The sequence below is a fragment of the Silene latifolia genome, chromosome 6 (assembly GCF_048544455.1).
Source record: "Silene latifolia isolate original U9 population chromosome 6, ASM4854445v1, whole genome shotgun sequence".
Lineage (NCBI taxonomy): Eukaryota > Viridiplantae > Streptophyta > Magnoliopsida > Caryophyllales > Caryophyllaceae > Silene > Silene latifolia.
The window spans coordinates 62713720-62785808 of NC_133531.1; the positions used below are offsets into that span (position 1 = coordinate 62713720).

General features: G+C 37.6%; 3 protein-coding genes across 3 annotated transcripts; all 3 read right to left on the minus strand.

Annotated features, from left to right (window-relative positions):
• Positions 1-30979: 30979 nt before the first annotated feature.
• Positions 30980-31369, minus strand: LOC141588149 (uncharacterized). The gene has a single exon (XM_074409602.1). It carries the CDS (start codon positions 31367-31369, stop codon positions 30980-30982), a length of 390 nt encoding a protein of 129 aa, XP_074265703.1.
• A 3732-nt stretch (positions 31370-35101) lies between these two features.
• LOC141588150 (uncharacterized) lies at positions 35102-35953 on the minus strand. The gene has a single exon (XM_074409603.1). It carries the CDS (start codon positions 35951-35953, stop codon positions 35102-35104), a length of 852 nt encoding a protein of 283 aa, XP_074265704.1.
• Positions 35954-71273: 35320 nt separating this feature from the next.
• Positions 71274-71879, minus strand: LOC141588151 (secreted RxLR effector protein 161-like). The gene has a single exon (XM_074409604.1). The coding sequence runs from the start codon at positions 71877-71879 to the stop codon at positions 71274-71276; it is 606 nt and encodes a 201-aa protein (XP_074265705.1).
• Positions 71880-72089: the final 210 nt, after the last annotated feature.

Genomic DNA, 72089 nt, shown 5'->3' on the forward strand with positions numbered 1-72089 from the left:
AAAAGCGTAATTTATAATAATCTCTAGTCTCCTTAACCAAATCGCGGAATTAAACCCATCAGACCGGATACTCGGTCGAGTATAGAGTATACTCGGCCGAGTACCCTCTACTCGGTCGAGTATTCCACATACTCGGCCGAGTGTTCCTGGGCAGTAGCCAAACCAGGATACACGACACCCCTTACTCGACCGAGTAGGCCATACTCGGCTGAGTACCAGCTTAGGAAAACCGTAGTATTATAATCTACCCCCCTTAAAGAGAACTTCGTCCCCGAAGTTCCAACCCAACCTCTATAACATGGACACCTAACACTAACTCCACCAACCACGCTTCCTTCCATAACATGGCTCACGATATCGTCTCAACCACAGCATAGTCTCCCAATACTAACTCCATAATACTATCGGGTACCCATAACATAAGTGTTGGCAACTCTGTCTTACTTCCATAATACTCACTAGCACACTCAATACCAAGACAATCCACCAGCCAAGATCAACCATCAAAACGGAATGTTACATTCAACCACCCTTAAAACGAACTTCGCCCTCGAAGTTTACTCACACACATAAACATCCTCACATAATCCGTTAACACTATCGAAGTTTACTCACACTCCTAAACATCATACTACTACGAGCACTGCCATTACCTGTAATAAAATCGAGAACAATCCATCTTTATTCTACACCAACACTCAAACTCCCAATTGCAACCGTATGACCATCAACTCTCTTGTCCCACCCTACTCCTCTTAAGATAAATGTTACGTCCTTGAAACTCACTAATACTAGGTCCTTTGCTATACCTCCCATAAACCTCATTACCACCGCATGACAACGATAACCCACTATAACGTCAACACCTATAACCATTTCTATATCCAGGGCTCTCTTTGTCTAATTGTTCTCGTGCCTCCATTTATTCTATACTCACATAACATATATCATAAAATCCTTAGTATAACCACCACTCCATCTCTTCTACATTACCGCAAGACAACATACTTCTATATACTTATACACTCTTCTCCACGATCTTAGCTCACAATCCACAAAATATTACACATACTCACATTAGCTTCTCAAGTTCATCTCTTTTATTACCACAAAACTCACCCTTAACTTGACATGATACTAAGTCCTAAAACTCCGTACTCACTGTCCCAAGAAAAGGTGCTAAACCACATGTAGTTTCCAGTTCATACCACACATGTTCCACAATTCTCTTGCCAGAACTATGTCCACCAACGCCTTATCTAAAAGAAGATTAAAAGTACTCTAACAGCCTCTCACAACTGTGTCTCATTAACAGAATATTACTATACCATGACAACAACAGAACCATACCCAACTCTCTTTCATATCATACTCTATACTCACTCCCAAGCCGACATCGGTAAGCAACATCGGAAACAAAACAACGGTCTATATGCCCCGACCGACACTGATAGGAAATAGCAGTAAACAAACAACAATCTATGACAACATGAAAAATACTCGTATCACAACACGAATTACCGTGCACAGTGCACAACAACCACATCGGTAGTCATCGCCACTTTTACAATCTCATAACACTGACTCAGCACAACTTCCTTGACCACAGGTCTTTCTTAAAACTGCTCTACAAGATCACGACGCAGCATATTACACGGAATCACAGACACTAACCTTATGAATATTATCCACACCATGACTCGTGAGGTCAGAACCTCACACAAACATTTACACATATCAAGGAGCCATAATCAAATGTAACTAGCCAATCCTGATTACGTAAGTTACCACTTGATAATGAATATCTCTCATCCGGACTTAACTCAGATGCCCTTCATAACATATCCTCTCATAAACATAATTATCACCACCCGGTGAACGTAACATGTCATCAGTACCCAACTACGAGCGAACACCTCATATATCCACATCTTATACTCCCGCACACCCATAAATACCAATCAGTCTCCACAAAATCAACCCCATTAGCACAACTAGCTTCCTTAATGCAACACCATCCTCAACCACTAGTGACAACAATACGACACCACCATCCTTCATGTGACCGCTCTCTCACTATCACTTCTTTATATAACAGTTCATTTCCTCTTCTGGTTGTCATCCCATATAACGAATATCAGATCCATCAACAAAATGTACCTCCTTATTATTTCCAATTTTATCCTTTATTATATCGTCACCTAACTATCCACCAAAATCTCATATCGTGCAAACACTCTGCCAGCTTCTTACCCCCTTAATACCTAGAAACTCACGGCTAACATGTCGTCCTGAACTCCTATATAACTATTAGCTCACCGCCTCTCATGATATTATCGTGCCTTTCCATGATTCCATGTTTTCATGTCCCATAACTTTGATCAACGTTCTCCCAACTTACTTCAATCCAATAATACCAACTAATAATTCATCTCCTTTCTTCTTCTACCTAACTCTTTGTTATCCGATTACCTTCTTGTTGCTTCACAACTCAAATTCCATTAATTCATATAAATATCTTCTCATTCTTCCTTATCACCGATCCTTTCTTATCATACTACTCACTCACACTTGTCACCATCAAGTCCACACACTAACGGTTACTCTTCAATTAGTCGTATCTCCCTTTCGTATCTCTAGAAACCAAAAGTTCACCTCATACCGTTAATTGCCCAAAGAATTACACACTAGGCTCACCTCTTGATATTCAAGATTCCCAAACTCGACCACTATCTACCCATCACGGCATAACTCGATCTCACTATACACCATTCGTTTCCATCCCTCTATATTGACCTTCCATCACATATATCCTTAACCAACATAATCCTAACCGTCTCCCTCCATAAACCCTTACACATCCCAATTTGCCACTATTCGCCACCCTCATCTCAATCTTTCATTCTCACGTGTGTTTACACTTACATCACTCTTGCCCATATACACATACTTTTATATTACTCAACACAAGACTATATCACTCACCAAATCTCACAAAATATGCTCTTTGCCTCGATTAGCTCATCAATCTTCCCTTTCTTTTCCCACTATCCCTCACAACCACATATAACACATGTCCTCCCTATCCAACACATGTCCCTCATAAGCCGGCATTCTCCATATCATCGCATCTGGTAACTTACGTATCAAGACCGTCACATATGTAAAAGAATGCTTTAAGACCCAAACATATGCGTGCACATACCCTACGACTCAAAACAAATGTAAGAACATAGCCAACGACTCAAAATGACCGCCCAAAGAAGTACTCGGTTGAGTACATGGTATACTAGGTCGAGTACAGGATACTCGGTCGAGTAATGAGACTACTCGGCCGAGTTCACGACTCCAGATGCTGAACAGAATTATCACAGAAAGATTACTCGGCCGAATATGGAATACTCGGTCGAGTTTGAAAGATACTCGGCCGAGTAGGGCCTACTCTGTCGAGTATCGGCACAGTTCTCAGCACCGTCCAGTTTTCGTAAAACAGTCATATCTCACTCGTTACTTTGTCATTTTGGACGTGTGACCTATCTTTAGAATCGTAAGAGGACAAGCTATCACCTCCAATTGTAATTACAGCAATATCATTTCTAGAACTCGACTTATGACAGTTTTAAGACAACCCTTCCAAAATTGGTTTTCGTACAAATCAATTTTCTTAACAAAACAACTTAAACATGAATAAAACAAACAATAACGACCCAATACTTCAAGAAACCAGTACATAGATGAACCTTTATCATACCCACATGAAACTTAAATACGATATTCATGTATATAGACGCATGACCGTATACACATGCTACTACCAACAAACCAAACATTAACATCATCACGTTCATATACACATGTACCACTACCATACTTCATGCTCAAGATCGTATTAAACAGGTAACAACTTCATGCTCAAGATCTATCATATACGAATTCACAATCCACCTTTCATATACTACCATGTTCCATCACTTTCACCATTTCATCCAACCATTTCAGAAAATTAAAGTTACAACTACTACACATACATGACTCGACATACAACAGTTTCCAAGACTCTCCCATGTGACTGGTTAGAGATCATAAGGGCCTTAGTGCGACTTCGGGACGTCTCCCTAGTCTTTGTGGTAGCTCCAAACAACTCTCCCCGGGTTCATTTTATTTAGACTCCCTAAGTTCATTGGGTTCGTTAGTTTTAGGTGCCAGAATCGTCGGCTCTGATACCACTTTATAACACCCCCTCATACCAAGGTACGTTACCAAGGACTACCCTAGCATGAAAGGCTGTTACCATCTCGGTTGCCTGAGGTTAGTATTGTTAGAGCTTGTCCCTAAAAGTCACACTTAAAGGATGTGTTTGAGAGATGTCATTATGGAAATGTAATCACATTGATGCCTGACTAAAAGGTTAGTCCATGTATTTGACTAAACAGTTAGTTAATGTGTTGATGAGACGATTATTTAATCTAATTAAATAATATTAGCTGAGACGAATTAACTGTCAATTCGCAAATTGAATATAATATGTTATATTTAATTAATGTATATAATGTTAGCTTGAACGAATTAAGATGTTAATTCGTAAATAAACGTAATCGGTTATATTTAATTAGCTAATTATAAATATGCGATATTTATAGTTAAAGTATATATTATACGATATTGTCATAACAAATTATTACAGACCGACATTAATAAATCGACTGCAAACTGTTGTGTGTAGGCTTATTAATACGGAATAAAATAAATGACAATTTATAAATAATACACTTTATATACATTTTGTATACTACCAAAATAAGTAGATTAAATCTCCATATTTTTGGTAGGTGGAAAAACCGAAAATAAGAAGATAATTCCTCTTATTTTTCGGTGGTATGGGCCGAAAATTTGGAAAGAAAAAATCTACCCTATTTCTCCTAATACACGGTTTTATAGGGGGAAAGGCAGATCATTTTTCTAACCGAATTTTAAACTAGCACACTCTCATCAAAACAAAAACACAAAACCCTAAATTAATTAAGTGAATTTGGGGATCGATTCTAGCAAGAACAAAGGCATATCTCATATCATCTTGGGTGCAACGATTAGGCGAATATCATTGCGATATTGTTCTTAGGCCGATTTTTGAAGAATCGAAAAAAAGGAATTAGGGTTTCGACCGAGAATTTTTTTTTTTGCCGTGACCAATTTTTTTTCAGCCGAGTTAGTTTCTGTTTTTTTTTTGTTGATTTGATTTCCATTTTGATTTGTCCATATTGTTGTTTTAATCAGTTAAAAAGATAATATGATAAATTTGTAGATGTTTTGATTTAATTAGGATTAAATTGAAATGTAAATGGGAATTGTTTTTGTTTTATGATGATAAATTGTTTTTGCTATATGGTTTTTGGCAAACAAATTAATTTAACATTCAAATCAATTGTGATGATCACTTAATCATGATTTAGATGTTCTTTTTAATAAGTTAAATTGAATCATCAAGTTTGAATATATGGTTAAATTAAAAAGATGATTTTGCCAATCTTGTTCTAATAGCAACCGTAAACGAATTTGTTCATCTAAATGTTTTTGTTGTTTTAGGGCATTTCTGCCGAGAGGGCATTTAAAAAAAAAAAATTGTTTTTTTTAAGAATGCCGAGAAAATAATAAAAAAAAGGCTGTTTTGTTTCGGTTTTTGCAGAATTACCGAAAGAGAAAAAAAAATTATTTCTGTTTTTTTTAGCCGAGCTGAAAAATTAAAAAAAACAAAAATTTGTTTTTTTTCTCCTGTTTTGCCGAGACCAGAAAAAAAAAAGAAAATAAAAGAAAGAGGTTTTTTTCGGTTTTGTTTGGTTTGTTTTGGCCTAGATTGATTATACATTAAATTTACAATGTATGATAAATTATTGATAAGCGGTTCACAAAATCATAGATACCTAATTATTTTAAAGAGGTTTAAAATAATGTGTGATTAATTCATATTATAGGTCAATGTGAATTAAGATTGAAATTAATGTGAGTAATTGAGGAATTGTCACTTAATTTGATCATTCAATAGGTGGTTTGGGAAATTAATCTACATAATTAAGGAATTATGTCTTGCATGTTTAATTTTTTTTAGTTGATGCATTTCTTTTGTTGAATGAATCGTTGAATGGATTTATTTACGTATTTTTGCAATCGGTTGTAATTTGTAATACCTAGTGTGGCCTTAGTTAAATTATGTTTTCGTAATGATGGAAACATAATTTTTAATGTAATTTGAGATCTCGAATCTCCTTTTATTTTATTTAAGTATTATGTTTTGAAATTAGAATGTAAATAGGTTTATTTTGTAATTTTAATTGTAATTTTAAAGAAGACTAAAGATGGAGATTGGAGCTCAATCCCGCTACATGGACCAAGATGGAACATCAAGACAAGCTTCTCGGGTCCAAGGATGGATTCCAAAGTTGTATTTATGTTCATTTTGATAGATAGGCCACACTAGGACTTTATTTTGTTTTACGTTTTACCATTCTTATTGCTTTTCATTCACATGCTAGTTAGTGCATCATTTTCCGCCTAAAACCAAACCACCTACTAAAATGCATGAAAATTGACTCATATAGATTGTATGTTAGTTTTCATAGACATACAGATGTCACACAGTTTAAGCCATCACCTTAGTTTATTCATTCACGCATGCTAGATATTAGTTCACTTAAAATGAATTAAAATAAAGTTGATGGGATCTTCCTCTAAAACGGAAATTGAGACTAGTCTTTATAAGGGCAAACAACTATGAATCCCTTCTTCGTCGGTAGGCATAATATGACCCCTTCTACGTTGGGTAAGTAGTTTGTGTTGACTTAGTTTATCTCAACATTATAATCCGAAGAGTTTCTCGTGATTATGATGGACTAAAGATCGAATTTACAGAAATTTATCGACCAAGAATTCTAATAGTAGAATTAGCTAAAAGGTTGGCTTATCAATTTACAGATAATTGAGTCTTGGGATCATTTATATAAATCTTGAGGGAGGTCAATTGTATAAATGCTTGAGTCTTCGCTTATAACAGTTTTGCATTAAGACTTAAATCATAACGATGCATATGCTTATTATTTTTATTCTTCTTTTCGCAGTGTAGAATACATTTATTTTGATAATACTGTTACAACAAATGGCTGGAAATAACGAAATCCCAATGCCAAGTGCCACACTTGGACGCGAGTCCTGGCTTAAAGTTTTTATGGACAACATGAATCAGTTCACACGACTGAAGAATGATGGGTCCAACTTTACGGACTGGGAGGCAGCACTACGGAATGCAGCCATTGCAGACGGTAAGCTCAAGTACTTAACTGAGCCAATACCGGTAAACCCAGGCCCCAATGCAGGAGCTAACAAGTCACTTGCTTATAGTGATTTCGTCATGGAAGCGGGTGCGATAAAGAATGTACTCATCTTTGCAATGGAAACCAATTTGCAGAGACGCTTCATTGCCCAAGGTGCAAACAAGATTTTCACCACGCTCACTAACGAGTTCTCAAAAGCACCGAGGATCGTTACTTATGAGCATACATGTCGCTTCTTTGATGCGAAACTCCAGAAGGGCCAACCGGTTAGCCCACACATTCTTAACATAATTGAGAATGTCGAGAAATTGGAGGCACTTGATTGCAAAATCAGTGAGAGCATAGTCATTGACCGAATGCTTCATTCACTTCATGATGGTTTTGCCCTTTTCAGGGCAAATTACTACATGAATGACTTGAAGAAAAGTCCTCATGAGCTACACTCACTTCTCGTACAGACCGAGAAGGATATGAAATTGAGTGGGAGCATGAAGTAGGATGTTCTCATGATTTCCAACAAGAATAAAGGTAAGGGCAAAGCTCTAAGGCAAAGTTTAAGAAGCCAGGAAACGGTAAGAGTGGGCCTGGTGAGACTAGTGGCTCACAGGGCAAGGCAAAGAGCAAGGGCGGTGACATTGAATGCCACCATTGTCACAAGACTGGACATTGGAGGAGGAACTGTCCCGTGTACCGTGAGGACATAAAAGCAGGCCGCGTCGTTCCTGTTGGTATGTCATCTTATATTCATATGATTGAGATTAACCATGCAAGTTTCGGAACTTGGGTACTTGATACTGGTTGTGGTTCTCATCTGTGTAATCATTTGCAGGGCCTAAAAAACATCACACCTCTCGGAAAGGGTGATGTGGACTTGCGAGTCGGGAATGGAGCTAGAGTTGCTGCAGTCTCGAAGGGAACATACGTAATCCAACTCCCTAGTTGTTTTGAGTTATTTTTATATAACTGTTACTATGTACCCAGTTTGTCTAAGAACATTATTTCTGTTTCCGTACTTGATAAGGATAGTTTTTCATTTTTAATAAAGGATAATAGCTGTATTTTCTCTTTCAATGAAATGATTTATGGCAAAGCAGTTTCCATGAATGGAATTTACATCTTAGATCAAACCACGGAAATATTACACGTGAATAATAAGAAATTAAAGGTTAGTGACAAAGATCAAACCTATCTATGGCATTGTCGAATGGGACACATAAATGAAAAACGTGTAAAGAAATTCGTCGATAATGGGACTATTCCCGCATTTGATTTATCTACATTTGGCACGTGTGAATCATGTCTTATCGGCAAGATGACTCGAATTTCCTTCAAAGGTGTTAGAATGCGCGCTAGTGACCTATTGGGACTCATACATACTGATGTTTGTGGACCTATGTCAATTACCGCTAGAGATGGCTATAAATATTTTATCACTTTCACGGACGATTTGAGTAGATACGGATATGTCTACTTGATGAAGCATAAAAGTAAGTCCTTTGAGAAATTCAAGGAATACCAGAACAAGGTTGAGAACCAACTGGGTAGAAAAGTTAAAGCACTCCGTTCAGATCGGGGTGACGAATATCTTTCAAATGAGTTTGATCAACACCTTAAAGACTGTGGAATCGTTTTACAGTTAACTCCACCTGGAACACCTCAATTAAATGGTGTGTCCGAACGGAGAAATCGAACCTTACTTGATATGGTTCGATCCATGATGAGTCACACGGTAGTACCTGATTCATTATGGGGTTTTGCTCTTTTGTCAGCTGCTCTTATACTTAACCGAAGTCCGACTAAAGCTGTCGAAAAGACTCCATATGAAATGTGGAAGGGAACGGTCCCTAACTTGTCCTTTATTCGGGTTTGGGGCTGCGAGGATTATGTCAAGTGGAGAAACGAGGATAAGCTCGGCCCGCGATCGATCAAGACATACTTTATTGGTTATCCAAAAGGAATGTTTGGTCATTACTTCTATTCGCCTACCGAACATCGAGTTTTTGTTGCGGCTAGTGCGACGTTCTTAAAGAAATAATTTCTCGAAAACAAGACAAGTAATAGAACCTTCGAGCTGTCGGAGATTCAAGAACCAACAACCGAGGAACAGATGGAGGAAGTTGTTCCTCCAACTGATGATACGGTTAATATTCCTGAGGAACCTAGGAGGTCGGGTAGAGTCTCTAATCCTCCGGACAGATACATTGGTATGGTCGAGGAGAGTGACGTTTTGCTCCTAGAGAGTAATGAACCCACTACCTATAAAGGTGCCATGACCTGTTCCGACTCAAAGCTATGGCTTGAAGCCATGCAATCCGAGATGGACTCCATGTATGAGAATGACGTATGGGATCTAGTTGATTTACCTAATAAGGTAAAACCTCTACAGTGCAAATGGCTTTACAAAATAAAGCGTTCTGTAGACGGGCAACCAGATACCTATAAAGCACGACTAGTGGCAAAAGGTTTCACTCAAGTGCACGGTTTGCATTATGATGAAATTTTTGCACCCGTAGTTATGTTGCGTTCCATTCAGATTATCTTAGCGATTGCCGCTTTTCATGACTATGAAATTTGGCAAATGGATGTGAAAACTTCCTTCTTAAACGGTTATTTGGAGGAGGAGTTGTACATGATGCAACCCGAAGGTTTCATAGATCCTAAGAATCCTAAGAAAGTGTGCAAGCTTAAGCGTTCCATTTATGGACGTAAGCAAGCTTCTCGGAGTTGGAATCATCGTTTCGACCAAGTGATAAAAGAGTATGGTTTCACTCGATCGGTCGAGGAACCATGCTTATATATCAAGTCGAGTGGGAGCAAGATTGTTTTCTTGATATTGTATGTCGATGACATACTCTTGATTGGGAATGACATTCCTCTCCTATCTTCGGTTAAAGGATGGTTGAAGAACCATTTCCAGATGAAAGATCTGGGTGAGGCACAACGCATATTGGGAATCCGTATCTACCGAGATAGATCACGACGGACGTTATCACTTAGTCAGGAGTCTTATTTGGATAAGATTCTTGAAAGGATCAGCATGACCAACTCCAAGAAGGGGATCTTTCCAATGACGTCTGGGATGCAGTTGAGCAAGTCTCAGTCACCCACGACGCCTGAAGGGATTGAGCGCGTGAGTCGTGTTCCTTATGCATCTGCAATAGGATCAATCATGTATGCCATGATATGCACACGTCCAGACGTGGCATATGCATTGAGTATGACGAGTTGGTACCAAAAGAATCCAGGTGAAACACACTGGATAGCTGTTAAAAACATCCTTAAGAACCTACGGTTACGCAGATGCTAGCTTCCAAACGGATCGAGATGATTCAAAATCTCAGTCCGGGTTCGTCTTCACTCTTAATGGTGCTGCGGTCAGCTGGAAGAGTTCCAAACAGATGTTGTAGCAGATTCTACCACCGACCGAGTACTATGCCGCTTCGAAGCAAAGCAAAGCAAGCTATATGGATGCGTCAATTCTTACAAGGACTTACGGTAGTTCCTAGTTCGAATGACCCGATCACCATCTATTGTGACAATAGAGGTGCCATCTTCCAGGCTAAGGAGCCTAAGTCTAGCAACAAATCTAGACATGTACATCGGAAAGCTCACCTGATCCGTGATTACGTGGAGCAAGAAGAGATAGTGATTGACAAGATAGCTTCGGATGACAACATCGCGGATCCTCTCACTAAACCTTTGAATTATGATAAGCATGAAGGGCACATTATTTCCATGGGAATTAAACGTGTTCCTGAGTTGTAGTAGTTGATTATGGATTTGATACATTATCTTTTTCATATACTATCTATAACTTCATCGTTTTAATATAATATTTTGTTTTTCATGTGGATTGTCTTCGACAACTTTGAACGCCACAAAGTGAATCTGAATTACATTATATTTGTTTTGGTCCGTAATCGCCCACATGAGCTGATAACTCTGGCTATTATATTGTGCAGTCGATTGATGGTGGGTTCAACGACCCATAAGTCAAACGGTTGGCTGATCGATCACAGATACGAGTTATAACGATACCTCGTAGGACATTTTTTTGTGACAACGTAATGGAGTCCTAAATGTTTAAAAACATTCGGTGCCAGGTCGTGGATTGGACGTCCATTGTGTTCCTAGAGTCGATTCTTTTGACTATCGATTGTCTCTTGAGATTAAGGCGTTTTTTGGGTGACTTTGGTTTCTTTCTCATGGTCGACCGTAACAAGAGACTAAGTAGATTTTTCGGGTCATTTCATACTGTGCTTACATCTGCAGGATTCGAGTTGAAGAAAATATCCAACCTTTATCAGGTTTAGTTATTTCTCAGGGCCACTCGAGGAGTTGTAACTGAAATGCATGGCCATGCTCGAATGATGATTCGTTTATCAGTTAAGTTACTCTCTAGTCCGGGAAACCACTCTTGATATTGATCACTTGTAAAATACGACCTTTGTGAATACGGATTTTGCAAATTGTTTTACATTGAGTGGGAGAAATTTTAGGATATGAGAATCGTTTATCGCACATACACTTGTGAGGACAAGTGGGAGTTTGTTGGAGCTTGTGTCCTCCACAAATTAGTGTGATAACATTTATAAATCTCTTATAGGTTCACAAGGGTATACTTCATACTTTATCAGTTGATTAACGATTACCTAATAACGGTTGGCTTGCTAGAAAGTTTGACGTTATTATCATACTGATGGCGGTGATCAACCGGTCCCTAAAAGTCACACATAAAGGATTTGTTTGAGAGATGTGATTATGGAAATGTAATCACATTGATGCCTGACTAAAAGGTTAGTCCATGTATTTGACTAAACAGTTAGTCAATGTGTTGATGAGACGATTATTTAATCTAATTAAATAATATTAGCTGAGACGAATTAACTGTCAATTCGTAAATTGAATATAATATGTTATATTTAATTAATGTATATAATGTTAGCTTGAACGAATTAAGATGTTAATTCGTAATTAAACGTAATCGGTTATATTTAATTAGCTAATTATAAATATGCGATATTTATAGTTAAAGTATATATTATACGATATTGTCATAACAAATTATTACTGACCGGCATTAATAAATCGTAAGTCATTTGTGTGTAGACTTATTAATACGGAATAAAATAAATGACAATTTATAAATAATACACTTTATATACATTTTGTATACTACCAAAATAAGTAGATTAAATCTCCATATTTTTGGTAGGTGGAAAAACCGAAAATAAGAAGATAATTCCTCTTATTTTTCGGTGGTATGGGCTGAAAATTTGGAAAGAAAAAATCTACCCTATTTCTCCAAATACACGGTTTTATAAGGGGAAAGGCAGATCATTTTTCTAACTGAATTTTAACCTAGCACACTCTCATCAAAACAAAAACACAAAACCCTAAATTAATTAAGTGAATTTGGGGATCGATTCTAGCAAGAACAAAGGTATATCTCATATCATCTTGGGTGCAACGATTAGGCGAATATCATTGCGATATTGTTCTTAGGCCGATTTTGCTAGGACCGAAGGTTGATTCTTCATCCCTATACTATTTTGTTTATGTAATTTCTTTTATGACTAGTATTCATAAACATAATTTCGTTATAATCCTTATAATTTAAAAGGAAGTATACCGATATTTCCTACAAGTATATCAAAAGCAACAATCCAAAACACATTTATTAAAGTACGAAAGAGTAATGTTTACATCGTCTCAAAGAAATCTCAAACCAAAGTACTGTTATGAAATCAACAACTACAAAAGACACTAAAACTCTTGACAGTTGAAGCTAAGCTTGTGTGGTGACTTCCCATGACGGCCCCAAAGCTAAAAGACTGCATCACTTGTCACAATCTGCTCACCATCCCCGAATGGATCACCACAGATTTTACAAAACAACAACGGGGTCTGTTACTGAATAATTAAAATAAGACAGGTACAATAAGCAACCTGCTGATCATCCTCCTCCTCCGGTCTCCCGATCTCACACAGCAACCGACTACACACCAAAGTGTGTAGCCCTGCCAGATTACCCATCGTAACAGGTAATCCTCGCCGCCAGTGGGGGACTACAGCCAATCCCCACCTAAATCCCGCTCATCAACGAGGGATATCCCTGTCCCTTAATGTGCACATCCCATCCCGTGACGAGTTCCATGGAGGGCGAACTAGGGTGTGAAGCCAATCCCGCAAGTGACTCCACCACAATCATCACAACACTAACACTATCACCACACTAACACCACACCAACACTCCAACGATGATCAGCAGACAAACAATCGTACGCAAAACAACATAATCTCAAATCAATTAAACAGGAAATGAGTAAGGAAACCCTACCTTTTCGCAATCCGCTATGTTGCAATCAATCATACAAATGCATAACAAATACGACATCATCACCTACAACAATGATAATCAACAATCAACACACATATGATGACCAAACCCTAAACCCCCAAATTAACCCAAACAATAATTACGGCCAAACCCTAAAAGATAACCTATTAGTAGATTACAACGAACTAGAGACTTACCAAATAAATCGAGAGAAGTGATGGAAGTGTAGACTTGCGACCGATCAATTAGCCTAGAGAATGATTAGGGTGATTAGAGAGATCTGAGCGTCGTTTAGTTTTGGTAAAAATAGTTTAGAAACCGTAAAAGCATAATTTATAATAATCTCTTATCAGCTTAACCAAATCGCGGAATTAAACCTGTCAGACCGGATACTCGGTCGAGTATAGAGTATACTCGGCCGAGTACCCTCTACTCGGTCGAGTATTCCACATACTCGGCCGAGTGTTCCTGGGCAGTAGCCAAACCAGGATACACGACACCCCTTACTCGGCCGAGTACCAGCTTAGGAAAACCGTAGTATTACAGTAGGAACCTCCACAACCTCATCTTCTGGAATGATCTCAAGAACATCAACATGTTGGAATATGTGTCTTCAACAATAGTGCGATCACATGTTTAAATCTCATATTAAGAATACGTAAGGGATGATTCATTATATAGTTAACTGATTATCATTAATCGGTAATAATTGGCTAAATAGAGTTTGACATTACTGTCATTTGACGGAGGTGGTTAGTTGATCCCTTAAGGTCACACCTAAAGGACAATTCCCTTAATAGACAAATTGATTATTTGTATGACGATACAAGTTAATCAATTCCTTAAAATTGAATAATTCAATTGTGAGAGAGAATATTAATATCTTATTGTAATGAGATTAAATAAGATTTATTTTAGTAATTGAAATATTTTATTACTAAAATTGTTTATTGTTTGTGAAACAATTGAGATAAGAATGTTTGGTTCATTATAATTACATTATGTAGTAAATTATAATTAAATGACCCATTTTATTTATGTGATCAAGTATCACTAGTCAATTTGTTGTATGTGATATAATTAATTTATAAAATGATATTTATTTGATAAATATGCATTAAATTAATTAATAACATGTAACATACTACATGTGACATGTGACATATTGTGTGACAAATGACAAATTGACAAAATAAAATGGTAGTCAATTTTATGTGTATTGGACCGAAATGGAGGGAGTTATGTTGGTGTATGGTTGATTTATTTTATGAGATAAAATAAGAAGTAATCATGCCTATACCTACTAGCTTACACATCCTATTTTCTTGTAAAGAGAAAAAGCATAAAGCAAGATGCCATCCTTGGCATTTTCTCCTTCTCCAACCGGTCCTCCCTCCTTCTTTTAAGAGAATTATGTTCTCTTATTATCATTCATTCATACTACATGCAAAATTTACACATTTCTCTCTACTTCTCTCTAAACAAGTTTTTTAGAAAACAAGAGATTGTTCATCAATTCTAATTACAATATTAGATTACTAGTGTAGTAATAGTGATAATATTAGAATTTATTTTAAGGTACAATAATACACTAATCTAGTTAATTAGTATATTATTTTTAAGGGATTTGTCTTGGGTGCAATCAAAGGAGAATCTCTACATTGGGATTTTTGGAGGATTATCTACCATTTTAAGCTCAAGAACAAATAAGGAAGGTGACCTTATTTGTGCCCATTATTTCGAACCATATAACAATGTAAGGGACATTGTTTTTCCTTCTTAATCTCTTATTTTGTTATGCATGCACTAGATCTTAAAAACAAATATTAAGAAGTTAATTAGTTCACTATTAGAAGAGTCTAATAAGAGGTATATGAACCAAACAAGTGGTATCAGAGCATAGGATGTTGCATGCATAATCGAAGTAACTACTCACTTATTATCATGGAAAACATGTCATCAATGGTGTCAATCATCACAACAAGTATAATCATGATAAAAGAGTGTAGAAATAAGAAATAAAGAGTAAAGAGTAAAGGAATTATACCAAACTTAAGATGAACCATTGGAAAGGAAAGAATAATAGAAGAAAACTTGATTGATTGATCAAGAATTGTCAATTCTCCAATAATAACCCAATAATCTTCAATTACCGAATAATAAACTTGAACAATAATTAAGGAAAGATTAATGTGTAATTTTGTGGAATGATTGAGATTAATCAATTCTAATCTACTCCTAATCTAATCTAAGAGGACCTCCCCCCTTTAATTATTAAAAAATGGAGTATATATAGTGGTACATCATTAGGTTAAGCAAGGGTAGATTAGTAAACAACAATGCATAAGTGCTGAATAGATCTTTGCAAGTCCCGAAAGACATGCGCGGATCATGTAGCAACTCCCAAGGAAATCCGCGCGTCCTGGCTTGAAGCACGTTTGGTCCTGTAAGGGGATCCGCTTGGGCTGGTTGTGGGACGCTCGGATCCTGGGTCTACGACGCGCGGCTTGAGTTCGGCACACTCGGATCCTAGGCTTAGGAATCTCGTCCTGAGGTTTGGGACGCTCGGATTCTGGGACAGGGTTCCATCTTCTTTCTTTTAAGCCTATAATCCTCCTATATACTCATTATTCCTACATCCTTGGTCATCATTCTTACCTCCTCTTCATACTAGTCCATCCAAGATCGTCAAAAAGCTTCCGAATAAATACGAGAGACGGGGATTCCGCCTCATCATCTTCTTTCCTACAAGACATATAAAATGCGATAGGAAAGCAAAATAGGAAGAAATTGATGGATAAAATGGCCATGAAATGCTATATTAGTATGCAAGATAGGTTCAATTAGAGGACTAAATGTGCGCAATTAAGAGTCACATCAAACATCCCCAAACCGAACCTGTACTCGTCCCGAGTAAAGAGGTGACTATAACTAGACCTTTATTTAAAGTATCCTAATAATATAACCGATGTGAGACAATTAGCGGGTCTCACTCCGCGCCTTCAACTCACAACAATACATCTATGAGGTAAGATGCCTTCTTGCAATGCAAGGTGGGGCTTGCCAAAATGCCGATACATCCAAGCATTAAGCACACAAAACAAGTAATGGATGCATCTACAAAATAATAGCCACTTTCCTCATATAAGTGGCGGAAATCATCTAAGAGGGAAGCAATTTATGGATACCAACAAATCACCTCCAAGTTGTGTCAAACTAGGGTACTTTAATCCTCAATCGCTAAATGCTTTTGTCAAGAGTAGGCTCCTTATGGTGTTAGAAACACTATAGGATCGCGGAATTCCCCTTCTTGCCTAGACAAGAAAAAGGGTCGTCCCTTTTCCACATGCAACAAAAAAGGGATCAAGATGTTTTGAGTTTCACATTTGTAGTTTGCTTTTTTGATTTGTTTTTCCCTCCAATTTCTCTTGGTATTTGACATTTGAAGAACATTTCTTGCCATTTTTTATGATTGGCATTTTAATACATGGCAATTCTTTTCAATATTGCATTTTTGAAAAATTTTCAAAGTCACCCCAATTTGTAACGAGGGTGCTTTTATTGAAGCATAGGAGTTTATTTTTGCTCCTCATTTCATTTGATGCTTTTTGCAAACCTTTTTGATTTTTCATTTTGGTACTTGAACTCAATTTGGTGATTTTTGTGCCCATTCCCTTTTTGTCGGCAAAATATGATGATAGAAGTGTAAGAATGGTTGCATGGCTTCAAAGGTCACCTTAGAATAAACGGTAGCCAAGGAGTTATCACACCACAAGGTACTCTTGACTAGGCCTTAGTCCATGGGTTAAAAGATACTAGTATGACACATCCTAAGGTGTCTTGAGGGTATTCTAGCAAACAAAGTCTCAAGGAGAAAAATTATCTACAAGGGCCTTATATACACTTATCAAGCTTCCCAAATAGGCATTTTCACAAAAAATTTCTAACCATACAAACTACATGGCATGATGCAACTAACATATATACAACTCTAATGCTTATGCTTCTATCAACTAATATGCCATATAATCTATATGCAACTCCTAACAACACATAGATACTCAAACCGCAACAACAAAATACACCACATCATCCTTGACATGTTAGCCCATCCTCCTCATATGAATAATGAAAAAGAAACGGAAGGGAAATAGGGATAAGAACGATCATACCAAGCGGTCTTCACATTCCCTTATCAATGCCTCAAATGTAGTGTTGTATCTATGTGAGAAGAGAACAAGAACACAAGTATATACAATTCTACACTACTAAATTAAAGAACATGTTTTTGGTTTTTGAATTTTTCAAATTTTTATGGATTTTGTTTTTATGAAATTAAAGAACATATTTTTGGGATTTTTCAAAAAAATTCATTTTTTATGGATTTTTGGAATATAAATTCCCATCCCCCACTTTATTATGGACATTGTCCTCAATTTACATGTAGGAGTAGGAATGGAAAAGAAAACCAAGTTTTTGGATTTTTAAAGTTTTATGGAAATTGAAGTACAAATGCAATGATATGATATGAATGAATGCATGCTCTAACTAAATGCAATTCTATATGACATATATAACAAATGAATGCAATCTAAACTACACTAAATTATGCATGTTTTCTATTGAGCTATGGTCACCTATGATCAAACCTCCCCAAACCGATTTAAGCACTACTTCTAGTGTAGGAGAAATGAGGTTGGATCATTAGTGACTATGCATGAACTCAAGTCTATATGCAACTAACTATATGAATCATGTGAGATATATTATAATGCAACTATACTATATGAACTAACTAATGTAAATGCAATGTGAAATATAATACAAGTGCAAGTGAGGTGTAAACTAAATGAAAGATAATTTAAAATACAATGCAACTATACATAAGAGATAAGGAAAGAGTATCATACAAATGGAGGTGGTGTGGTCAAGCACCTCTAGCCATCTTACTCATCATCGTCGTCATCATTAAAGTTTCCTGGTCCGCTAGATCCTCCTTGGTCATAGCCTCCTCCTTGGCTAAAGAATCCCCCACTTTGGTCACCAAAGTTCCCTTCTTGGTTGCCATAGTTAGGGAACAAGATATGTGGTTGAGCCCAAGATGGATGAGGGCCTCTAGGGTTGATGTACCCTTGTTGAGCCATGTCATAGTAGGAGGAGTATTAGGCCAAGTTGTTGTTAACCATCCCATCGTGCACTCAAAGATAAACATTTTGCATGAGCTTCATCAAATCATTCAGGGGTGGAGCTTTCGGATCTTGAGGAGTGAATGGTACATGTTGTGTTGGGTAGGGTGGAATGGGTACATAGGATGGTGGTGTATCATCCCATTCCGGTAACTCACGAGGTCGATGAGGTGCTTCTTCTCTTCGTGGTGGGTTGTCATGGATCTCAATGGGGAGTAGGTAGCTTGGCCTAGATGAGTACCGGCTCAAGCGGGGCTCGGTAGGTGGTATGTTCCATCCCATGAGAATAAGTGGTGTGCATCCCTTAGTGAACTACTCTACACTTCCGGCTTGATTGTATGTACACCAACGGTGGTGGTTGAAGATAGTATCCTCATCTATCAAAGTGCTCCCTTTAAGCTTTTCATAGCTTCCATTAAAGTTGAATCCGGGGCAAAGTTCATTGGCCAAAATTGTGATTAGGCCTCCCATCACAAAGGTTTTGATATGAGAATTCCCTTGGGCAAAGTCATTGAGTCTTGTAAGTTTGTCAAGGTGTATGTTGAAATTGTAAGGCCTTGTCCCTTGCACATTCAAGTAAGACTCTAGAAAGGTCAAGTCGAGAAGGGTGCACCTGTCTTGCTCTAGCCTTCCATTAATAGTTCCTGCTATAAACCGTTCACTACTCCTAATCACTGGATGTTGGATGGAAAAAGTATAACATTGCTTATAGGAATATAGTTCTCTCCTAGAAATGGCCCTCCATAGGTGGTTAACGGTGAAGTCGGAGGGCTTATCGGTGTTGTCCCTCAGTACTTCAAGACCAAAAATACTTGCAAAGTGGTCTAGACTCAACCTATGGTCTCTATTGCAAAGACGGAACTCCATACCAATATTTCTTCGTTGATTAGTGACAACACAGAGACTACACAAAAACTCTAGGGTCAGACTCAAGTAAGTGTCCTCATGGGCATAGAACATCTTCTCAAGACCCAAACCATTGAAAAACACCTCCGTTTGATGCCTTATGCCAAGTATTTCTAATGCATCAAGATTAATGAATTGAGTAGGTTCATAGTCCTTACCTAGCAATTGCTCAAATCGTTGGCGGTAGTCATTGTTGGTGAAGAGTACCTCCGGGAAATACTCAAGTTGTGCAACACCGTATATCACTACATTCTCTCGGCCTCTTGCCTCCCGTGAGGCGGATGAAGTAGCACCCTTGCGACGTTTAGGCACGGTCTCGGCGGCCTTCTTGCTTTTGCTCCTTCGAGTCATCTTTGCTTGATGTGGTTGGTAGGGATTTGCTTGATTTTTGTGATGGGATTGTAGGGGATGATGAGATGTGGTTTTAGATTTGATAAGATAAGGAAATAGGGATGGGGGGGGGGGGTTATATCGAAGGAGGGGGTTCTAGGACGAGCGGTTAGGGTTGGGCTAGGGCGTACGAAACTGTGACCCAGTCCTTTACCCGTTGCAATCCGTGCGTCTTGCCATGAGCTCGAGCGTCCTGAGATGCTGCACGGGCGTCCTATCAAGGAGACGCGCGGATTCTCTCCCAGCTAGTCTTTTTCTTTTGAATACAGGTTAGGATGAGCATCTTGGGGTCAGGACGAGTGGATCTTTGTCTGGGGTGCGCGTCCTCTGAAAAATTTGCCCAGATTTTCATCCAGGAAAAATCTTGCTCAATGTATGGTTCAGGACGAGCGTCCTGGTGTTGGCTCGAGCGGATCAATAGTTGGACGTGCGTCCTGGCTCCAAGTCGCGTGGATTTTGCGACAGCAATCTGTTTTGCCTGAAGCACAGCTTGGGACGAGCGGGCTACTGTCGGGACGTGCATCATAAGTTGTTCTTTATCAGCCCTCCAAAAATTTCATACTAATCCTTTCCCTTGTACCCTTTTTGTGCTTCATTCTCATCAATTTCTGAAAATTTGCTCAAAGAATGGATAAGTAACCCTCCCTCACAACTCTCATGTAGAAGAATGCAAGTAATCTAAGAGTATGTTTAAATATTATACAATGCAAAATTGTAGAAAGGAATATGTTTACAAATAGTGGTTTGAGATAGAACTCCACCAAACTAGTTTGAAATGTTGAAAGTTATTGTCCATAGAGCTCAAGGCTCTTAAGAGTTGGTCAAAAGCTTGTGAATGGTCTTCAAGTAACCATGAGTAAGTTTTAAACCATTGCAAAATAGAGTAGGGCCAATCCATAAGGGATCTCCCTTTGAATTCCTTCCTTTTCTTCTTTTCCTTGTCATGATGGTCCTCCCGACTCTTGTAGCTAACAATCTTAGAATTTTTATCGGGAGGCTTCCATTCTCTCCCGTTTCCTTCAAATATGGTGATGATGATAGCATTTGGATTTATCAATCCTTCAAGAATAGAAGGATAATTCTCTTAATGTTGATGACCGGGTACCTTAGGAATTGAGATTGTGGGTGCCGAATTTCCACAAGTAAGCTTATTCATAGTTTTGTTCTTGAGCTTCTCCACCAAGTACCTTTTATATAAAAATTTGACTTTTTGGAGAAGGTCTACCATATCATCTCCAACAATCATAGGTTCCATGGTGGGTGCGAAAAGGTCTTCATGGTCAATAGGAAAGAGACATTCATCTTCTCCGTGGAAGCATACCTCAAACTTCTCAAGGATGGGCTCCTCAAGTGAGGCAATCTCACAACTCCATTCCTCTTCTTCATTCCATAGGTCATTGCAAGACACATATTCCACATAAGCTTCATCCGTAGGCTTGTCATCATTGCTATCTCCATACGAATCATTGATAGGGACTTCACTCCTCTTCATTAACTCTTTCTCCAACACCTTAATGTCCACATCAAATGACACACCCTCATACTCATAAAGGCTAAGAGTATTTGGCTTACTCAACCTCATATCTTCTTCATCAAATACCACACTTTCATACTCACAAGAGCTCAAGAAAATTGGCTCTTCCCACTTCTCATCAAAGGTAACTCCTTCAAACTCGCATTCATGATCAATGTATAAGGAATGGTGAGGAGTAGTTACTTGGGCTTCCTTCATTTGGGCAATTTGAATTGCCAACTCCTCACCATGGGTACCTATGCTTTGAAGAACATTATCCCTATTTTGGCTCTCCTCTAGAACTTGTTTGAAGAAATTTTGTTGATCTCCCGTCATTTGGAGAACCACATTTTGAATGTTAAATTCATGCTCATCTTTTTGTTGTGGGTGGGTGTAAAAGTGCTCATATTGTGATATTTGGAATTGGTTGTAAAGTGAGTTTTGGGCGGGTGGTTGTTGTGGATAATGGGTATGGTGATTTTGGTGGGTAAATTTGGTGTAGAAGTTAGGACTTTCAATGTAGTAGTAAGGTAGGTTTATGTTGACTTGCTCCTCAAACTCCCCATACTCATAGTCATACTAAAAAGATCCACCACATAATCCATATACCAAGCCTTGGGTCATCATCATAGCTCAGACAAAGATACAACTACAAATATGGAAAATACAATAAAAGGGTAAAAACGGACCTTGAGGAACAAGTTCGTCAAGGTTAAAGTCCAAGAAAGGTCCTCAAGAAGAAGCACAACTAAAACTAGACAAAAGAACGATTCAAATACACAACACCGTCCCCGGCAACGGCACCATTTTGATGGTGCGCGTCCTTGTACGCCATCAAACACATTTATACCCAACTACTAGCATAGCAAGCAAGTCGGGGTCGATCCATGGGACGGGGGTACTCAAATTGTTCAATCTAATCGTAGTTGTGCTTATGGTGTCACAATTGATTTGGGTTTGTAGTTGTGTTCTAAACTAATGAAAGCAATGGAATAAAACAAGCAATAAATTAAGAGATGTAAACAATTAATAAAGATACTAGGATGTCATGGGATCATAAGGGAATTATAGTAAGATAGCATAAATGAGTTATGTGGACGCAAGCAATTTATTATTGTTGGAATTACGTTAGTTCATGTCATATAATTCATAAGAAGATTTGGGTCCCGGAGCCGAGTCATTTACGACTTTACAACACCTACAAGTCGACTTAATTCTTCCTATTAAACTACATGCGTGATAAACCAAATCCTAGGGTAACTTACATCTCAGAGCCGAGTCGGTTAAGACTTTACAACACCTACAAGTCGACTTGGGTTTTCCCTATTCAACTCTATGCATAGTCTAATAAGGCTTGAGTTGGTTTATATCTTACAAGCCTCATTGAAATGATAAGAGATGGGTAAAAATGCAAGGTTTCATAGTCTAGCATTTCATCAAACATATATACTCTTTATTCCTACATCCATGGTCATCATTCTTACCTCCTCTTCATACTAGTCCATCCAAGATCGTCAACAAGCTTCCGAATAATTACGAGAGACGGGGATTCCGCCTCATCATCTTCTTTCCTACAAGACATATAAAATGCGATAGGAAAGTAAAATAGGAAGGAATTGACAGAAAAATGGCCATGAAATGCTATATTAGTATACAAGATAGGTTCAATTAGGGGACAAAATGTGCGCAATTAAGAGTCACATCAACCCTTCTATTTCTTATGCTGCGAGGCGCAGAGCCTTCGGATTTTGCCTTCTTCATTGCTTTGTCTTGAAGGGCCATGTTGACGCGGAGATGAGAGGTGACCCGCGGTTTTTGGGTATCATCGAGCAAATGGAGCTGCGCAAGAGCCCAGCTTGCCTGGTACTGGGAGAGACTATCTCAGGGTTGGATGGTCGGAAGGCCAGTCGTGAGCTCTCGTATCTTGGAAGTCCTATCATTTTACAGGTAAAATGCTCCCATTTATTTCCTTTTTTTTGTTTGTTTATTGTTTTTTTTTTCAATGATGGGGACATTGATATTTGTCACCGTGTTTGCAGATCTGGTTGATGGAAAGGCTGAGATTGATCGAGCCCCCAGTTGACGTATCTGGATATCGATCACGATCGATCGTGATGAGGACGAGGCTGTATATGGTTAATTTCGCTCGAGTTTGCAACTACTGGGAGAACAAACTAAAGAATGAAGGAGGACCGCTGATTAGACGGGTTGTTCCTTGGTGGCATCTCAAGGCGCTGACAAGAGTATCATCCCTGGATCCTACTTGATCCTTTCGTATCCTAGGCTTGGATTTCATGGTCCATCTCTTCCCGGAGAGGGTAATGAGGCAAGTTAGCATGAGGCAAAAGATCCCAAAGCTTGACACTGCCCCACAGGTGGCTTTGGCGCATACGTCTGAGACTTGTCTTTAGTGGGCTTTGCGTTGGACCCAAAGGAACATGTGGTTTATGCCTGTCCCGGTTAGCTCATTGTTGGTGTCAAGACTTTTATTTGCAGTGGGTCAAGGCTAGCACCTTGGAAGAGCGCGAGAAGTTGAGGAAGCATGAGCCGATTGACTACACGATCCGCGAGGTTGGGAAGGAGAATTAGAAGTACTTGACTGAAGAAGAGGAAGAAGTTGGATTCCGAGTCGTCCGCCCGAAGAAGAAACCAAAGAGTGCTCCTGTTGAGAAGATGATTGTGGATCGAAATGGAAAGACTAGGCCTTGAGAAAGACCATTGGTGATTAGGTCGGAGATAACGCAAGAGCGTCCCCCTCAAGGTCGAGACAAGAAGTATGATCGAAATGACAAAGGCAAAGGAAAGATGGAAGAATAGGAATAGCTCGAGTCTTTATATTATTTATTATTATTTACTATCGTTTGTAAAAATGGCGGGATTTTAGAATCCTAGAGTAGCATTTTATTTTAGCATTTATATATTATTTGGCGTATTATTAATAGATGAATAAATCGATTGTTTTTAGTTAGGAATTTAAAAATCAACTCCCTTTATTTATTCTTTCGAATTCCAAATGCCAAAGCAAATGTCCTTTTATTTACATTTTGATTAGAAATTAATTGGGTTGTGTCCTGTGAAGGACTGACAATGTATTTATTGAAAGTGAAATCAAACCCAGAAAGTAGTTCGAAAATGAAAAATATAAAATAATAAATGTTCGAAGCAAGAACTTTTAATGAACATAGGGAATAAGCATGGTGCTTTACTTACTCTTAGAAAATGCAATTTAGATTGATGATACTGAGGATAAATAAATAAATAAAATAATGCCAAAATGCAAGAGCGAGGTGACACGAATCTTGAAGTTCGGCCATGGCCGTGTATTTGGTGTCGCAAGAGCGGCACGTGTTGGAGCTTGTGTCCTCCACAATTAGTGTGATAACATTTATAAATCTCTTATAGGTTCACAAGGGTATACTTAGTATTTTATCAGTTGATTAACGTTTACTTAATAATGGTTGGCTTGCTAGAAAGTTTGACGTTATATCATATTGATGGCGGTGATCAACTGGTCCCTCAAAGTCACACCTAAAGGATGTGTATGAGAGATGTGATTGTATAAAAATATAATCACATTGATGCCTTATATGACTAAAAGGTTAGTTCATGTATTTGACTAAACAGTTAGTCAATGTGATGATGAGACGATTATTTAAGACAATTAAATAATATTAGCTGAGACGAATTAACTGTCAATTCGTAAATTGAATATAATATGTTATATTTAATTAATGTATATAATGTTAGCTTAAACGAATTAAGATGTTAATTCGTAATTAAACATAAACGGTTATATTTAATAAGCAAATTATAAATATGCGATATTTATAGTTAATGTATATATTATACAATATTGTCATAATAAATGTTGACATACTGGTATTGATAAATCGACTGCAAACTGTTATAAGTGGACTTATTAATACATGTCGATATATATGACAATTGATAAATAATACACATAATATACAATTAGACAACAACCAAAAATAAGAAGATTATATCCTTATTTGTTTTGGTTGTTGGGGACTCGGTCAAAACCAAATAAAAGAGAAAAAAATCCTCCCTTTTTTGCTCCTTTACACGGTTTTAAAGAGGGACAAGGGGAGATTATTTGCTCTTATTTTTCTTTGACCTAATTCTCTCATCATTCACACAAAAACCCTAAAAATTAATTGGCAATTTTGGGGATCTATTCTAGCAAGAACAAGAGGCATTTCTCATCACATTTTGGGTGCAACGATTAGGAGAATATCAATTTGATATTGTTCTTAGGCCTTATTTGCTAGGACCAAAGGTTGATTCTTAATCTCTACTATTTTGTTTATGCAATTTCATTTATGACTAGTTTTCATAATCATAATTTCGTTATAATCTTAATAATCTTAAAGGAAGTATACCGATATGTGGGTTTTCTCTTTTGTCAGCTGCTCTTATACTTAACCGAAGTCCGTCTAAAGCTATCGACAAGACTCCATATGAAATGTGGAAGGGAACGGTCCCTAACTTGTCCTTTATTCGGGTTTGGGGCTGCAAGGCTTATGTTAAGTGGAGACACGAGGATAAGCTCAGCCCGCGATCGGTCAAGACATACTTTATTGGTTATCCAAAAGGAATGTTTGGTCATTACTTCTATTCGCCTACTGAACATCGAGTTTTTGTTGCGGCTAGTGCAAAGTTCTTAGAGAAAGAATTTCTCGAGAACAAGACAAGTAATAGAACCTTCGAGCTGTCGGAGATTCAAGAACCAACAACCGAGGAACAAATGGAGGAAGATGTTCCTTCAACTAATAATACGGTTAACATTCCTCAGGAATCTAGGAGGTCGGGTAGAGTCTCTAATCCTCCAGACAGATACATTGGTATGGTCGAGGAGAATGACGTTTTGCTCCTAGAGAGTAATGAACCCGCTACCTATAAAGGTGCCATGACCTGTTCCGACTCAAAGCTATGGCTTGAAGCCATGCAATCCGAGATGGACTCCATGTATGAGAATAACGTATGGGATCTAGTTGATTTACCTAATAAGGTAAAACCTCTTCAGTGCAAATGGCTTTACAAAATAAAGCATTCTGTAGACGGGCAACCAGATACCTATAAGGCACGACTAGTGGCAAAAGGTTTCACTCAAGTGCACGGATTGAATTATGATGAAATTTTTGCACCCGTAGTCATGCTACGTTCCATTCGGATAATCTTAGCGATTGCCGCTTTTCATGACTATGAAATTTGGCAAATGGATGTGAAAACCGGCTTCTTAAACGGTTATTTGGAGGAGGAGTTGTACATGGTGCAACCCGAAGGTTTCATAAATCCTGAAAATCCTAAGAAAGTATGCAAGCTTAAGCGTTCCATTTATGGACTTAAGCAAGCTTCTCGGAGTTGGAATCATCATTTCGACCAGGTGATAAAAGAGTATGGTTTCACTCGATCGGTCGAGGAACCATGCTTATATATCAAGTTAAGTGGGAGCAAGATTGTTTTCTTAATATTGTATGTCGATGACATACTCTTGATTGGGAATGACATTCCTCTCTTATCTTCGGTTAAAGGATGGTTGAAGAACCATTTCCAGATGAAAGATCTGGGTGAGGCACAACGCATATTGCGAATCCGTATCTATCGAGATAGATCATGACGGATGTTATCACTGAGTCAGGAGTCTTATTTAGATAAGATTCTTGAGAGGTTCAGCATGACCAACTCCAAGAAGTGGAACCTTCCAATGACGTCTAGGATGCATTTGAGCAAGTCTCAGTCACCCACGACACCTGAAGGGATTGAGCGCATGAGTCGTGTTCCTTATGCATCAGCCATAGGATCAATTTAATAATGCCATGATATGTACACGTCCAGACGTGGCATATGCATTGAGTATGACGAGTCGGTGCCAAAAGAATCCAGGTGAAACATACTGGATAGCTGTTAAAAACATCCTTAAGTACCTACGGAGGACTAAGGATTGGGTATTGACTTATGGAGGAGATACTAAGCTATGTGCAATCGGTTACGCAGATGCTAGCTTCCAAACAGATCGAGATGATTCAAAATCTCAGTCTAGATTCGTCTTCACTCTTAATGGTGCTGCGGTCAGCTGGAAGAGTTCCAAACAGGATGTTGTAGCAGATTCTACCACTGAATCCGAGTACTATGCCGCTTCGGAAGCAGCAAAGGAAGCTATATGGATGCGTCAATTCTTACAAGGACTTACGATAGTTCCTAGTTCGAATGACCCGATCACCATCTATTGTGACAATAGAGGTGCCATTTTCCAGGCTAAGGAGCCCAAGTCTAGCAACAAGTCTAGACATGTACATCGGAAGGCTCACCCGATCCGTGATTACGTGGAGCAAGAGGAGATAGTGATTGACAAGATTGCTTCGGATGACAACATCGCAGACCCTCTCACTAAACCATTAAGATATGATAAGCATGAAGGGCACGTTATTTCCATGGGAATTAAACGTATTCCTGAGTTGTACTAGTTGATTATGGATTCGATACATTATCTTTTTCATATGCTATTTATAAGTTCATCGTTTTATTATAATATTTTGTTTTTCATGTGGATTGCACGACAACATTGAACGCCACAAAGTGAACTGAATTACATTATATTTGTTTTGGTCCGTAATCGCCTACATGAGCTGATAACTCTGGCTATTATTTTGTGAAGTTGATTGATGGTGGGTTCAACGAGCCATAAGTCAAACAGTTGGCTGATCGTTCACAGATGCGAGTTATAACGATACCTCGTAGGACAAAAAATTGTGACAACGTAATGGAGTCCTAAATGTTTAAAAACATTCGGTGCCAGGTCGTGCATTGGACGTCCATTGTGTTCCTAGAGTCGATTCTTTTGACTATCGACTGTCTCTTGAGATTAAGGCAGTTTTTGGCTGACTTTGGTTTCTTTCTCATGGTCTACCGTAACAGGAAGATAAGCAGATTGTCACTGGGTCATTTCATACTGTGCTTATATCTGCAGGATTCGAGTTGAAGAAAATATCCAACCTTTATCAGGTTTAGTTATTTCTCAGGGCCACTCGAGGAGTTGTAACTGAAATGCATGGCCATGCTCGAATGATGATTCGTTTATCAGTTAAGTTACTCTCTAGTCGGGAAAACCACTCTTGATATTGATCACTTGTAAAATACGACCTTTGTGAATACGGATTTTGCAAATTGTTTAACATTGAGTGGGAGAAATTTTAGGATATGAGAATCGGTTATCGCACATACACTTGTGAGGACAAGAGGGAGATTGTTAGAGCTTGTGTCCTCCACAATTAGTGTGATAACATTTATAAACCTCTTATAGGTTCACAAGGGTATACTTAGTATTTTATCAGTTGATTAACGTTTACTTAATAACGGTTGGCTTGCTAGAAAGTTTGACGTTATTATCATACTGATGGTGGTGATCAACTGGTCCCTAAAAGTCACACCTAAAGGATGTGTATGAGAGATGTGATTGTATGAAAATATAATCACATTGATGCCTTATATGACTAAAAGGTTAGTTCATGTATTTGACTAAACAGTTAGTCAATGTGATGATGAGACGATTATTTAATACAATTAAATAATATTAACTGAGACGAATTAACTGTCAATTCGTAAATTGAATATAATATGTTATATTTAATTAATGTATATAATGTTAGCTTAAACGAATTAAGATGTTAATTCATAATTAAACATAAACGGTTATATTTAATAAGCAAATTATAAATATGCGATATTTATAGTTAATGTATATATTATACAATATTGTCATAATAAATGTTGACAGACTGGTATTGATAAATCGACTGCAAACTGTTATAAGTAGACTTATTAATACATGTCGATATATACGACAATTGATAAATAATACACATAATATACAATTAGACAACAACCAAAAATAAGAAGATTATATCCTTATTTGTTTTGGTTGTTGGGGACTCGGTCAAAACCGAATAAAAGAGAAAAAAAATCCTCCCTTTTTTTGCTCCTTTACACGGTTTTAAAGAGGGACAAGGGGAGATTATTTGCTCTAATTTTTCTTTGACCTAATTCTCTCATCATTCACACAAAAACCCTAAAAATTAATTGGCAATTTTGAGGATCTATTCTAGCAAGAACAAGAGGCATTTCTCATCACATTTTGGGTGCAACGATTAGGAGAATATCAATTTATTATTGTTCTTAGGCCTTATTTGCTAGGACCAAAGGTTGATTCTTAATCTCTATTATTTTGTTTATGCAATTTCATTTATGACTAGTTTTCATAATCATAATTTCGTTATAATCCTAATAATCTTAAAGGAAGCATACCGATATTTCCTACAGCACGTGGGTCCTTCGTGGTGCGTTTATAGTCCTATTCTAAGGGTAATATCGTTTGAGTTGGTCTAGATTTATCGGGTTTGAAAACTTGTTTCCGTCTTAATCTGTAATTCTAACCGTACCCCCTGAGAGTATAGTTTTGACTAAATATGGACTGGCCCAATTAGGTTTGAATTTTCCCCTTGGGTCGACTGGCAGAAGAGCTCGAACAGATTTAAGTACTAGATCTCCCTCCTTGATGTTTCGAGGTTTAACTTTCTTGTTGAAAGCTCTTCGAATTCATGCTTGATAGGTTTGAACATTATGCAAGGCACACATTCTTCGTTCGTCCAAGAGGACGAGTACTTCATATTTGTCTCTATTCCATTCTGCTTCCAAGATTTGGCTTTCGAGTAAAATACATAGAGATGGGATTTCTTGCTATACTGGCTGTACAGTTTCCATGCCATAAGTTACATAGAAAGGAGTAGCCACAGTGGGTATCCTGACTGACGTTCGATATCCCCATAATGCGAACGGTATCTTGTTAGGCCAGTCTCGATAATTATCAATCATTTTCTTGAGGATCATGAAGACATTTTTGTTAGCTGCCTCTACTGCACCATTAGTCTGAGGTCGGTAGGGCGGGGAATGATGATGATTGATTTTGTAATTGACCAACAATTGCTCGGTTTCGACTTTAAAATGGGATCCGTTGTCACTGATTATCTCATGTGGACACCCATATCGACAGATGATATTGGTTTGTATGAACTTGGCCACATGCTTAGTGATTAAGGCAGTATAGGATTCCTCTTCGACCCATTTTGTGAAGTAATCGATGGCTACCAAGATGCAACAATGACCACCCGTCCCGGCTGGAGTGATCTTCCCAATGATGTCAATTCCCCAAGTGGAAAATGGCCAAGGATATGTTATTGTATATAGCAGAGACGGTGGGACATGCTGTATGTTCCCGAAGATCTGGCAATTGTAGCAAATGCCTTATTTATTTGATACAATCTGTCTCCATTGACTTCCAATAATATCCTAGACACATGATTTTCTTTGCCATCATTGGCCCACTCATATAAGGACCGCATTCTCCTTCATGGACCTCTTCCATAACTTTCTTTGCTTTTGAATGATCAAGGCAAAGCAAAATGACACCTTGTGGCATTCTCATGTATAACTCCCCTTGATTTAGGACGTATTGGGATGCTAATAGACGAATCGCTCGTTGTCCCCTCTTATCCATGTCCAGTGGGTATATGTCGTTGAACTTGTAGTTTAGAATGGCTTGGTACCAAGGCTCCTCTTGATTTTCTTTCTCATCAGTGAGAAAATGCACATACGCTGGCTCGAATCGTCGTTCAATATATAACGACATTGCCATCATGTTATCAGGCACGTTGATCAAGGATGCAAGTTTCATAAGAGCGTCTGCAAACTGATTTTCCTCTCGAGGTAGATGTAAGTAAATGACATAGTCAAATAATTGAGCCACTTGATCTATCCTGGCTTGATATGGTGTAAGACTTTCACTTCGGATTTTCCAAGATCATGTGATCCGATTATGATTAACGATGATTCGCCGTGGACTCGAAGTCTCTTTATGCCTAAACCGACCGCTGCTTTTAGACTAATGAGGCAGACCTCATATTCTGCCGCGTTATTAGTCACCTCGAAGTCGAGTTTGACAAAAATTGGTGTGTGATCGCCTTGAGGAGAAATAAGTAACACTCCTATATTGTATCCTCTTAGATTGGAAGCCCAATCAAAGTAGAGGTCCCATGATTCTGCATCGGCATGCAAAATCTTTTCATCTGGAAATGACCATGTATCTGTTACTTGGGTGTCACATATGGGATTGTCTGTGAAGAATTCGGCTACTGCTTGTCCCTTGATGACCTTCAGAGGTACGTATTTGAGGTCGAACTCTGAGAGCATCAAAGTCCACCTCGCCAAACATCCATTTAAGACAGGCTTCTCGAAAATGTATTTGACAGGATCCATCTTTGAATATACCTTGACGGAGTAGCTAAGCATATAGTGGCATAGCTTATTGGTTGCCTACACAAGAGTGAGGCATGTCTTCTCAAGCGGTGTATATTTTGTCTCATACTCCAAGAACTTCTTACTAAGGTAGTAAATAGCCTTTTCTTCCTTTCCGATGACCTGCGCGAGCATAGCCCCCATGGTGTCTCTGTGATTTGTGAGATACGAGAGATAAGGGTTGATCTTTTTGTGGCAGCATTAGAACTGGTGGTTTAGCCAATATCTCCTTAATTCTGTCAAATGCCTTTTGACAATCGTCATCCCACATGGTGTGGTCCGTTTTCTTGAGCTTCTTGAATATAGTTCACAAATCATAGTGAGCTTTGAAATGAAACGATCGATGTCTTCGTACTTTGCCAGAAACCCCGAAATTCCTTCTCTGTCTATGGTTTTGGCATTTCGATTAGAGCCTTGATCTTGGATGGATCAATCTCTATTCCTCTTAGAATGAATACATATACCAATAGCTTTCCGGAAGTGACTGCAAATGCGCATTTATGAGGATTAAGCCGCATGTTATACTTGTGCAACCTGAGAAAGAACTTGCGAAAGTTGGAGATGTGACTTTGCCTATATTTGGACTTTACAATCATGTCATCCACATATACTTATACCTCTTTGTGCATCATATCATGTAACAGGGTAGTTGCGGTACGTTTATACGTTGCTCCCGCATTGATTAATCCGAACGGCATAAAGGTGTAGCAGTAAGTACCCCATTGAGTGACGAACGCTGTTTTTTGCATATCTTCTTCAGCCATTTTGATTTGATTATACCCTGTGTATCCGTCCATAAAAGAAAGGAGTGCATGATAAGTTGTATTATCTACCAATATGTCGATGTGTGGGAGTGAAAAATCGTCTTTTGGACTTGCCTTGTTTAGGTCCCTGAAATCAACACAAACTCGGATTCGCCCATCCTTTTTTGGTACGGGGAATATATTAGCCACCCAGTCAAAGTAATCGGAAACTTTGATGAACCCAGCTTTGAATTGTTTGTCCACTTCCTCCTTGATCTTTAGAGCCCATTCAATTCTCATTCGACGAAGCTTCTGTTTTACGGGCTTGAAACCCGGTTTGATTGGTATTCGATGTTCTATAATGTCCATGTATATGACGGGAATGTCTTTGTATGACCAAGCGGAGACGTCTTTGAATTCGTGAAGAATGTCGATGAAATGAGATCTTTCATTTGGGTCTAGGGTCGTCCCAATCCTAAGTTCTTGGGGTTCTAAATTTGTCCCTACGTTGATGGGTTCAGTATTCTCTATAACTGGTGCCCCTTTACCCTCCTCTACTATTTCTTTGATTATGTAGGGAGGTAGTTCCATTGAGTCTGGGTCAGGATCATCCTCAGTATCATCATAAACATAATTGCAATCAATATAACACGAATAGTAAGTAGAATCGGATTTATTCATATTAATGTTTGAAAATTGTTGAAACAAAGAAGTCATCTGTGCTGTAGTCAGTGGCGGTAAAGGGACAGTTGTTGGTGTTGGAATATGTGTCCTCCGACAATAATGCGATCACAACTGTTGATCATGATGATCACATGTTTAAGTTTCATTTTAAAGAATACAATTGGGAAGTAATATTTTACTGTCAACTGATCCACACATATCGGTAATGATTGGCTGACTAGAGTTTGACATTACTGTCGTGCGACGGTGGTGATCAGTTGATCCCCTTAGGTCATACCTAAAGGGTAACACACTTAATTGATCATTTAATTGATCGTATGACGATACGGGTTAATTAAATTACTTAAAATTGACGGACGATTTTGGAAGTAATATTTACGTGTCTCATTGTAATTTGATCAAATGAGATACGGTCTAAGTAATCGAATTGTTTCATTACTTAGATGAAATTATTGTTTAAGGAAACAATTGCATTTGAATGAATAAATTATTATAAATACAAGATGTTGTGATTTATAATTGGTAAAATATTTTGGTACAAGTAATTGTGAATTACTAAGTCGATTTTGTATATGACGTATTTTTATTAATGCGTTGATTTTTAATATGTTAAAAATACATAACAATTTTATGTGACATGTGACATGTGACATATGACAATTTGACAATTTGACAAAGATAAAATGGAGTCCATTTTATCCATGTAAACTGAAATTAAGGGGAGTATTAAGAACATATTATGCTAATTAAGTGAGTGGTAAGCATAATGATTTACCTAAGAACTAGCCATGCAAACCTAGTGGTCATTGTGAAGAACACTTTGTTCATGCATTGGGCATCAAAACTCCCCCCCTTCCACCCGGTTTTGTGATGAGAAAAACCATGGGTTTTTCTTATTACTTTACCTAATATACACTACAAAATACTCTAGTGTATTATTCATTCAAAATTCATCTAAAATTAGAGTTTTAGAAAGATAAAATCTTCCTCCTCCTCCCTCTCTCTTAACCGAAACATAGAGAGACCAAATAATATTTTTGGGTCAATTTTTATACAAAAATTAGTATTATTCTAGTAATAATAATATTAATTTTATTAAGTTGTTATCTTGGGTATAAAACCTTGGGAGGGATTCTCTACTTGAATCCTAGTTCATCCATTAAAGGAAGCTCAAGAACAAGAGAGTAGGAGAATTCTCTTGTGCCCATATAAACCGAAAACACAATGTATGATGAAGTTTTCTTCCTTATTTTACTTATTGTTTGCATGCATAAGATCACCTTTTAATTTTATGACTAAATTAAAATTATAACATATTTGAATATGTTGAGTAAAGAGATCTAGATTTCTAACAAGCGGTATCAAGAGCCTTGGTTGTTTGCATGCAAATCGGTTATAGTTTTTCCGAGTTATACGATTAACATATAAAACTTGTTAAATTTGTGTTATTATGATATACCACGAAAATAATTATGCATGTTAAAGTTTCTGGTCCTAAAATGTTTTTAGGATATTTTGGTTAATTTATGGTTTTTTTTTATTGTTCATCTTATATAATAATGGCATTTTTTTTGGGTGAAAGGTTAGAAATTCTCATTAAGCTCATAACAAACTATTACAAACACTACAATTCATAAAACAAGGATAAATCAATCATATTTAATTGATTTTATCCAAGTTTCATCACTAACTCTTTTAGTACATTTGAGCCAATACATAGTACGTAAATTGAGTATGCTACTAATCTGCTGAATGACTGCATCAGGATGCATAATACAACCATTGAGTCTTGCACAATTCCGCTGAATCCATATAGTGTAGTAAACAGCTTGGATCCAAGCTATAGTAACCCATTTCTTCACCTTAGGCCAAGATTTGGAGGAGATCCATCCAAGAAGGTTAACAGCAGGCAGGGATATCTTCAATTTGCTGCTCAGTAATTGCATCAATCTTCGTGTATACACACATTGACTGAACAAATGAACATGAGTCTCAGTAGCAGCACCACATAGACAACAGTCTGCATCAGTAGAGACTCCAATTTGGAAGAGCCTATCCTTGAGCAGCAAGGCTTCACGAGTTATCAACCAATTAATAAACATGTGCTTGGGAACAGAACAGGAATTCCATTTAGTATGCACCCAAGTGACCACAGGCTGCTTCTTCCTGATCCAATTGTATCCACTAGCAGGTGTATAGTCATGAGAACCAGGCAACCATTGACCAGAGGGGGAGAAAGCCATTTCAAACTTCTGCCTAACTCTATAAATGGTTTTCCAGCTCCAAGGAGTATCAGTTTTTGGAGTATAAACATGCCAGTGAACTCCTTTCATATACACATGGTGAACCCACTGAACCCACAGGCTATCAGGCTTTGTATAGATCCACCAAGATAACTTGCAAATAGCAGCAAGATTCCATGCATAGCTATTCCTAATCCCTAATCCACCTTCACATTTAGAGACACAAACTTTCTCCCATCCAACCAAGGGAACTCTCATATATTCAGTAGAACCATCCCATAGATAGTTCCTACATAGAGCATCAATTTTCTTCAAGACCCCCTTGGGAATAATAAATAATAATGGCATTAAAAATATGATTTTATGATTAAAATGTCATTTTCGGACTAAAATTAGCTAAACTTTGAATTTTCCATTGATTTTTGGATATATTATCACATATATTGTTTTGAGATGACCTGTAAATTTTCATAATTTTTGGAGTTTTTATGCTAGAAATATGGATTTTTCATGTTTAAAATCGGATTTAGAAGAAAAATAGGTTAATATGCGCTAAATTTCGAATCTGGTCATAGAAATTTAGTATGTTGTCATATGCAATTTTACAAGATGTGTGTAAAATAATAGGCTATATTGAAGTCTTTATGCATGATTTATGGATTTTTGATGAAAAATAGCATAAATAGTGACTTAATTAGTGAATAATTACTAAAACATACTCCATGACTAAGGAAAAATGTCACATGTTGCATTTTATTATCTTTTTCAGACCTAAAATTGAAAAGTTGATGAATATAATTTTTCACGTGTTTTTATGATTATTATTGATAAATCCGATAAACCGCAACATAGTTTTTCCGATAATTTTACGAAATTTAAACCTATGTTTTTGAATATTATGAGTGTCATGGTATTTTTCTAGAATGTTCATAAGTTTAAATTTCAATTTTTGAATTTATTTGAATTTTGTGATTTATTTGAAGTTTATAGCAATTTATTGTAAATTTTGGGTCCATTAATGAACAATTTTAAGAAATATGAGTTAATTATAGTCAAATAGTTAGTGAAGAATAATTTTGAGTCCTAAGAGGTTAAGGTAATTAACTTGTGCATAAATATGAATTTATGTAATTTTTGTGATTATAAAACATTGAATCACGCAAATCCGTAAAAACCGTGTAATATACGATATTGGCTCCTTAAAGGCGATTTAGCATAAAATTGGGCATGTTCATACATATTATAATGCTGCATTTTATTTATGATTGTCATAATTTTATTTTATGTAATTTTTGAATTTTGTAATTTAACTTAGTATGGCCTTAGTTTTTAATTGGTATTACCCGAAATGTATGGAAATATCGATTCGGTTGTAATTTATTGTGATCTCGTATCACCGTTTTTTAATTTAATAGATTTATTTTATTTTAACTACAAATGTATAATAGGAAATTATGTAATTTATTATGTAATTTATTTATTCTGGAAATCCTTGAAGACGGTGTCACAAAAGATTGCGATACCTAAAGACGGTGTTACCTCGAGATGCGTGCCACAACCGAAGTTCAAGGGATCAATGGAGTTGGTTTCTGAATATGTAATAGTTAATTAAATTTTCTATTTTAGGAAGGCTATACTAGGATTTATTTTATGTTTTGCATTTTATTTATATGTTGCATGCATCGCTAAATCGCCATAACTAAAACATGCATCATCATTTAATCGAGTTTATCGACCGTGTCAATTAGAATTATCGTAGTTCACCGCTTTAGTTCACTTAAAACGTGATAGATAATAAATTGACATGACCTCTCGCTAAAAATAAACAATTGAGACATAGCCTTACCAAAGAGTAGAAACCATGAAAACCTATTTCGTGAGGGAGTGCACTCGGCCATCCCGGGGTACAAACCTTGTTACGTAGGGAAAGTGGGTGATAAATGTCTATCCACCGAATTCGTGTTGATGAGGGTTTCATCGGCCATCCCGTGCCCAATTAATGTGAATTTGGATCATGGACACATTTATTCGAAATTTGAATTGACCTCAATGGAAGTATTCGTGACCGTAGTCGCATGTGTTCCGGGCTATAGATAAACATTAGAGTAATTTTATCGACCAAGAGTTCTAAAAGTAGAATCGATTAAAAGTTAATCTACCGAGTTATATTAATAAGAGTTTCATCGGCTATCCCGTGCCTAAGTTGATATGAATTTGGGTCATGGAATCATTTATCTAAGTTGGGTAGAGGTCACTAGATAAATGTCATAAACTTGTTTAAATTAAAATTTTTACGAGTATTATTATTAAAACGACATATGTCTTATTTCTCATAACAAATGGCAAATTCAAACACCAACGCCACGCCTCTCACTAATACTTCATGGCTCCGATCCTTCATAGATCGATGTAAACTTGAAAAGAATGGGTCAAATTTCTCCGATTGGGATGCCCAACTCAAATTAGCCGCCCAAGGTGACGACAAGCTTCGTTACCTTACCGAGGCCTCTCCACCCGAACCTAATACTAGGTCGACCGCCGCCACTAGGGAAGCATATGAGGCTTACGATAAGGAGTCCGCCGCAATGAAAAACGTGTTGATCTTTGCGATGGAGGCGGATCTCCAAAGGAGAGCCTTTAAGATGGGCACCGCTAATGAGATTTACTCCAAGCTTGTGACATTGTTTTCACAAACTCCGGGGATCGTCCAATATGAGGCGGCCGCGGAATTCTTTGATCTGGACTTCAAAGAGGGCCAAAAGGTTAGCCCTCATGTGCTCAAATTAATGAAGCTAGTCGAGACCTTGAAAATTCAAAAGGTTGAAATCCCCAAAGAACTCATTGTAGATAGGATTCTACACTGCTTATCCAAAGTCAAGGCATATGTTCAATTCCGGGTGAATTTTAACATGCAAGACAAGGACGTGTCTCTTGAAGAGTTGCACAAGTTACTTGTGCAAGCCGAAAGGGACATGGGGTTAAATGTGAACCCACCAAAAGATGTGCTTAACATAAGCACCAAAAGCAAGGGGAAGTTCAAAAAGAATGGGAAGAAGAGTAAGAAGCAAGCTCCCACTTTCACCAAAGCTAAGACTTATGAAGCTAGCACCTCCAAGATCAAGAAGGGTCCTCTTGATAAATGCCACTATTTTAATGGTGTTGGACATTGGAAAAGAAATTGTTCCAAATACCTTGGTGATATTAAGGCTGGAAAGATCACTCCAGTAGGTAAATGACTATCCTTTCTTTTATGATTCTAATTCAACTATGGTATTGTGATACAAAGTTGTGATAATGTATCCCATTTTTATTGTAAATAGGGCCTCCACCAAGCAAGGACAAGGGAAAAGAAAAGAAAGCTTGAGAAACCATCGAGAAGCTAGGAATAGCTTCCATGAAGCTTCGCTTTTTATTGTCTTATTTTAATTATGTTTTGGATTTTAGAACCTTTTGATTTCCGTGTTCGACATGGAAATGTATTTTGGATAATTGGTTGTATTTTGGATAATGGTGGCTTGGTTTGCAACCCAAGTCACCCGTTTTATCATTTTTATCCTTGTTCTAAAATTCGTCTATACATGCTTGCTCATAGAAACATATGATTATTCACTTAAAGTGATCTAATTAACAACTATTTGATGGGATTCATTATATGACCACAAGCTAAAGACTTGTGTATGATCATTTACAAAGTGAGATTGAGTTAATAAACTCTCTTAAAGGAAAGTTAATCACCAAGTACACTTACAAAATCTAAAACAATTAGTCAACCTATGAGATAGTCCTCCTTATACTTCAAAAATCATTATTTGTGTCTCATATGCTATCTTTGAATCTCTAGTGTATTTATTCTAAAGATAGAGTGGGAGAAAAATGAGGACACAACATCAAAAGAAATTTGTGTACTTGTGTATATGAGATCTATGCAAGGGAGAATGATTTGAATTAAGGTATATCTATTTATATAGTATGCCCAATAGATGAGATCTATGGTCTCGAATAGATCTACGTGACAAAAGAGACCAAGTGAAGTAATCAAAAGAATATTTTCTCAAGATAACTACACGAGGAGACCAAAAGAAAGTTTTGGAAGAAAAATGACTAATCTAAAGTCTTAACGAGAGTTTTGACTAGTTTATGATAAATTTTCACCAATAGTTTCAACCTTGATATTTACTTAAGAGCCTAAATGAATCAAAGTAACATCCTAGAAAATAAACAAGATTTATGACTAGAGGTTGCAATGATTGATATACTGATATCCTCAATAGCTAAGTTAAGTATTAACCACGCAAATGTCATTACTTAACCTCACTATGAAAATGAAATGGTGAAACCTCCTTCCGAAAAGGGTATTTTGAAGGACGTATGTTAGATATTATTTATATTTAAATAATGACATTGCTACGCATCATTATGATATGAATGAGTTGGAGATTAAAATCTCTTTCCATAAGGATAAGATGAGACCACTTCAAAATAGGTATTTTGAAAGGATATGATGGGAACATATATGGTTTTATCTCAATAACTTTGCAAAGCAACAAATCTCAATTCTTGAAATGTTTCAATTTAGTAGTCAATTACGAAACATCTGTAATTAAGTGGGAGTTTGGAAATTATCATGTGAAGACATGGAATTTAGTGGGAGCAATCATCTTGTAAAAATTTACAACTCACTACTCATTGAGAATGACGAGCTAGTACTTTCTTTCACAAAGAAGTATTTGAGTTTTCAATTCTGGATGAAAATGGACTATGATGAATCCAATTACATCATGAGATGTTGGATTGGTATTGAGACATACACATCGAATCAACGAGAAACGTAGGTTATTCATGTAAATGAAAATGGAATTGCCATTAGCAGTCATGGTCGTTCCTTGAACCTAAGAATAGTTGATGATATGATTGAAAGGTACTGATGTTTCCGCCATTAGAATAATCATGCACATGTCCAAAATAAATCATATGCATAAGAGCATGATGGATCATTGGGAAGCCATAAAAGAAACGTCATGAATTCTCGAGGAGAATCCGATGAGCAATTTCAGTGTTTGACAAGAAGACTCTGTTGTGTGTCAAGAGGTTGCACATATTGCAGTTCGAACACATGTAAGGATTTATGAAAATCCTAAGCTTTTCAAGCTAAAAGGAGAAATAGGAAGTTTGGAAAGATACTTAGTTGAATAAGAAGTTACTCAAAACTAATTTTTCTATTATGCTAGGACTTGTGAGAAGTGCTAGGCTAATCATCTTGACAATTGTTGCAAGACTCTACGAAACATATACCTAGTACATTGTGTGTGGGTGGAGTACTTGATCAGTACAAGTTATATCATTCACCACAAATTCGTTTGTTATGTGATAATCGACAAAGAAGTTCTTTCAAGAAAAGGAGCCGAAACCGAGGTTGTGAACTTAGATGTGTACTTGGTAAGGTTCATGCTATGAGAAGATAACATGAACGTAAAAGAAAATGCGATTATAAGAAGTTTGAACTCATGGACACGTGGTATGTTAAACTTCTATTGCAATCAAACAAGTGTTTACACACTTATGATATGCATCACAAGGTTGTAATATGGTATTGACTACCGGAATGTGATGTCGACATTTGTCGTTTGAGTTATTATTAACTCACCTTATACTTTGTTACATCCAACGGGTTGTAGAGACAGTTGAACCCCGTTAAAGTGAACACGGATTAGCATTGTATTCGCCCATAGTTACTTACATGAGGTGACGTCTCGAATTGACTAGAGTGTGATGCGATTGATGGCAAGTTCAAGTGCCATAGAGTCATATGAGAATGACTAGTCGATCACATAAATGATGTTAGGAACATTTTGTCGGGCCTTATGACCGCTTATAGAGTTCTGGCAAATTTATATAGCCTGGTCGTGGCGAGAGCTACTATAGTATTCTTATGAGTCGATTCTTTTGACTAAAGACTATTCGCCTAAGATGGCACAGTTTCAGATTAACTTTGATTTGTGTTACTACAACCTTCGTAAATGGGGTCAAATGGGCATAATTTGGGTTATGATGGTTGTGGCTAGTCGAAGGGAATGAGTGCGATAGGAATTGTCCACCCCTAGTCAGGGTTATAACAATATCTCAGGGCCACTCGAGGAGTAATGAACTGGAAATGCGTGGCCACGCTCGAAAGATATCTATGATAGATAAATCCGGTCAATCAGTTATTCTCCATATCGAGGAAACCACTCTCGATATGATCACTTGCAAGTACGACCTGAAAGACACCTTGCATTGAGTGGGAGATAGTAATGGGACAAGAGAATTTGTGACGCACACTTGTCGAGGACAAGTGGGAGATTGTTGGAATATGTGTCCTCCGACAATAATGCGATCACAACTGTTGATCATGATGATCACATGTTTAAGTCTCATTTTAAAGAATACAATTGGGAAGTAATATTTTACTGTCAACTGATCCACACATATCGGTAATGATTGGCTGACTAGAGTTTGACATTACTGTCGTGCGACGGTGGTGATCAGTAGATCCCCTTAGGTCATACCTAAAGGGTAACACACTTAATTGATCATTTAATTGATCGTATGACGATACAGGTTAATTAAATTACTTAAAATTGACGGACGATTTTGGAAGTAATATTTACGTGTCTCATTGTAATTTGATCAAATGAGATACAGTCTAAGTAATCGAATTGTTTCATTACTTAGATGAAATTATTGTTTAAGGAAACAATTGCATTTGAATGAATAAATTATTATAAATACAAGATGTTGTGATTTATAATTGGTAAAATATTTTGGTACAAGTAATTGTGAATTACTAAGTCGATTTTGTATATGACGTATTTTTATTAATGCGTTGATTTTTAATATGTTAAAAATACATAACAATTTTATGTGACATGTGACATGTGACATATGACAAATTGACAAATTGACAAATATAAAATGGAGTCCATTTTATCCATGTAAACCGAAATTAAGGGGAGTATTAGGAACATATTATGTTAATTAAGTGAGTGGTAAGCATAATGATTTACCTAAGAACTAGCCATTCAAACCTAGTGGTCATTGTGAAGAACACTTTGTTCATGCATTGGGCATCAAAACTCCCCCCCTTCCACCCGGTTATGTGATGAGAAAAACCATGGGTTTTTCTTATTACTTTACCTAATATACACTACAAAATACTCTAGTGTATTATTCATTCACAATTCATCTAAAATTAAAGTTTTAGAAAGATAAAATATTCCTCCTCCTCCCTCTCTCTTAACCGAAACATAGAGAGACCAAATAATATTTTTGGGTCAAATTTTATACAAAAATTAGTATTATTCTAGTAATAATAATATTAATTTTATTAAGTTGTTATCTTGGGTATAAAACCTTGGGAGGGATTCTCTACTTGAATCCTAGTTCATCCATTAAAGGAAGCTCAAGAACAAGAGAGTAGGAGAACTCTCTTGTGCCCATATAAACCGAAAACACAATGTATGGTGAAGTTTTCTTTCTTATTTTACTTATTGTTTGCATGCATAAGATCACCTTTTAATTTTATGACTAAATTAAAATTATAACATATTTGAATATGTTGAGTAAAGAGATCTAGATTTCTAACAGTTGGGGCATTCCCCAAACTACTATTACTAGACGATGCTAAGCTAGGAGAAACAAAGGAATTGGGAGTGACAACAGGAGGAGACTCTCTAATGACTTCCCTATATTAGACTCAATTTCTAACTCCGACTCTAACTCATATTCGAACTCGTCTTCTTTTAGTTCCCCGTTGAACATCTCTCCTTATCCAGTTGTGAGCTTGAAGATCCTTCCCTGATTGTTGGTCCATTTGATTGATTTTCTCCATCCATTTTGCTGATTAGCTGGGTTTGCATCTGTGATGAGTGCTGCGGGATTGAAATGGTTGTCTCAAAGTTTCATGGTAATAATCTCATCCTGGGCTGCCTTAACGAATCGGTCTTCTCCGAATAAAAGACTGGCGGCGTGTTCGTCGAGACAAGGTGTCTGATGATTTCTGACGGTAGGAACCGTTTCCTGGGGAATGAAATAACAATCGTGAAACACTTCGATTCTAGCTAGCTTATTGCCTTTGAACATCCAAGGTTCGGGAAATCCGTGAAAAAATTCATGGCCTGCTTCCTTGACAAAGTATCCGTTTAGCGTAGGGTGATATGGCCGCATTTGTATTCCTCGATCTTTGCGTTCGTGGACTTGAGTAAGCATCTCGACAGCTTCGGACAAAGTAGGCTTGTATCCTAACCCTAATGGTATCTTCTGGGAATGGCCTTCTTTGAATGGTGGAAAGGTGTTGTCCCGGATGGGGTTTAGTGGCATTCCTGGGAAGTATTCCTGGGATTTGAGTATGTGGTTGACCACCAAGTTGGAGTAGGAGTTGAAGAATAGAGGTGCCAATTCACTTTCCACGAGGTTGATGATTTGAAATCCTCCCAATTCGTGTACTCGATCTGACATGACTTGATTATTGGACATCTTTTCGATGACGGCTTGGATGGGTGACGAAGTGATCATCACTATTCGACCATCTAGAGGGACTTTTATCTTTTGATGAAGTGTGGATGTCACCGCTTTGGAAGCATGAATCCACGGTCTTCCTAGAAGTATGTTAAAGGATACCTCGATGTCTAGTATTTGGAAGTTGACCTTTCTTTCGATTGGTCAAGTGGCTATAGTAAGAGTGATGAGCCCTGTCATTTTGCGTCGCGTCCTATCGTATGCGCGAACACCTTGATTAGTTGAAGTCCAGTCTGACTCTTTCATGTCTAGCTTGTAAGCTGTCTTCAGGGGTATGACGTTGACCGTAGAACCATCATCCACTAGTGTCATGGGTACATTATTTTTGAGATATGTGACCGTAATGTACAAAGCTAGATTATGAGGGATTTTGAATGGTGGTAAGTTTTCATCTGAGAAAGTAACTGGGATACTTAGCTTGATTGAGTCCTGGAGGATCAGGTTGACCATATCATCCAGAGTAGAATCATGCGCTACATTGAGTTTTGCCACTTCTTGTAGCAAAGCTTGGCGATTGGAAATGAGCTAGCAACTAGTTTCACACTGATCGCGTGAGAAATATGGTCGATTGTGACACCCTCATTTATTGCGGAAAAGTAAACACGTAATTCAAGAATAAAACTGCATGGATATGTTTGTAATAGGTTCATTTGGGTAAAAACCTGTAATTTTTAAAACCTGAACCTGTTATAAAGATATCCAAATTGGAAGGTGTCAAACATATAAGGTCTAAATAGAAGTTTCATAACATAACCATCGCTAAAGTCGCGAATAGCAAATTATACAACCAAATGTAAAGTGGGAGACATATGTCCCTAAAATGTATGTGACATAAAAAGTGTTTAAGGGTCACAATAAAATAAAGCCAATCTAGGTCACAAGGTTACTTTGCTCGCTAGCTCGTCCATGTACCCCATATATGCATCACCTACCTGTCATTCGCATTTTATACAAATACGAAAGCCACAGTCAGTGGGGAGTAACTCCGAGTTCTCCCAGCCACGAAATGTCATAATTAATATAACATGTAACCATAAGAATATGAATACGAATCACACAATGCCTTAGCATATAGATGCTAGACAATCGTGCTTATCATGTGAACAACAATATAACAACACATAGTCCTAGCCTGTGAATACTAGACCGACTCATACTACACTATCATGTGAATCACATAACATCCAGGAATCCAAACTCTATCAACCATAGCCGGCTTGCATCTCACCTTCTATGATTCATAGAATCATCAAACAAGAAAGGACAATATATCAATGACAGGCATAAGTTCTTAGCACGGTCAATAGTCACTTTGTAACTCGAGTCTATACCACGAGGTAGGGAAGGTAATCGAACCGGTATCCTGGCTCAGAGGTTCTATAAAAACATGGCCAAGACACAACACAACCCTAGTCCTAAATCTTGAGACCTAGACATGCGGATACACACCACCGCACCCAAGACCCACAATTTTATAAAACCATGTGAGTACCCTAAGGAGTCCACCAAAGGGTTGGCTAGTACTTAAGCTGACCACTTACTCTCAAAATAAGTAACGACGTCATTCCCCAACTTGGATAAAAACCCACCAAGTCAGGAACACAAAGGCTATTGAGCAGTGAACATACACTCGTCAAAGACTATAAAGACCTATCTATGATGAAGGCCGAAATACTCACCTAGGACCTAGTCCCAGCTAGTCCCAGCTTGAATACTTTAACCCACACCACACAAGACAAGTAGGATACCCAATTAACCATAAAAGGGGCAAAGAGTCCAAACTTGTACACACAAAAGATCATACACACCCTAGTATATGAAAGGCTACGCAAGAGCATATTCAGCTGACAATCCAACAAAATCTCCAATATCAATAATAATCCAAATTCTAGCTAACCGTTAATCTCATAATTCATGAGAACAAGCTAAAATGGCAAAGAGGCAACAAGACGCAAGCATAAGGCATCCAAAGCATCCAACAACCAACATGTGAAATGATAATTACAAATATCAAGGCATAACATAAAACCTCCAATAACAACCAATCTCACCTCAAAGACAAACCCTCGACCCGAGTCCCGCGACGGGTCATCGGTCAAATCGAGGCTGACTGGTTTAAACCTAGTTTGACCAAACTCGTTCGGTCAATCTGGCCCAGCTCAGAGTCTTGGCCTACTTTGGCCCAAATCACAAAATTTATCACAAAATTATTCTCATGCTATTCCCAATTTCTAGCAAAGAGACAAGTAATAACTTGAGAAAGCTTCTAAAACCCAAAATTACTCTTCATCTTCAACCACATATGAGGCACCTAAAATAATTATGTGAAAGGACGATATTAACGAATTATCGTTATATAAAATAAGAGACGGTTATTTAATTATATTTTAAATAAACCAAACTAGCGTCAAAACAAATTATAGACACGGCCCACAAGTTATTATGACAACCTCAAACTCGGCCTAACCACCAACTACACATGGACTCAAACTCGTGACTTAGCTAGGCCCCTTTGCCCAGGCCACGGCCGGCCAGCCTTTGCTAAGCTACGAGCCCCAGGCCACTTTGCCGGGCCATCGAGACTCGCTTAAAAGCAAGCCACAAAGAGTCCGACACGACCACCACCCGACTACCCATAGCCACCCTTCACCCTACTTCATAACTTGACCCAAAAATCAGTCAAAAAGAACCCAAAAGATGCTTAAGTTCGACCCCAACTCCAGTCCTCAAATGCAAAGTGAAAACCCACGATGACAGCTCTCGTCCCGCCCAAAACAGTACCAATCGTCCCCTTAAGACTCCATTCTCGCGCCTAAAAACAGTCCTAGCTGAGCCAACTAAGTCAGCATTTAAAACGGTTTTAGAGCGGAAATCCACAAGTATAAAGCAACTCAAAAACAGTCCCTAAAGACTACAAAAATCGCCCCAACACAGAGTCCAAATCAGTCCAAAACAAACCCTACATGTCAGTATACACCGTCACAACTATAAAACACACCAATTATCACCCAAAACAATCCATACATGTCAGCATACACCGTCTTAAATATACCATTTACTAGCTAGCATCCCAAATGATCCCTAAAGGTCAGTATACACCGTCTCAATCATCTCCACATATCAGTATACACCGTCTCAACTATACAACTGACTAATTAACATCCATAAGGATCCCTATATATAATTATACACCGTCTCAATTATAAAACAGACTAACCAGCATTCGAAATAAACATATTTTACAAGTAATATCGAGTAACCTATAATTGTTACCTTTTTCATCTTCTACCAGACCGTCTATTTTAGTACATACAACCGTCTTATAATAAATAAAGCTGAAAATATAAATGGGTTTGTAAAAATACATGACGAAAATGAATTTTACTTACAACGGATTGACGGAAACGATAAGAGGACCACTGTGGAATGAAAACTGTTGGAAACGGATGACAAACGGAGCACCAGGACGGATTATAGACAAAAATTGAAGAAGTAACAGACAGAAGGAAAAAGAAGGGCGAAGAAGAGGAAAAGAAGAAAGAGACGTGGGAAATCAAAAATGAGGCAAAGACACATGACTGCTATTTATTATACGTACGTTTCTTCGTCGTTAAGAAACTTCGATAGTTATTACAACCGTTTCGAGTTAAATTTAACCGGTTTAAGAAAGAGTCTCATAAATGAAATGGAATCAATAATAAATAAGTTTAAAGAATGAAAAATAAAATAAACTCAGATAGTTAACGGAAATAATAAGAAATCGGCTTGAAACGGAATTATTAGCGATTTTTACGAAACTAACGGATATTAATAAAAATTGCTAATTTAGTGAAATAAGCTCAAAATAGCTAATTGGACGGTTTTGTTCCCAAAATCCATCTCGGGTTCACTTAAAACAACTTTCATAAGGACTCGTAAAGAAACGGAAATTATTAAATAAATAAACTCGAACTAACTTCAATAAACTCGAACTAACTTTAAATAAACTTATTAATGATTATTAAAATTAACGTATCGAATTATGATGAAATTAATTAATTAGCTAAGCATTAATATATAAATCGTTAAATGATGTAATTAAATTCAAAATAGCAATTAAAAGAATTTTATCCAACTTAATAAAATACGGGGTGTTACAATCACCCCATCTTTTAAAAAGTTTCGTCCTCGAAACTTGAAAGTATAAATGAAAAGCTATAAAAATAAAACTGGAATTGGAATCGGTAACCAAAACATTTTAAAGGTTATTTATCGTAAGAATCAAAATTCTTTCAAAAGTTTCAAATAAAATTTTCGACAGAACCAGATTCTCATCAAGGGAACGAAAGTGTTCTCGTTACGTATTCAAGAACATCACATTCCAAATCAAAGATAAGGTCAAAAGGCAAATCATTTGTATAAATAAAAAATCAAAATACCTTCAAGAACATTAATGAAGAGTTTTCAAAAACATAAGTCTCATTCATGGAACGGAATTGCTCTTGTCGTGCACACAAGAACGCTAACTTTCCAAGTCAGAGACAAATTTAAAACAAAAACTATTCGCCGACAAGCGTAGAACAAGTTATCAAACGCCTCCAATAACTAGTTCTAACATCCGATCAACGTTAAAATCAAAATAAGAGAAAGGTAATCTACTCAAATTTTCTTTTGCGAAAGACAAAATAGAAATGAAGGTTTCACCTTTAAACTAAAAGGGGAGTTAAATTCCTGAAATATAATATTAAACTTTGACAAAGGCATCATGATTAGATCAAAGTGAATAGAAAATGGATAAAATTTACAAAAATCTCATGTTTAGCAACTCAAAACCATGATAAAGAAGTCTATACTCAAAGAACAATTAGAGAATTAAATCGAATTTTCATTTTCCAAATCTTTACAAGTAGGGAAAATTTTGTAATAGTAACATAAATTTTTTTTTTTTTTAACAATGAACCAAAAATGATAGCTTGAAGTATTTAGAAATTGTGCGAAATAAAAAGTAAGTTAGACATCATAGATACAAGTATGCTAAGAGGGTTCAAGCTTAACCAACAAAAGAGGTATGATGAACTTCCTAGGGATAAGAATTGAAGTCAAATTTACAAGGATGTCAGGTTCACAAGATACGAGTGTCCAACTTAAAGGAGGAGCAAGATGAAGCGAGGAAATGAGGTATGAACGGTAACGCTTATGATCAAGGAGAAAGGACAAATAGACAACAAGGAAACGCCAGATACTCAAATCTCAAACAACAATGTCATCACTCCACTAAGGAAACAAAGGGTAATAACCAGGTCCGGAAATGATAGGAAATTTAAAAAGGGATATATGAATATGTCAAGATGTGATACTAAAAGAGTCGAATCATAAAGATAACTAGTTACCAACCAGTAAGAGATATTAGAATTAGGAAGGTATTCAAGACAAGGAAATAACGAGTAAACTTTTATACTTAAGAATCAAATCCAACCAATGTATGAACGAAAGGGAGGAAAACGATTATTGGTACGAAAGAGGATTTTTAAGGCTTAATCCATACGCTTCCTAAAACTTAAAGTTCTCTCTAACAAGGTCACGCCTATTAGGGTATTGTACCTTCATGACAAAACGACCAAATCCCAAACATAAACAACAAAGCCAAGTTCTATAACTTTAATTACATAGGCAACTCATTCCTAACACAAAGAATCCACCAATCGATTATACTCATTTTGTCAAGGAACTAGGTATAAGAATCACAAAGTATGTCTTATCACATCACCTAAGTCTTTCTAACATCACATCCTCTCAAAACCAGGGTTAAGGGTCAGACACAAACAATCTCCTCAAAAGTCGAATTTTCCAACCAAGGTCAACATTCCTCACAAGAAAGAGTACTATCTAATGGCGTTAAGGGAGGATAAGCAAAGAACAAAGGACAAGTTAGGAGTACAAGCGTAGCTTTTAAAGTAAAACAGAAGGGAGTTTAGAAGGAGGATAAGCACCAAGAGATTAAGAATAAGGCGAGATACAAAAAGAACGAGAAACATCTTCAAGGAAGTAGAAGCATTCTTCAAAGGTTGAACAAATCTTCAATCCTCAACAATAGGCACTAAATCTTGATCTTCTTAAAATATAAGTGTCCTTTCAATGGAATGGAGATCCTCTTGGCGATCACTCAAGAACATCAATATTCCAATTCAAAGACATAAAAATACATTTTTACACCAACAAATGATAAAACTAATTATCAGACGTCTCCAATAACAAGTTTTAACACTAATTAATTGACGTTAAAACCAGTGAAAAACATTAAAATATTTTCAAAACCTTTAGTTCAATTTTTTTTTTTATAATAAGGGTAATAACTCCATTAGCTATAGATAAGCTCACGGTCATTGATCCAAGAACGCAACAATTATTAAATGACAATCAACAAACAGGTTAGTACCTAACAAAGAGCAAACACAAAGAGACTACAACATAAGGTCCTAAGTCTACCCATCTTACCCATCTCTCAAGTTTATTATTTCAAGGTGAAGTTATTTATATTGGGGTGCACAAACGTGCGTCGGGAGCAAATATGCTCTGATACCAACTGCGACACCCTCATTTATTGCGGAAAAGTAAACACGTAATTCAAGAATAAAACTGCATGGATATGTTTGTAATAGGTTCATTTGGGTAAAAACCTGTAATTTTTAAAACCTTAACCTGTTATAAAGATATCCAAATTGGAAGGTGTCAAACATACAAGGTCTAAATAGAAGTTTCATAACATAACCATCGCTAAAGTCGCGAATAGCAAATTATACAACCAAATGTAAAGAGGGAGACATATGTCCCTAAAATGTATGTGACATAAAAAGTGTTTAAGGGTCACAATAAAATAAAGCCAATCTAGGTCACAAGGTTACTTTGCTCGCTAGCTCGTCCATGTACCCCATATATGCATCACCTACCTGTCATTCGCATTTTATACAAATACGAAAGCCACAGTCAGTGGGGAGTAACTCCGAGTTCTCCCAGCCACGAAATGTCATAATTAATATAACATGTAACCATAAGAATATGAATACGAATCACACAATGCCTTAGCATATAGATGCTAGACAATCGTGCTTATCATGTGAACAACAATATAACAACACATAGTCCTAGCCTGTGAATACTAGACCGACTCATACTACACTATCATGTGAATCACATAACATCCAGGAATCCAAACTCTATCAACCATAGCCGGCTTGCATCTCATCTTCTATGATTCATAGAATCATCAAACAAGAAAGGACAATATATCAAAGACAGGCATAAGTTCTTAGCACGGTCAATAGTCACTTTGTAACTCGAGTCTATACCACGAGGTAGGGAAGGTAATCGAACCGGTATCCTGGCTCAGAGGTTCTATAAAAACATGGCCAAGACACAACACAACCCTAGTCCTAAATCTGCGCAGACCTAGACATGCGGATACACACCACCGCACCCAAGACCCACAATTTTATAAAACCATGTGAGTACCCTAAGGAGTCCACCAAAGGGTTGACTAGTACTTAAGCTGGCCACTTACTCTCAAATTAAGTAACGAGGTCATGCCCCAACTTGGATATAAACCCACCAAGTCAGGAACACAAAGGCTATTGTGCAGTGAACATACACTCGTCAAAGACTATAAAGACCTATCTATGATGAAGGCCGAAATACTCACCTAGGACCTAGTCCCAGCTAGTCCCAGCTTGAATACTTTAGCCCACACCACACAAGACAAGTAGGATACCCAATTAACCATAAAAGGGGAAAAGAGTCCAAACTTGTACACACAAAAGATCATACACACCCTAGTATATGAAAGGCTACGCAAGAGCATATTCAGCTGACAATCCAACAAAATCTCCAATATCAATAATAATCCAAATTCTAGCTAACCGTTAATCTCATAATTCATGAGAACAAGCTAAAATGGCAAAGAGGCAACAAGACTCAAGCATAAGGCATCCAAAGCATCCAACAACCAACATGTGAAATGATAATTACAAATATCAAGGCATAACATAAAACCTCCAATAACAACCAATCTCACCTCAAAGACAAACCCTCGACCCGAGTCCCGCGATGGGTCATCGGTCAAATCGAGGCTGACTGGTTTAAACCTAGTTTGACCAAACTCGTTCGGTCAATCCGCCCACTCGAGTCTTGGCCTACTTTGGCCCAAATCACAAAATTTATCACAAAATTATTCTCATGCTATTTCCAATTTCTATCATGTGAAAAAAAACGAAAGTAACACATTATCAATCACCTAAACACTTAACAAACAACAAGCACAATATTTACTACTAATGTGACATTAATTCGTCGAGTAACTCGGAATAGTTACCTTACGCTAGCAAAGAGACAAGTAATAACTTGAGAAAGCTTCTAAAACCCAAAATTACTCTTCATCTTCAACCACATATGAGGCACCTAAAATAATTATGTGAAAGGACGATATTAACGAATTATCGTTATATAAAATAAGAGACGGTTATTTAATTATATTTTAAATAAACCAAACTAGCGTGAAAACAAATTATAGACACGGCCCACAAGTTATTATGACAACCTCAAACTCGGCCTAACCACCAACTACACATGGACTCAAACTCGTGAGTTAGCTAGGCCACTGCCTAGGCCACGGCCAGGCCACTGCTAAGCTACAGCCAGGCCACTTCCAGGCCATCAGACTCGCCTAAAAGCAAGCCACAAAGAGTCCGACACGACCACCACCCGACTACCCATAGCCACCCTTCACCCTACTTCATAACCTGACCCAAAAATCAGTCCAAAACAGAACCCAAAAGATGCCTAAGTTCGACCCCAACTCCAGTCCTCAAATGCAAAGTGAAAACCCACGATGACAGCTCTCTTCCCTGCCCAAAACAGAGTACCAATCGTCCATTTAAGACTCCATTCTCGCGCCTAAAAACAGTCCTAGCTGAGCCAACTAAGTCAGCATTTAAAACGGTTTTAGAGCGGAAATCCACAAGTATAAAGCAACTCAAAAACAGTCCCTAAAGACTACAAAAATCGCCCGAACACAGAGTCCAAATCAGTCCAAAACAAACCCTACATGTCAGTATACACCGTCTCAACTATAAAACACACCAATTATCACCCAAAACAATCCATACATGTCAGCATACACCGTCTTAAATATACCACTTACTAGCTAGCATCCCAAATGATCCCTAGAGGTCAGTATACACCGTCTCAATCATCTCCACATATCAGTATACACCGTCTCAACTATACAACTGACTAATTAACATCCATAAAGATCCCTATATATAATTATACACCATCTCAATTATAAAACAGACTAACCAGCATTCGAAATAAACATATTTTACAAGTAATATCGAGTAACCTATAATTGTTACCTTTTTAATCTTCTACCAGACCGTCTATTTTAGTACATACAACCATCTTATAATAAATAAAGCTGAAAATATAAATGGGTTTGTAAAAATACATGACGAAAATGAATTTTACTTACAACGGATTGACGGAAACGATAAGAGGACCCTTTGTGGAATGGTTGAAAACGGATGACAAACGGAGCACCAGGACGGATTATAGACAAAAATTGAAGAAGTAACAGACAGAAGGAAAAAGAAGGGCGAAGAAGAGGAAAAGAAGAAAGAGACGTGGGAGATCAAAAATGAGGCAGCAGCCTGCCAGCCTGCTATTTATTATACGTACGTTTCTTCGTCGTTAAGAAACTTCGATAGTTATTACAACCGTTTCGAGTTAAATTTAACCGGTTTAAGAAAGAGTCTCATAAATGAACTGGAATCAATAATAAATAAGTTTAAAGAATGAAAAATAAAATAAACTCAGATAGTTAACGGAAATAATAAGAAATCGGCTTGAAACGGAATTATTAGCGATTTTTACGAAACTAACGGATATTAATAAAAATTGCTAATTTAGTGAAATAAGCTCAAAATAGCTAATTGGACGGTTTTGTTCCCAAAATCCATCTCGGGTTCACTTAAAACAACTTTCATAAGGACTCGTAAAGAAACGGAAATTATTAAATAAATAAACTCGAACTAACTTCAATAAACTCGAACTAACTTTAAATAAACTTATTAACGATTATTAAAATTAACGTATCGAATTATGATGAAATTAATTAATTAGCTAAGCATATATATATAAATCGTTAAATGATGTAATTAAATTCAAAATAGCAATTAAAAGAATTTTATCCAACTTAATAAAATACGGGGTGTTACATCGATTGATCAAGCACGTAGGCGTCGAAAAGCAAGATCGCGGTCTTAGAATGCAAACGGAGAAGAGCAGGGCGGACACTCACGTGAGAAATATGTGAGGCGGAGGCCTCTATTTATACTAATCACACGAAGGAATTATGGTGAGGGTAAAATTAGGAAAGGAATCCGGAAAAAATCTGGAAACTGAAGAAAATGCAGCCCAGGAGGAGGCGCGAATGGGCTGCGACCTTTCCAAGAGGCGCAACACCTGTTGCGTTCTCTCTTGGGCAGTTTCTTTCTCAGCAAGAAAGATTTCCGCTGTTGATTTTAGGAATTAGGGAAGATGCAAGCTTCCTTATTCTACAAGGTAGATTTTTCCGTGATAAAAGATAAAATTTTGGAATATTTCTCCGGAAAATTCCAGAATATTCCGACTCGGGTTTTAGACGATTTAGAAAATGGAAACGGGTTTTGACCCGGACTCCAAATGAACTCTAATTACTGTCAAAATGACCGTATCGGTGCGTAGATGATGACCATGAGGTTGACTCGACTTTTGGAGCTATCACGTATCGACGAACTTACGAAATGTCATAAATCGCTCCGCAAAATCAATCAAACATGCGGCCCAATCATCACTGGGTGGTTGGCGGGAGGTGCAGAAACGAGGTGTCTATAGGGAGATCTTGGATTGTCCATATCGTGTGGGGGTTATAGTGGTGGTCATGGCTGGTGGAATGGGTGGCGTTTGGATGGTAGAAAATGGGGTTGAAACGGGGCATATGGGTTGGGTGTGTTTGCTGTTGTTGTTGTTATTGTTATTATTGATGTCGGCTTCTTATAGTGGCTGCCGTGGTTGTGGGCTAGTGGTTGTGTCCATCGTGGTCAAGGGAGGCCACGGTGGTGATGGTGGCAACAGTAGTGGTTGCATTGGTTACGAAGGTCTTTAGTGGTGTTTAGAGGGAGTGTGTGATGGGGTGCGTTGTTGTGGTGAGGCTGTCATTGGTGGTTGTTGCAGCAACTATTTGGGCTATTGGTCGTGGACCACCATGGCTGGTGGCGGGGGTCCACGGTGGCAGCGGGGGTAATGGTTGTCGGAGCTAGGAGGGAGTTCGGGTCTGAGTACGAGTCGGGATTTTAAATAGCATAAGACGGGTTTTTATTTAATGAATTGAATTCGTATTTCATTTAATCATATTAGTTAGTAATTATATTTAATTATCGTAATTAGGTACCAACTTTATGGAGGAGCGCATTTGTATCTGTTTGCTTATAGCGGGATTTGCTAAAAGGTTAGTTAATCCTACTCAGTTTTAATATATTTGAATGGTCGTGTGAGTCGTGTTTTAGTACTCATTGCATTATAACATGTTGTCGCGAATTCATATGTTACGGAAATGTATTATGACATGATATTGGTTAAGATGACTTGATGAGTCGGTAATTGGTATATTGTGAGGTATCTTGCATTTATTGTATTTGTCATGTGTATTGGAGGATATGACGGTTGGGATTGTTTGGTTGTTCTTGAGGAGACGGAAGGCGGTTGGGAGGCTGTCTTACGCTTGAGTCACCTCTTGGAGCTTCCCACTGCAAGAGGGATGTGCACATTAATGACTTGAATTTTAAGGGACTCGTGTAGTTGAGACACGATATCTGGCAGGGGACCCGGTTGGCTTTCGGGCCCGGTACGTCTAGGCGTGTCCCGGTACCTGTTTGTGAGTTGTGGTGTCGTGGGCGTGTCCCTGGCACCAGTGGTTGTGGGTACGTCTGGGCGTGTCCCGGTACCGGCATGGTGGTTATTTGATAGCGTTTCATTCATATTATAGTCATGTTGCATACTCACACAGTTTGAGTTGTGTCTCACTTTATTTTTTAAAACAGAAGTTTGTGTGTCTGTGTAATTGTCACCTATTTCCGGGGTGGCCTGTGTCGATCCATATGGTATTTCCGATCATATGGGGAGCAGGTTAAGTACAGGTTTTGCTTGTTGACGTTATCGGGATTTGGGCCGCGCCATGGACTTGGAATCGAGTAACATAGCATATATGACATAGATGGTAGTCGACTTGTAAATTGTATAGTTCACATTTATTCATTTGTTTACATTTATGTAATCACTAAACTTATTATTTATTTAATGAAGTTTCTTAATTATAATTCCGATTTCAGTGCCTCGGGAAACCGAGACAGTAATATTTCCTAATTACCTTGGCCAGGTAAGAAGGGGGTGTTACAGTGGTGGTGTCGGGTGGCTGGTGGTTGTGAGGGAGAAGATTTGGTTTTTTATTAGTTTAGATTTTTTTATTTAATTAGATTTTAGAGAGAGGGAGTGAATAATATTATGTGAGATGAGAGCGAAGTAAATGAGAGAAAAATGATATATAGTGAATTAGGGTGGATTAGTGATTAATTAGTGAGGGTAGAGAGAGAGAGAGGAAGAGAGAGAGAGAGAGAGAGAGAGAGAAAGAGAGAGAGAGAGAGAGAGATAGAGAGATAGATTAAATTAGTATATTAATCCCCTTTTCTTCCTTCTAATCTCAGCCATCCATTTTCCTTATCCAATGACTTACTCTTGTTCATGCACAACCCATAGGTTTCAGAGAAAAACGGGAATGCTCTTATTAAAAATTTTACAGAATTCAAGTCACCTTTGCAGAACAGGAGTAATTCATCAACAAAAGCAAGATGACTCAACTTCAGGCCCCTGCACAATAAGTGAAATTTGAAGGCAGGTTTGGTGGTAACTACATGATCATGATTCTGGATAAGTATTCCAAACATATGGTGAATAACAATGGGGACATAGGGTCCCCTTGTCTCAACCCTCGTTTACTCTTGAAATAGCCAAACTGTGACCCATTCAGTGAAATAGTGAATGAAGTGGTAGTCACACATTGAATAATCCAGTTTATCATTTGATCAGGGAAATCAAGGGCCTTCAGCATATCACCAACAAATGGCCATTCAATTGTGTCATGCTTTCCTTAAATATACTTTCATCAGGGTCCTAGGAGTGCCACTCTTCCTACTATATATTCTTACCAGATCCTGGCATATAAGAATATTATCCATAATTTCCTTATATCTTATAAATTAAAGGCACTTTGATTCATACTAATGATATCAGCCAAGATTCCTGCCATTCTATTACAAATGATCTTGGAGATACACTTGTAGATGACATTGCAGCAGGCTATGAGTCTAAAATCTTGTATTGTACTTGGATTATCTATTTTAGGTATCAGAGTAATGATTGTACCATTGATTTGTTACAAAATCCTGCCACTCTTGAAGTATTCCATCAATGCCCTCACCACATCACCCCCAATAATTTCATAGGCATCTCCGTAAAAACCTGATGAGAACCCATCAAGCCCAGGGGATTTCTCTACATGTATAGAAATAGAGCCTCCTTAAATTCTGCCTCATTCACCTCCTGAACCATCATGGTGGCCTGCTCCTTGGAGATAGTCTTACCCCTCCTCACCACTAGTACAAACCTTGGTCACCTTTTTAGAACTGCCCAGGAGGTATTGATAATACTCAATGAAAGCCTGCTCAATGGTGCTAACCTCATTATACTCAAATCCATACATATATTTGATTTTCATGACAATATTTTGAGCTCTTCTTGCCTTAATGGAGTTATGAAAGAATCTGGTATTGTCATCAGCTAGGTTAACCCATTTTACCTTAGCTTTTTTAAGCTAAGAAGGAGTTGTTAGCTTCATCCAATTCTTTATATGATTGAGCTCCTTTTTCCTTAGCTTGAAGAATCAGATTTTTAGGATCAGCATATAAGTGTCTTTGGAGATCCTCTAGCAACAACCTGTCAACCATTGCAACATTCTCAATATCCCCAAACCCTTCATTGTTCAATTTCTTTAATGTATGTTTCAGTCTTTTTAATTTCTTGACAAGTTGAAACATATGGCATCCCTGAATATGCTCACACCATGCTTCAGCAACAGTCAGCTTTAATTTATTCCTCCTGCCCCCACATATTATAATATTTGAAACTGCCTTTCCTTCTCTCATTGTCCCCCTAGAGTTGAATAAGACAAAGGTTATAATCATATAGATCCTCAGGTAAGAAGGACACTACCCCTGTTGGCCCATTGAGAATCCACTCATCATTAGCCATTACCCTATCAATCCTGCTAGATACTCTAGCATCACCCAATTGTTTATTATTCCAGGTAAAATAAGCACCAGTAGTAACCAAATCATAAAGTGTAATACTACGGTTTTCTTGTCCTACCTTACTCGGTCTAGTAAGTTGTCGAGTGCTTTTTAAACAGTCTACTGTTTTGAGTGCACTCGGCCGAGTAGGTCGTACTCGGCTGAGTATCCCAGGTACTCGACTGAGTACCCGATCTGACGGATTAATTTCCGCGGTTTTTAATTAAGATGAATAGAGGTTATAAATTACGCTTTATCAGTTACTAAATCATTTTTACAAAACCTAAAATACGTTTACCACTCCTCTAATCATCTTCATCACTCCCAAGTCTATTTTGTTCGATCGTGAGTCTACATCTATTTTTCCTTACCGGTTTCGTTGGTAAGTATCTAGCGCTTTTTTAATCAGTTTGTGGTTGTCGTTTGAGATTTGCCCTAAGTTGGGTTAGGATGAGGGTAAAGGCTGATTAGTGATGGTTTATGAAATAATATTGTTTGATTATTCTTTGCTAGGTGACGATTTCATAGAAAAGCAATTTAAGCCTCGTTGTTGTTGTTGATTTGTAGAATCTGCAAATAAGGTAGGGTTTCCCTACTCAATTGATTGCATAATTGATTATAAGATGGCACTTGTATTGGTCATTGGTATTATTATTGTGATTGTGGTTGTTTGTAATATCTCTGGTTATTGTTACTGTTGGTTAAGCCATTTTCGGGAGATGGTCTTCACATCCAAGTTCGCTCCTTGTGGCTCCCGTCACAAGGGGGATGTGCACATTAATGATCTGGGTTCGGTCGTTGCGATGAGCGGGATTTAGGAGGTACGGCTGCGGTCCCCACTGGCGGCGAGGGTTACCTGGTGCGATGGGTAACCGACCACACAATTCGGTGTGTAGTCGGTTACTGGCTACTATTGGAGTTTGGAGGTTGGTTATTACAGTTTGGATTGAATTGTGAATTGGTTTTTGTATCTGTGATTTCTTATTTTGGTTATGCAGTTGACTGCCTCGTTTATTGTTTTCAAAACTGTGATGATCTATTCGGAGACGGTGAGCAGTTGGTTTAGCAGGTAATGTCTGGTGGATGTAGCTCGCGGGTCATGGATGGGGTCGTGTCATCACCGTTCGTCTAGCTAGCTTCCGTTGTCACTTAAACTTTAGTTCTTTTGGTTGTTTTGGAGTTAGTTGTAATAGTTTTGGTTTAACTTTGAGTTGTATTTTAATTAAACAGTTTTGTACTGTTAATATATGTTCTTTGATGGTCCATTTGATATACTTTACCTCGGCTAACCGTGATGGTAACACCTTGATATGCTAAGGTGGTCTTGGTAAGGCATCTTGGTGTATTGGGGTGTTACATAAACACCACACACATCCACACAACTTTGAAAGTCCCTAACCTCAACAGTAGTGATTGATGTACATCCACACACATCCTATTCTCTCATCCATGTACAACACATTATTAAAATCTCCCATAATAAGCCAAGGTCCTGTTACTGCACCTTTCATGCTAATCAAAGAATTCCATAGTTGTCCTTTATCAACATCTTTGTTACACCCATAAACCAAAGAGCAGCTCCAATCATATCCATTCACAAGATAAGTGACATGTACAGGAATGACCTGCATATCCTTCTTAATTGATGTGACCCACAATTGTGCACATTTAGTCCCCTAACTAGCCTCGTTTCCATGCTTTCTAGCACTCATTAGGGTCGTTTCTATCTTATGTTCCCTACTTTACACATTCTATGAGGTTTTAGTGCCCTTTGTAGGGGAGGATGCTAAGCCTTGCGTATATGGAAGCAAAAGCGGAGCCAAATTGATCGCATCTAACGACCAAGCAACAAAGAGGATGCTAATACTAAAGCACTAAATAAATAAATCAAGTAAAATGGGCATTGACAAAGACCCCAACGGCTCCTCAATGATCCCCACGAATCTTGAGGCAGTCAAGAAGAAGAGGAGCCAAACTGTGAACAAATCCGGGCGTCCCGACATCAAGTCGGGCGACTTGTTGCTGAATCTGGGCGACTCAGAGCCCAAGTCAGGCGGATCATCAAGGAGCATAAGCGTCTATCATGGGCAAGTCGTGGGACTCCTCATGAGACATGTAAGGCATTAATCTTCATCTTAGGGAATTAATTGTCATTTAAGCCCTTTGTTACCCTAATACTTGTACTTAGTATAAATACTCCATTGTATTAGGAGATAGTCACCAAGTCATTAGAGTAAATTGGAAATCAATTAGCTTAATTATATATTAATCCTTCCTTAATTGTTATTGAATAACTCATAGATCTAGTATTGGAATTGGAAGATTATTTGGGATTTATTGAAGAATTGACAACTCTTCATTCATTAATCAAGTTTTCCTTCTATCATTCCCTCTTTCCATTTGTTCATCATAAGTTTGGTACAATTCTTCTACTCCTTGTTTTAAGTATTGTTTGTTTTCCTAATCACTCATCATGTTTGGACTTGTTAGTATGATTGACACCCCTATTACCATGCTCAACACAACCATGAGTGAGTAGTCACCTAGCTAGGGTTAATGGGGGATTAGGGGAACTATAACATGGGGGTAGATTCATGCTTAATCTAATATATTATCATATGATTGCTTACTTGTTGTAGTGTTAACCTATGCACATGTTATGCTTGATGAAATGTTAGACTATGAAACCTTGCATTTATTACCCATATCTTATCTTTTCAACATGACTTGTAAGATATAAACTAACTCGAGTCTTGTTAGACCATGCATAGAAGTGAATAGGAAGAAAGTAAGTCGACTTGTAGGTGTTGTACAGTCTAGACGACTCGACTTCGGGACCCAAATCTTCCTATGAACTGTAAGACATAAACTAACTCGGTTCCTCTATAACAATAATTGCTTGCAACTATGAAAACATGTTTGTATGATCACCGACATGAACCCCTATGATCCCATGACACCCTAGTGCTTTCATTAATTGTTTACATCCTTTTTTACCTTTCCACTTGCTTAGTAGTTTAGACACTCTCTTCAACTCAATCAATTTGTGACACCCTAAGACGTAACTACTTGCAATTGATAATTTAATTTGATATCCGTCCTTTGGGATCCGACATTAAATTACCACTCTACTAAGAGTAGTTTGTTTGGTTATAAATATTGTTTTGGTTGGTTGACTTAGACGACAAAGTTTCGAACCGCACCAAAAATGGCGCCGTCGCCGGGGACGGTGTTCAATTGAATTTTTGTCATTAATTGTTGTTAGTTGTGTCTTTCTTTGCGTTGAGGAAAGCCTTTCCTCAAGGTATTTCTCACCTTTTTCTCTTAGTTTACTTTTCAAGATGCATCGTATAGATTGTTGTGTAGAGGACCATGCAAGTTTTTTTCTCATCAAAGACCCTTTGGAAGCATTGGAGACCTTGGAAGCAAGTGAGGCCAACGGTAAACATTGGGCATTCGAAGTAGACCTCCTTGAAGCCGCTCTAGCCAACAAAGAGCTCGCGATTGAGCAATCCATGAGGATAAATGACATTCTCAAAGAAGCATCACAATCAACTATGGAAGAACAAGCATAATCTTGTTTGCATAATCTATCTCTTCTCTTGCAAAAGTGTGAAGATGTGAGTCTTGTGTTAAATTGGGAAAAGTGTCATTTTTTGGTCAACGAAGGTATTGTCCTAGGTCATTTGATTACGGAAAAGTGCATCGAGGTTGAGAAAGCCAAAGTTGAAGTGATAGAGAAACTACCACCACCCGTGAATATCAAAGGGGTGCGGAGTTTTCTCGGTCATGCGGGGTTTTACCGACGATTCATAAAAGATTTTTCCAAAATTGCAAAACCTCTCACTCAACTTTTGCTTAAGGATGCCCCATTCCAATTTACTAATGAGTGTGTTGAAGCTTTTGATAGAATCAAAGAGGCTCTAATTTCGGCACCAATCATTCAACCCCCAAATGTGGAGCTACCTTTTGAGATAATGTGTGATGCAAGCAACTATGCCGTTACCGCGGTTCTTGGCCAACGAGTGGGGAAAGCTTTACATGCCATATACTATATAAGCAAGACCCTTGATGCATCACAAATCAACTGTGATACCACAGAAAAGGAACTTATTGCTATAGTGTATGCTTTGGACAAATTCCGCTCCTACTTGCTTGGATAAAAGGTTATTGTATTTTCGGATCACGCTTGTTGAGGTGGATATTATTACTCCAAGAGTTTGACCAAGAGATAAGGGACAAGAAAGGAGTCGAAAATGTAGTAGCGGATCATTTGTCAAGAATTCGATTTGATAACAAAGATGAAGATACACTCATCAATGATTCCTTTCCCGCTGATATTCTAATGGCCATCCACACACAACTTGAGAGGCATACCACACCATGGTTTGCCGATTTTTCAAACTACATTGTAGGAGGAGTTCTCCCTCTGAAATTGAACTACAACCAAGGAAAGAGGTTCCTATTGAAGTGAAGAGATACTTTTGGGATGATCCCAACCTCTACAAAGCATATAGTGATGGGCTTTATCGAAAATGTGTCCCACAATGGGAAGTACAAGGGGTTTTGGAAGGTTGTAACTCATCCCCTTATGGAGGACATCATGGATCAAGGAGAATAATTGCCAAAGTCTTGCAATCGGGCTTCTATTGGCCTACCATGTTTGAAGATGCTAGAGAATTCATCCTCTATTGTGACCCTTGCCAAAGAATCGGCAACATATCTTGGGGAAATGAGATGCCACAACAAGGCATATTGGAAGTTGAAATCTTTGATGTTTGCTGAATAGATTATCAAGGTCCTTTTGTATCATCTCAAGCAACAAATACATTCTAGTTGCCGTAGACTACATGTCCAAGTGGGTAGAAGCAATTGCTACTCCAACCGATGATGCAAAGACGGTGACCAAGCTTTTGAAGAAAGTAATATTCCCAATATTTGGAGTTCCTAGAGCGATCATTAGTGATGGTGGATCACATTTCCATGAAAAGAAGCTTGCATCTCTCTTGAAAAAGTATGGTGTTCAACATAGAACCGGCTTGGGATACCATCCTCAAACAAGCGGTCAAGTTGAAGTTTCAAATAGAGAGATCAAACAAATCCTTGAGAAGGTTGTTAACAAAACTCGTAAAGATTGGAGCATGAAGCTTGATGACTCTCTTTGGGCTTATAGGACGGCTTATAAGACACCCATAAGAACTTCACCATACAAGATAGTAGATGGAAAGGCTTGTCACTTACCACTTGAATTGGAATACAAAGCCTTTTGGGCCATCAAAACACTCAATCTTGATCTCAAGCTAAGTGGTGAGAAGAGGATATTGCAAATTGAAGAATTGGAGGAATTTCGGCTTCACTCTTCTGAAAATGCAAGGATCTACAAGGAACGGACCAAGTTGCTCCATGATAGGAGAATCGAACAAAAGTTCTTGCACAAGGTAGACAAAGTCCTTCTATTCAACTCTCGATATCGGCTCTTCCCCGAAAAGTTGAACTCACGATGGACGGGTCCTTTTCTTATCACAAACGTTGGAAATTATGGAGACTTTGAGCTAATGTCGGAAGATGGGAATCGGTTCAAAGTTAATGCTCAACGTATCAAGCCTTACTATGAAGGAGCTCTTGTAGGAGACGTTAAGGTAACTCGCCTTGAGCCTTCCACCCCCCCCCCCCCCCCCCCGAGATCTAGCATCAAAATGGAGGAGAGTTTGGTGGAGACCTTCCTAAACTACCACTTATAAATATACTAACCTACTTACTTGCATTTTAACTTCATTGCATTTTCAATTCCTTGTTTTAACTACAACTTTTGACATGAGAGCAAGTGAGGGAGGGATTCTAATGGATGTCTTGTTGTGAGTTGAAGGGGCAGAGTGAGATCCGCTAATTGTCTTACATCGTCTAGTTACTAATAAGGGTCATAGTTTAAGTTACCTCTTTACTTGGGACGAGCAAAGGTTCGATTTGGGGATATTTGATGTGACCCATAATTGTGCACATTTAGTCCCCTAACTAGCCTTGTTTCTATGCTTTCTAGCACCCATTAGGGCTGTTTCTATCTTATGTTCCCTACATTGCACATTCTATGAGGTTTTAGTGCCCTTTGTAGGGGAGGATGCTAAGCCTTGTGCATATGGAAGCAAAAGTGGAGTCAAATTGATCGCATCTAACGACCAAGCAACAAAGAGGATACTAATACTAAAGGCCTAAGTAAATAAATAAAGTAAAATGGGTATTGACAAAGACCCCCACGGCTCTTCAACGATCCCCAGGGATCTTGAGGCAGTCACGAAGATGAGGACCAAACTGTGCACTAATCCGGGCATCCCGACTTCAAGTCGGGCGACTTGTTGCTGAATCCGGGTGACTCAGATCCCAAGTCGGGCGGATCTTCAAGCAGCATAAGCGCCTATCATGGGCAGGTCGTGGGACTCCTCATGAGACTTGTAAGGCATTAGTCTTCATCTTAGGGATTTAATTGTCATTTAAGCCCTTAGTTATCCTAATACTTGTACTTAGTATAAATACTTCATTGTATTAGGAGATAGTCACCAAGTCATTAGAGTAGATTAGAAATCAATTAGCTTAATTACATATTAATCCTTCCTTAATTGTAATTGAATAACTCTTAGATCTAGTATTGGAATTGGAAGATTATTTGGGATTTACTGAAGAATTGACAACTCTTCATTCATTAATCAAGATTTCCTTCTATCATTCCCTCTTTCCATTTGTTCATCATAAGTTTGGTACAATTCTTTTACTCCTTGTTTTAAGTATTGTTTGTTTTCCTAACCACTCATCATGTTTGGACTTGTTAGTATGAGTGACACCCCTATTACCATGTTCAATGATACGTGCATTTTATATAGTCTTTTTAGGCCTTTTCATGCACGTATCTCCATGCTTTTATCGTAGTTTATGCTACGAAATGCCCCGAATATGCTACTTTGGTTTGTTTTGTCTTATTTGCAGAAATGAACCAGAAAGTAGTGAAATCAAGCCTTTTACCGTCCGTTTAGCATGCATTTGGAGGAAGAGCGAATTTGGAGCGGGAATATAGCTATTTTGAGATGCGCAAAGAAGAAAGATAGCTAGGCGAGCAAAGGAAGAACTTCAAATTGCTAGTGCCTACTTTGGAGAGCCATATCTCGAGTTCTACAATAGATATTCAGGTGATTCCAATTGGAGGTGAAAGCTTGTCCTCTTAGTTTCCAACGCCACCGGAATCACCCTATTTGCCCAAGTAACGAAGAAATGGCAGCCGTTTGAAGTTCAGTGCGCAAAGCAGGAAATTGTTGCTGGAAAGTACTCGATCGAGTACAATTTTACTCGATCGAGTCCTTTTTCTACTCGATCGAGTAGTTGCATTTTAGGATTTACTCGATCGAGTAGATTTTCTACTCGATCGAGTGGTTTAAGCTTAATTTTACTCGATCGAGTGATTTAAAGTTACTCGATCGAGTAGTTACTGTTGCTGGGCTTTAGTCCGCGACAATTTTAGGTTTAGTTTACGCCTTATCTTTAATATAAATATTGTGCTTAGCAATAGGATGAGGGGGACGACTTTACTACTCCTTTTATCCCTTCTACAGTTCCACAACTTTTTAGATCTAGCTTTCTTCTTTCTTTCCTGCCTCGGATTTCGGTTTAATCTGTAATTTTTCTTCCCTTTAAATTTAATTTCTTTTGTCTTATTTCTCGTTTCTCTTATCCTTTTAATATTCTTAATTAGTTTATATTATGTCTTTTTATGCCATCGTCTTAATGGTTAGCATAGATCCCGAAGCCATGTGTAGCTAATTTCTTAGTATGTTAGGATGAGGGAAACTGCGGTATTAATGTTATAAGATTCACATGTTAGTCTTTTCTGCGACGAGGTTTGTTTATAGGCAATTTAATCATAAAACCTGTTAATTGAAAGCATGCATGAGACCGGTTTAATTAGTAAAATTCCGTCTGGATCGAAAGATTGGTGGAGTAGGCTTGCTTAGAACAATCGATACAACCTTCCTGGATCGAAAGATTGGTTGGGGAGTCTAGGGCGATTTGAGACCGAAAGGAGACAATCACTACCCACCTTATCAATGATTTGACAGACCTAGTATTTTCGCATGACATGAATTACCGCGGTGACCCGGTTCCTGACATATTCTCATTCTCCTTATTAGACTTATATTTTCTCCGCTTTATTTTCTCTTCTCTTTTTCTCTCTTTAAAATCTCTTGTTAGTTTAGAAACCCAAATTTAAACCCCCAGTTTTGTGACATTCCGACAGACCGAATTAAACAGATAGATAGCAACTTAGCCTCCTTGTGGAGATCGAGCCTACTTACCACTGACTTCTGTTAGTAGTACTTAAGTATTTTATTTTTGGTACATAACGACCGTATCATTCAACACAACTGATGTGACCATAATTAGAGCATATTTAGTCCCCGAATTAGCCTTGTTCCCATGCTTTTTAGTGCATATTTGGGTCATTTATTGTCTTTAGTTCTTTGTTTTGCATATTCTTTGAGGTTTCGTGTCCTTGGTAGGAAAGGAGTGCAAACCTTGCATTTTCATGGCAAAATGAGGCTAAATTGATTGAATTCAATGACCAAGCATCAAAGAGAGACAAGATTAGAAGGCCTTTGTACATACTATAGTAGATGGGCAATGATGAGAAAAGATCCTTGCATCCCCGAGGAAATCCTCAAGGATTTTATGAAGAAAAAGGAAGAAAAGAAGAAGGAACGAAACTGCCTAACAATCCGTGCATCTTCCCCTGAAGACGCCCGTCCCTCACCCACAACCCGTGCGTCTTCCTCGGCTGGGCGCCCGGGCAAAAGCTCCCAAAGACGCCCGTCTTTCCCTTCTGGACGCCCGTCCAGAAGCTGCCAAATCCGCCTGTCCCGTGCTAAAGACGCCCGGATTCCCAAACAGTCCCATTTCGTCGTCTTCAAGCTTCAAGGAAGGATGCACATCTTTTTCTAGAGACCGGAGTCTCCCTAGAGACCGGAGTCTCCCTAAAGAGACCGGCGATTCCTCAACAAGGGACTTAATCGTCATTTAAGCCCTTAGTTAACCCTAATTCATGCACCTAATCCCCACTATAAATACCCCATTAGTCTAATTAGAAGAGCATGTTCTTCTTAGCAATCTTTAGTGTAGTTAATATCAATCAAATCTCTCTTTAATCTTGTAATCAACATTTAATCAAGTTTTAATACAAGTTTTATTTCCTTAATCTCTCTCTTGTTCATCCTTTATTTTGGGTAATTGAAGATTATTTGGGTTATTATTGGGAGATTGACAACCTCTCAATCAAGCATCAAGTACTTCTTTTATTCTTTGTTTTATTATTGGAATCATTAGTAGGTATAATTCTCTTAATCCCTTTTTAATTATTGTTAATCACTTTCATTTATTCATCATGTTTTACTTTGTTGGTATGATTGACAACCTTGCTAGCATGTTCAACATGATAATGAGTGAGTAGTTTCCTTAGCTAGGGTTAATGGGTAATTAGGGGAAACCAACATGGGGAATGATTCATGCTTAAATTAATATGCTTTCATAGTTTATTTGCTTGCTTGTTGTGATCTCAACTTATGCTCATGTTATGTTTGATGAAATGTGAGCCTATAAATCCTTGCATTTTTTTACCCATCACCTACCTTTTCAATGAGACTTGTAAGACATAAACCAACTCGAGTCTCATTAGACCATGCATATTGTTCAGTAGGGAAAATTAAGTCGACTTGTAGGTGTTGTACAATCTAATCGATTCGGCTCCGGGACCCAAACTTTCCTAGGATTGTAAGATATAAACCAACTCGATCCATCACAACAATAATTGCTTGCTTATAACTTGAGAATATGTTTGTATGATCAATTCCCATGAATCCCCTTTGACCTCATGACACCCTAGTGCCTTTTATCAATTGTTTACATCCCTTTTAATTCATCTTGCTTGTTTACTTTCACTGCTATTTAGTTTAGTGATCTTCTACATCAAACCCCAATTGTGACACCCCTTAGACACCACTAGTTGCAATAGAAATCTCATCTCAATTCCCGTCCCTTGGGATCCGACCTTTACTTGCCTCTTTACTAATTGTAGAGTTGTTTGTGAAGTTATAAATTGTGTTTTGGTCTAGGTGCTCCTAATGACAAGTACTGAAAAACTAAACCCCACGAGGGAATCACACCGACCAACAACCATGAGTGAGTAGTCACCTAGCTAGGGTTAATGGGGGATTAGGGGAACTATAACACTGAGGTAGATTCATGCTTAATCTAATATGTTATCATATGATTGCTTGCTTGTTGTAGTATTAACCTATGCACATGTTATGTTTCATGAAATGCCAGACTATGAAACCTTGCATTTATTACCCATCTCTTATCTTTTCAACAAGACTTGTAAGATATAAACTAACTCGAGTCTTGTTAGACCATGCATAGAAGTGAATAGGAAAAAAGTAAGTCGACTTATAGGTGTTGTACATTTTAGAGGACTCGGCTCCGGGACCCAAATCTTCCTATGAACCCTAAGACATAACCTAACTCGGTTCCTTTACAACAATAGTTGCTTGCAACTATGAAAACATGTTTGTATGATCAGCACCATGGACCCCCCCCCCCCCCTATGATCCCATGACACCCTAGTGCTTTCATTAATTGTTTACATCCCTTTTTACCTTTCCACTTGCTTAGTAGTTTAGACACTCTCTTCAACTCAATCAATTTGTGACACCCTAAGACATAACTACTTGCAATTGATAACTTAATTCGACACCCGTCCTTTGGGATCTAACCTTTACTTACCACTCTACTAAGAGTAGTTTGTTTAGTTATAAATATTGTTTTGGTTGGTTGACTTAGACGACAAAGTTTCGAACCGCACCATTAATACAGGAAACAGAAAATTGATTAGGATCCCACAAGATCCAAATCCTACCACTATCTTTCACATCACTATTATCTATAACCTGCCAAGGATTACCAAACCTATTTTGAATCCTAAATTTATTCTTATTTTTAACCCTAGTTTCTACCAAACAAAAAAAAAACAATCTTATTAATATGCAAGAATCTTCTTTTCTCCTTACTTGCTTAATCCATTTATTAAGGCCCATAACATTACAAAAGCCTATATTAACCATGTTCAATGTTGACTATAACCAAAGAACTATCACAATTTTGTGGATTCCTAATTATTTCCCTGCTAGCACGGAACATCTCAAGTAACCAATCCAAATTACTTGTATTAATATTTATACTCCTACTAATGAGCATGTGTGCTCATTCGCACATAAGAAAAGCTTTCACCACATGTGTACAACAATTTGTCCGATTTTATGTGAATTAACTCTCAATAGATAGCGAGTATCATAATATATCGAATTTTGCAAAGCTGCAGCATATAAATTGTAGACTGTGTTAGATATACTTTATGATTTCAATAATGAAATCTGTCCCAAGAATCAATATAGACTTGAATTATTTCAACCCTAATACAATCAATAGACAGAATAAAGGACTAACCTTGGTCCATGTCTTACAGACACACTCAATACAACAATAAGAAGTATAGCAGATTGATTCTCCTCCTTAACCCCTTCCTTAATGTTTCTTGGTGATGGAGAAAGAAAATGTATCACCCTTTCACTTTTAATCGTACGATGTTTTGTTTTTGTCAGGATGAATTAATTATATTCTTTTATCTTCCAATATATATATATATATATATATATATATATATATATATATATATATATATATATATATATATATATATATATATATATATATATAATGGGTTACATACCTTTTCACACAATCAAACCCGATCGTACCTCTTCGTGAAAGACGACATATATTAGGGTAAGGTAAGAGGGAATAATAATTCCCGAACTTTAATTACATTAATCGAAACCAATCCATCACGGTATCGTCTTTTATATTAAAGTCTCGTAATATGTAATTTGAAATTAACTTATATTTAAACTCAAAACACTTAGGCCATTCGAATATTATTAAATATTCTAACATTCTCCCACTTGGCCTTTGTGTTGACTTGATGGTTCAATAACTATAATGTGCACTTTTATGTTAGGCTCATTAACTTTAATATATTTAATTGAATTAGAACTAATTGGATCATGGCGGTCACACATCATTTATTAATCGACATGATTCCTTCCATGTATCACAATCTATTCCAAATCTAAGTCACCTTTAATTTGGGAAGAGCATTAATTCTCACAATTAGTCACATGTAATCCAATAACTGTAATGTATACATATACTATAATGATTAACATGTCTGTTATAACAGAAACAATACTGTAAGTGAATTCTAGATGTCACATTTATTACAAGCATATTAACTTTATAATAACAAGGCCTTTGATACAAAACCCATGCGTTATACATGGCCAATGAACGCCTTAGGTGGTAATCCCTTAGTTAATGGATCTGCTACCATCTTATCCGTTCTTATATGCTCAAATGACACTTTTTGCTTCTATACCTCCTCTTCGACCGATAAAAACTTTAATTCCATGTGCTTAGCACCCTTAGAGTATTTATCGTTCTTAGAGAAGAAGACGGCTGCAGAATTATCACAATAAATTATCATGAATAGTGGCCTCAAAGCATGCCAAAAATTCAGCTTCCATAGTAGAAGTAGCAATGACAGACTGCTTCCCACTTTTCCATGATACTACCCCTTCAGCTAAAAGGAACAAGTAGCCAAATGTCGATTTTCTACTATCAACACATCCGGCATAATCTGAATCTGAATAACCAATCACCCCAAGATGATCGGATCTCCTATAAGTAAGCATGAGCTCCTTAGTGCCTTGCAAGTACCTAAGGACCTTCTTCGCAGCTTTCCAGTGGTCCATCCTGGGATTACTTTGATACCAACCCAACATTCCAACAGCAAAGCTAATATCTGGTCGAGTACTTGTCTGAACATAATTCAAACTCCCAACCACAAATGCATAGGGAATTCTCTCCATTTCTTTTTGTTCCAGCTCATTATGGGGACATTGCATTTTACTAAATTTGTCCCCTTTCTGTATAGGAACTATCCCTGCAGAGTATTCATTCATTCTATATCTCTCTAAAACTTTGTCAATGTAAGCTTTCTGAGACAACCCTAACAATCCTTGTGATCTATCACGTAAAATTTCAATTCCGATCATATAGGATGCCTCACCCATATCTTTCATTTCAAAGTTCTTAGATAGATATTTCTTTACATCATGCAACATGCCTAGATCATTCACAGCAAGTAAAATATCATCAACATATAAGACTAAAATAACAAATCTACTCCCACTGATCTTAATGTAGATACACCGATCGATGATACCTTCGTCAGGTACCAAAAATAAAGCCTAGATACACTAACAAAAGCTAGCAGTAAGTAG

Excerpts from the sequence above, each read along its gene's own strand:
- LOC141588151 (XM_074409604.1), bottom strand. The coding sequence starts at position 71,879 with ATGGGTGAGGCATCCTATATGATCGGAATTGAAATTTTACGTGATAGA.
- LOC141588149 (XM_074409602.1), bottom strand. The coding sequence starts at position 31,369 with ATGATGGCAATGTCGTTATATATTGAACGACGATTCGAGCCAGCGTAT.
- LOC141588150 (XM_074409603.1), bottom strand. The coding sequence starts at position 35,953 with ATGAGAGTTCCCTTGGTTGGATGGGAGAAAGTTTGTGTCTCTAAATGT.